Raw genomic sequence first — 69,422 nt, forward strand, 5'->3', positions numbered from 1 at the left:
TTTTTATTTGCTTTAAAATGTTTTTTTCTTGCCCTTTTGATTTCTTCTCTAGCCCATTGGTTGCTCATGGGTGTTTTGTGTAATTTCTTCTTATTTGTGAGTGAGACAGTTTTCCTCCCGTTACTGATTTCTAGTTTCGTACCGCCGTGGTCAGAAAAGACAGGTGGTACACTTCAAATCATAAACTTGCTAAGACTTGTGTTGTTATCTGACGTGTGATCCATTCTGCAGGAAGCTCCATGTGCTCTCAAGAAGAATGCTGTTGTGCTGCTGTTGGATGGATGTCCTGTACGTGTCTGTCGGGTCCATGTGATCTAAAGTATAGTTCAAATCCAGGGTCGTGACGATTGTGGGAATGACAACAGAGGACCCAGGATATCATGTGGACTTTGTGGAGGGGGCTGCAGCAGGGTCTGAGCAATTTTGAAAGAAGTTCTGTGGGTAAAATGTTGTCAAATGGCACCACACGCCAAAGAGAAAACTGGTGAAAGGAAGAGACCATCAGTGCAGTGAACTTCCCTGTTGTCTTATTCTGAGCAGTGGCCATGGCCACCCCGGCCTTCAGCTGCCACCACCCTGATAGGTCGGCAGCCACCAGCCTCGGGCAGACCCCCCGCCAGCAAAAAGATGACGACTTACCGGAAGCTCAGAGGATGGTTAGCACATTTTAGCCATAAAGTGCTTTTAAACAGTTGTTTTCTTTTCTTTTTTTTTTTTTTTAATTTTTTTTTCAACGTTTATTTATTTTTGGGACAGAGAGAGACAGAGCATGAACGGGGGAGGGGCAGAGAGAGAGGGAGACACAGAATCCGAAGCAGGCTCCAGGCTCTGAGCAATCAGCCCAGAGCCCGACGCAGGGCTCGAACTCACGGACCGCGAGATCATGACCTGGCCGAAGTCGGACGCTTAACCGACTGCGCCACCCAGGCGCCCCAACAGTTGTTTTCTTTTAATTTTAGAGAGAGAGACTGTGAGGGCAGGGGAGAGGGGCAGAGAGAGATAGAGAGAGACTCTTAAGCAGTCTCCATGCTCAGTGTGGAGCCTGGCATGGGGCCCGGTGCCACGACCCTGGGATCATGACCTGAGCCAAAATCAAGAGTCGGGCGCTCAACTGACTGAGCCACCCGGGCAACCTGCAATAAAGTATTTTATTTAAAAAAATTTAAAAAATGTTTTATTTATTTTTGAGAGAGAGAGAGAGAGAGTATAAGCAGTGAAGGGCAGAGAGAGACACACATAGGATCTGAAGCAGGCTCCAGGCTCCGAGCTGTCATCACAGAGCCCGACGCGGGGCTCCAACCCACGAACCACAAGATTGTGACCTGAGTTGAAGTTGGACGCTTAACAGACTGAGCCCCTCAGGTGCCCCTAAGCACAACTTTTCTACCCACTGAGAAACGAAAAGATTCATTTGACTTGCTTTACCGTGATCTCCACTTTTTTGCGGCGGTCTGGACATAACGCCTGTGTTTTGAGTTTATTGGGTGTGTTTTGAGTTGGGAAAATTGTGGGTTTTGTGTGGTGTTGTGTCTCCTTGATTCTTCATGTTCTTTGAAGTTTTGTTCCTGCTGAGGCTTTCTCAGACCCACGGACATCCTCTCCACAATCCTTGCTGCCTCCTGACACAGAATTCTTAGGCGTACACGCTTTCTCTGTCCTGCCACTTCAAGCCACGTGCCGACCGCCTCCCATTTGTTTTCCCAAGGGGTCCCCGGCCCGCAGATTCGGGCTGGCTTCTGGGTACATCACTGGCTGTCTGCAAAAGCTCTCTCTGCGGCAGTGGGAGCTTGGGGATGTGCGCTGGTGGTGGCCATGGTATGTGTGTGTGTGTGTGCACGTGTGTGTGTGTGCACGTGCATGTGGATGTGTGCACACACGCATGTGTGATGCAGAATGCTGGGGTGCCCTGGGCTGAGGTAGACGTGGGTGAGATGCCTCCCACGTCCCTGGGAGTTTGGTGCTGGTGACAGACACAAAGCCCTAGGGGGAGCGGGCGGTTTCCTGCTCGGTCGCTGGGACCTTGGCCACCCGCTCCGCTCCCCTCGGTGTTGGACCGCAGCGGGGTTTCACCATCTCTGGGCTGGAACCCACGGCCCCTCGAAGTCACTGTTGTCCGTGGCGGGATGCCACGTTGTTTTTGCCCAGGGAGACATGAGCGACGGGAGCCTTGTTCGGCCACATTTGCGACGTTAACCGGTTTTTGTTCTTCAATGAGGGACGCATGCTCCTGCCTCCTGTTTTCAAAAGGGGGCCTGTTCCCCAAATGCGACCCTCAGCCTGGCACCTCGGGAGGGGTCCACACTGCCTTGTCACGCCGCGGGTCCCAGCAGAAGCCCCTCGAAAGTCCCCCTGGCGATGGGAAGTGTCTCTCCGAGAGGCCCGGTGGCCCACATCAGCAAGACTCCACTCAGCAGCTCCTGGTGTTGGCAGAATCTCCTTCCTACGTGCCTTGGGGGCTGGAGGTTTGAAGCTGACTCGATCTTTTCTGAAATGTGCAGTATTTGTAGGCATTCAGACGGTCCTTCGCCCCGCTTCTCTCTCTCCTCCCTGCCTGGTGCTCAGCTTTGCCCTGCCGGCTCCCAGAGTGGAGCCTGGTGTCCTGGGTCTCACAGGGCCCGGTCTGTGCAGCCCTGACCCCTCCGGGGCCAATGCTGAATGCACAGCGACCCATTGAGTCGGCGCCAATGGGAGCCTTGCGCCGTTCGAGCCCCGTGGCAGCCCCAGGAGGGGCTCATCTGCTCTCTGCACTGAGGAGCCGGGCTTAGAGAGGCTTCGTAACAGACCCGGGAGTCAGGGGCCGACACAAGGTGTCCAGCTTCGAATACAGTCATTCCCTTATGACAAATTCTAATATTGGACACGAGTGGAAGTATTCTGCCCTGTTCCAGGTACAGCTTATGGCGAGGCTCACTGGGATGACACAGAGACTGCCCCGGGGCCGCGGCATGTCCCACAAACGTTGGGCACGTTGGTGGCTGGAAGTCCACTTCTCAGGGGCGGGTCGACCACAAGGTCAAGTGTGACTTACAGGAGGCGCCGGTGGTGATACCTTGGAGGCACTTTAGGGTTACGCCTCCCGGCCAAGAAATGCTATTTTGTGAACAGGAACAGTGAGTCCACTTCTCAGGGGGGGATGCTTGCTGACCTAGACATGGAGCAGTCGTATGGGAACGGACCGATGTCTGGGCTCCGGATGGTCAGCGTGGTCAGCCCGCAGAGCCATGTGGGAGGTCAACCCACAACCAGAGCTGTGCGTGCGGACGCTGTGCATCACAGACGTGATGGTCTCCGCTGGCCCTTTCGCATTGGGCATGGGACCACCGGGACCAGCTTGTCCCTGGGGCTGTGGGTGCCAGGCCCCTGTCTCAGCAGGCTTGGACAGACACCCCCCCGCCAACGCTCCTGGGGACACGGTTATTTCTCCCTCCCCTCCCCCTCGTCCCAGGGACGTTGCCAGGCGCTCAGAGGGCTTGGTGTGTGTGGGGGGCTGATCTCCAGGTCCTCTGGGCCCCCGAACCCTGTCTTCTGGTCCAGCGTGTGCTCTCCCAGCTGTGGGAGCCCCCCAATTCCCGCTGCTCCACAGACCACCAGGCATTCCTCTGGGGTGTCTGAGCACTTCTGGGGGTGTCCCTAGGCTTTCTCTGGGCTGCCTCAGGGGTGTCTCTGGGGCTGTCTCTGGGGGTATCACTGGGTTATCTCTGGGAAGTGTCTCTGTGCCGTCACTGGGAGGGGTCTCTGCCCCGTCTCTGGGAGAGGTTTCTGTGCTGTCACTGGGAGGGGTTTCTGCCCCGTCTCTGGGCTGTCTCAGCTCATTTGCAATGGCCTGCTGGGCCTGGACAACCCCCCCCCCCCGGCTTGTGCAGGCTGTGCCCTGGTCATCCGGGCCAGGCATCTGGAATGTCTGCAGAGGGGGAGGGGTACGGAGGCGGAGGGGTGGGGAGGGGTGCGGAGGGGAGCTGGATTCCAAGCTCACTGAACTGTAGTTGCTCAACTAAGCATCGGCCTGCAGCCAGGTGTCTGGAAGCACGGTTGGGGACTGTGTCAGGGGCTTCCCTCAGGCCTGCAGCAGGGGCACCTTGCCGTCCTCCCGCTCTGGCGGGGTCATGCCTTCCTCTGGGCCGGAGCCCCAGGGTCGCCCAGAGGGCTGGTGCTCAGAGGCCCCCTGCCCGCGCCGGGCTGCCCTGCGCACCTTCGAGGGCACGTCTGGTGGCGCTGCGGTGGTGGCAGTGGTAGCCGGTGGTCACGACGCACCTGTTGCCCCCCACGTGTCCTCAGCACCTGGTACTGAACCCTGACTCCCGGAGAGCGGGGGAAATGAAGTTCACAGTAAGGCCTGCGTGCCTGGCACGGAGCCAGGTACCCGACCCTTCCCCAGAGCCCCCCTTCCCCGGCTTTGTGGCCGGTGGGCCCCGTGCATCGAACTTCTCCCTGAGCCCCAACCCTGCAGACCCGGGGGTGCTCGCCGTCCTTCAGTGATGGGGGTGTGGGGCAGGGTCTCTCCTGTCAGAGGGGGTCGCAGCCCAGACCTCTGAAGGGCTGGAGCACACTCTCTCCCTCCGCAGGCCCTCCTTTTCTCGCGGGAACCGTGGCTCACCTGCCCCCGGGACCTGTTGGGGACCTAGCCCTGGTCAGGCAAAGGGAGTGGCCCGCTGACCCGGTCTCTCCTCCTGAAGTGCCCCTCATGGATGCACCGTCAGCATGGTTTGTCATCAGATCTAGGGGTGTGTGCACAAGACACACATGTGCACACAGACACACACCACACACACAAATACACATGCACACATATGCACGCACATATTCATATGTGCACACACACGTGCACACCATACAAGTTCACATGCACATGCACACACCACACACACAAACACACACACATGCACCCACACGCACATATGCACACACACATGCATATGCATAAATGTGCACACACACGTGCACAAGACACAAGCATACATGTGCACGCACACATGCACAAACACCACACGCATGCACACACATGCACACACATACACACATGCATGTGCACAATACATGAGACACACACATATGTACACACACACTCGGGCTCAAGCAAACCCAGAAGGTACACACACACGTGCACATAGACTCACACACATGTGCACAACAGACAAGCACATGTGCTTGTACGTACACACATGCATATGCGCACACACACACACACACACACTCACATACTCGGGCTTGAGCAAACCCGGAAGGTACAGGCACATGCACGAGCGAATGACCCAGACTCCGCACACGCTCCTGCCTCCCCCTCCTCCGGCCGTGGCCTCAGGAGAGCTCTGTCACCAGCTGGCCAAGGACCACAGCCACAAGGACACCATTTGTGGCTGGACAGCTGCGCCCCGGCCCCGGGTGCCCCTGAAGAGGGGTGGTGGGTTCTCAGCAGGGGTAGGGCATTCAGCAGTGTGTGGGGCCGTCCCCTCATCAGTCCCAGGAGACGGCCGGAGCGAGGGTCCGCGTGACTGCACAGGCTGATGGTTCACACAGCACAGGGGCAAGAGCACCACATGCCCGCTCGGCACACACACACTCACAACACACACTCACAACACACGACACAAAACAGCCCTGTAAATGCCATTTGTGGCCCTGCAGGAAAATGAGAGAACGAACTGAAAGGAACATACATTAAAAATCACTCCAAATCCCTCCAGATCCAAAAATGACCAGGAATAACACTGTGGCGTATTCTCCTCAAAACATTGTCGGGTGGATTTTACAAAATTGAAATCAAATGAAAGTAAAATTGCTTCATTCACTTAAAGAGAAAGTGGGTGATGGTGAACAAGTAGAATGTGGTCCATCTGTATAGCACAGCATCACATGTACATCACACGTACACTCACCACATACACATCATGCCCCTACACACACACATCACAGCAGAGCACCGTCAGCCTTGACAGGGGAGGAAGCCGTGTGCACAAACAAGGGGTGAAGGCAATGTGGAGAGAGAGTGTGTGTGTGCGTGCACGAATGTGTGAGCATCGTCAGCCTTGACAGGAAAGGACGCTCTGACTCTGGAGAATTTGACACCGAGTGGAAGGAGCCAGACACAGAAGGACACGCGCTGGAGGGGTCCACTTCCGTGGGGTCCGGAGAGGGGTCCAGTCCACAGAGACAGAGAGGACACGGGGTTGGTGTCTAATGGGGACAGAGCCTCCGTGTGGATGGAAAAGGTCCAGGCATGGACGGTGGTGGTGGCCACACACAGTGTGGGTGTGCTCACTGCCACTGGAGCGCGAAGGTGGCGAGGTGGGGGCCCTGTGCTATTGATGATGATGATGATGATGGGACCCAGACCCCTGGGTCCTGGGGCAGCTGGGAAGTGGCTGAGGGTGCCCCCTCCCTAGCCCTTGGCTGTGGGGGCCCCCTCACTGAGGACGATGGAGGTGCAGTGGCCACAGTCCGCCGGCAGAGGGCGCCAAGCCCCCATGCACCTGCGGGCTACTGTGGCCTCTCAGGCCCAGGCTTTGCGGGGAGGGGGGGGGAACGGGGGGGGGGGAACCTCCCGGAACCATGGGGGGCCTGCCGACCCCGGGCCCTCCCACACTGGTGCACACGCGAGACCCTCACACACTGGGACGGTTCTCGGATGACACTGGTCACAGCCCTCTGCTTGGAGAAGAGGTCACGTTGGGGTCAAATTTTTCAAAACCTGTGTAAAAGTAAGAAAAATTACGGAGTAAATATCGTGGTACTAGCCTGTCAGTCCAGGCCGGCCTAAGCAAGAGGAGCCACCGGGACTGGCTCAGGAGTCGGGGAGAGCGCGACGTGAGCGGAGCCGGGTGGGAGCAGGACTGCACTGGAGCACCCACCCCACCAGATGAGCCCCCCGACCCGCGTTCACTGTCACAGCCACGTGGGGTGGCTGTCAGAGGATGTGGGGCGGCTGCCTCCTCCCTGGGGTCCCGCAGATGGACAGCAGCCCCCGTAGGACCCCGCAGTGGCCCCGCCCCTCCCCTGGGGCCGTGGGATCTCCCCCTTCCCAGCCTATGGCGTGTTGGGCTGCCAGGCTGCGCACAGGGGAGCACGACCACCCGGGGTCACCCTCCAGGGCTTGGCTGCCTCCACAGGGCCTGTGGCCCCTGCCCTCGGGGCAGGCACCTGGCCCACCCAGGGGGCTCAGGCTCGCCTGTGCCTGTCTCTTTCCCAGAGGAACTGGCTCAGGGTCCGGGGCCTGGAATGACCCCTCCCTGAAGAGACCACATGCTCACCTTCCCTCTGGTGGCCTATGGTGGAGGGAGGGGTAAGGAGAGGGACGGGATGCTCAGGGAGTGCCTGCAGGCCTGAGGGAGGACGGTGGATCTGATGGCCTCGATTCTGTGATGGGGAAGTCACCTGTGCAGGGCCACAGGGCTGCAGGGGACCCATGGGGCCACCAGCAAGGACAGCGGCTGGAGGCCTGTGCCAGCCTTCTCTGTCCCCCCCCCCCCACATGCTTCCTCCTCCTCCCCTCCTCCCCTCTCCTCCTCCCCCTCCCCCTCCTCTTCCTCCTCCTCCCTCTCCCCTTCTCCCCGTCCCTCCTCCTCCTCCTCTTCCCCCTCCTTCTCCCTCCCCCTCCCCCTTCTCCTCTCCCCCCCTTCTCCTCCTCCCCCCTCTCCTCCCCCTCCTCCCTCTCCTCCCCCTCCACTCCCTTGTGCCCATGTGTCTCATCATGGAGGGACTCCCTTGGCCTTCGTCCTCACCTGTAATCCAGGAAGGAGGCAAGGTGGTTCTTTTCTCCAGGTTCAGATGGAAACTGTGAGGGTCTTGTGCTTAGAGGGCAATGGAGCTTGGCTGGATGTACGTCTCCCCCCCCCCCCCCAAAGCCTTTGCTCTAAAACCTGGAGCAGAGCTGCTGATCTGGACACCATGTGGGGAGGGGGCCGGGCCTGGGGGGGGGGGCGTCTAACAGAGAAGTGGACACCAGGATGTGGATGAGATTAGTTCAAGCCTCTCAAAGGAGGAGTGAGCAAGTCGTTTCCAGAGGGAGTTTTGGGAGCTCGGGGTGGGTCCCTCTAAGAGCTGATTGGACCTGTTCTCAAGGGTGTTCGGGCTGAGCTGTGGGCAGCTGGGGAGGCATGAAACTCACCCAAGCGTGGCATTGTCCTCCTAGAGGGCAGGAGTAACAGGGGACTGGGGAGGGACCGGGGAGGGCTGGCTGTGCTGTAGGGATGCACCTTCTGGAGCTGAGGCAGGCAAGAACGAGAGCGGTGCTCCTGCTCAGATGCCCACTGACGGCCCTGGACGGGGCCGTGGTGCCCACGCAGGGAGAGGAGAGGAGAGGCACCAGGCAGGCAGGAGGATCCACGGTGGAGGGTGTCCCAGCAAGTGGGTGGCGGGGGGGTCAGGGTGGTCCGGCGGCTCGGCAGAAACAACTCTGAGTGTCTCTGTGGATGGGCAGGAAGAGAGAAGCGGGGTCTAGGCCTGGGGATAAGCTGGCCCAGGGGCAGGGGCAGATCCTCTCTGTGGCGAGGAGACGGCCCTGGGGGAGGCGCAGCTTGTGAGCTCTGGGAGGGAACCAGCATCAGTGCTGAGCGTGATCTGTCCTCTCTGCCCTGAGGCTTGGGGGCTGCAGCTGGCCTCCGAGACCTCGGAGGGATCCCATGTCGGCTTGGCTCTAGGAGTGGGCTGTCCTGTGGGGTGGGGGCTTCTGTCCCTGGAGGCATCCAGGCTGCAGCCCCTCTGATTGCTTGTGGACTCAACACGCGCCACCCTCAGACAGCCCCCGGGTCAGCCAGCACCCGCTGTCACGAGCACTGACCTCAAGCCACCTGACTGGGTAAGGGGACACCCTTACACATGGCTTACCCAGCCAGTGGGCATCCATTCCCACGGTCCGGGCTGCAGTGGGAGGCCGCCCTGCTCGGGGTGCGTTGAGGTTGCCCAGGCACCAACTCAGCCCGGCCCCCCATGGCTGGAACGTGGTGAGCTCTGGTCCTAGCGATGCCCACACAGCCGCGCCTTGTCCGCACGAAGCAGCTCTAGGCAGCCCAGAGGGAGAGCCGCCAATCTCTCACGTCCCAGCCTCCAGGTCTCAGGATGTCCTTCTGCCATGATCCAGGGGTCCTGGCAGGCAATGATGCCAGCCTGGGTCCGAGCAGGGTGGCGGCTGCTCCCATGACCGTTGGTCTACCCCTCTGGTCAGGAGAGGAGCAGTGAGCCAGCAGCAGGGAAACAGCTCAGCACAGGAGGGGTCAGCATGCTCTGAGGGTGCCAGGACAGGAGTCAGGGGGAGGCGGGAGGGCCTCTGGGCCTCTCCTCACCCTTTCTCACTCATGCAAGCCCCCCTCCAGCAAACCCCTGCTGTGTTGGGCGCTGGAGCACTGAGGGAAGGGCGGGGGCAGGGGGGGGGGGGCGGTGGTCAGAAGCCTGGGACCTGCCTCTCAGGGTCTGCCCCTAGTGGTGACAAGGGACATTCTTCGTAGCACAAGCTCCTGAGTCTGCAGGGTGGATGGAACATCAGAATGGGGGAGGGGAGCGCTTCCCGACAGGTGAGCAACTTTGTCTGAGTCCAAGGTGGGGCATACGGGTCCCCGGGCACCGGTACCCTCTGCCACTGCAGCCCTGCCTGGCCCCGGGCCCCAGTCCCGTCACGCTGAGCCCCAGCTCCCAGTCTGGCACAGGCTTCTGGGTGCTGTTAGGCCTGTCCCTCTTCTCATGGCCCATCCTGCTGTCGCAGCCCGCTGCCTGTGTGGGAGCGCGGGGGTCTCTGGGGTCCGGCTGACCCTCTCCCGGGGAGGGACGTGCCCTGGTCCCTCTGGGATGCTGTTGGGGGGCACCTGTACTGTCCTCTTGCTTTGTCTGGGTTGGTGTGGGGCGTTTGAGAAGGGGTGACAGGCACGCGGCTGAGCCCAGCCCGCAGCCCCTCTGAGTGAGCTGAAGGCCTGGGTCATGGGAGGTTCTGGGCTGTTCTGGTACCTGCCCGCTCCACCGCCTCTGGGAGCAGGCTGGCAGGAAGGCTGATCAATTTTAATTAGCTTTAAGCCTCTGTCGAAATAATTCTGGCTTCTGCCAGAAAAGGCACAGGAAGCTTCGATCCCTTACTGAGCGGCTTCCTCACACAGGAAGGTCCAATCCGCTCACAGGGCCAGGAGTGCTGTTATTGCCACCACAACCTGGACCGTGGGGTGACCCCATGTGGTGTTATCACTCCCCACCCCTAGCCCTCAGAGAGGAGGAGGCTTGTCTGGGGAGGAGGAGCCCACTGGTTCGGTACCCCTGACCTGGGATGCACCCCGGCATCCTGGCCCCGCTCTGTGAGCCCCTGCACCAGTACATGCTCCCTGGGCTGGACTGTGGGCACAGGAGGGCCCTCCCTGCAAGGTGCTCAGGAGTGACAGCGACCTGTGACAACGTGACTAGGTGTCCACTAGGGACCAGGATCTGTGCTAGGGACTGAAGGTGACAGAGGTGACCAAACCAGATGAGTCCCCCTCCCCCACTCCAGGCCCATGACACACTCCTTGCCGTCAGGTCCTCTGGGTTAGCCAGTCACTTTCCTGGCCCTCATTTTGTCCTTTGAGGTCTCCCAGCGGTCACAGGACGGGGGCCAGGAACTGAGGATAGGCTTCCAGCCACCGGTGGCAGGTGTGTGTGTGTGTGTGTGTGTGTGTGTGTGTGTGTGTGTGTGTAGGCACGCCGGTTGCACCTGCCCAGGTCCCCATGCCTCTCCACCCCACAGAGGCGTGCAAAGGCACAGGGAAGCCCCCAGAAAAGGATCCTGGAGGCCTGGGGCCAACAAGGACTCGGGGATCAGCCGCTGCACTCCGGTGGCCCCTTCCCGCACCAGCTCACTGAGCTCCCCGCCCCTCCGCCTGCAGGCTGTCCTCGGGCTGGAGCCGCCCTCGCGCCCCCAGCCCTGCAGAGCCTCTCACAGGCTCTGAGCACAGCACTCCCGCCCGACACCTGCCTACACCTTTCCGCCACCAGGCGCGCTCCCAGAGGCCGCCCCCCATCACCCCGCCTGCCTCCGCCCCCAGCCTGCCCCCGGCCTGTTAACCCACGCGCTCGCGCGGGCAGCACCCCCAGAACAGGAGGGCCAGGGATCACACCCGGGGTGCGAGGCAGTGTCTCGGGGCTGTGCGTCCGGGATAGGGGGCGAGTCCTGTTGGAGGGAGGGCGTGCTGGAGGCGGGTAGCGCGCGTCCTGGGCGAGCGCGCGTTCTGGAAGGAGTGTCCCCAGGGGGTGGGCGCGTCCCCGAGGGGGAGGGCGCAGCTAGGGGCGGGCTTTCGGCGGCCCCACCCTCGACCGCGTCCCCGGGCGCCCCCCACGCACCCAGCCGGGACCGAGCCGACCGCGCGCCACAGCCATCGGCCATGGAGACGCGAGAGCGGCGGCGCCCGCGGTTTCTGCTGCCGCTGCTTCTGCAGCTGCTGTGCGGTAAGGGGACGCGGGGTCCGGCTCCGGGACGCCTCGACCCCCTCCGGGGCCACGGGGACCCGCGGGCTTCGACTTCCAGCACCCGCGCCTGGCCGCGCCTTTGCCCTGCACGGATCCCGGCCTGCCCGGCGCGCCCGGCTCCGGAGGGGCGAGGGGAGACCCCGGCGCCGTCCCCAGCCTCCGCTGGAGGGTCCTGTCCGCTCTCCCCGGAGGAGCCGAAGGCGACCGACCGGCGCTGGGAAGGGAGGCGCGGGGGTCCTGCAGGATCTGCCCGGTCGGCTCCTTGCAGCTGCGATGTCCCTGGAATCGCCGCCAGAGGGCTGGGGACGGCCTGCCGTCGCGACACCGAGCGAGCAGAGGCGGTCGGCTGCCGCTTCCCTGTTGGGTAGTGAGCTCCCCGTCCTGGGGCTTTCGCGTGCACACCACTCTCAGGGCGTGGGTGAGAGGAATCCAGACCCCGTAGGGCTCGTCCCTTCCCCGGAGGACAGCCCTTCAGTGTGTGCGCGGGACAGGGAAGAGGCGGCTCCCTGAGGCTTCCCTCAAGATCCCTTCTCCAGCAAGAAAATGGGGCTCCAGGGAGGATACATTGTTTACAAATCAGGAATGGATTGAATGAAAAGCTGGCTTAGGAAAATTTTACTAGAGAGATGATCCAAGATCAAGTAAGAGGGTGTGTGTGCTTTTGGGGAGGGCTTGCTTGCAGAGGCTTGCCGGGCAGGCTGCTGAGGTGAGGTAGGCAGCCTGACCCCGGGGCCGGGGGCCCAGGGCCCCTCTGAGGGGCCACTGTCCCCTGGGTCCTTTGGGGCATCAGCCTTGCCCTCTCTGGCGCATCGCCCTGGCTGTGAGACGCCAAGTTGAGCCTGTGTGGAGTCTTCGTCGGCTTTGCTGGTTTGGAACTGGCTGCAGCTGTGAGAAAGGACCGGTGAGCCCCTCGGCTTCCCAGTCTCTGGGCTGTCCCCCCCCCCCCTCCCCAAGATGTCCGGGTGGAGGGACTGTGGCTTCGCCTCACCTCGCAGGGTGAGAGCCTGGGGTCAGGTGGATTTCTGGCCGAAGGCAAGAGCCTGGTGCGTGGCGGCTTCGGGACATCGGGAGCACATTGACTTGGGGTTGCAGGAAGCCTAAAAGCGAGCCCCCTGGACTGGAGCTTTGGCTCCTCCAGGGAAGGGAACCCTTGCTTTATTCCCAGGACCTGCTTTCAGCATGGGATCATGAAGGACCAGACCCAGACCCTACACACATCCGCGTTACCAACACGGGGCTCGTGTCTGGAGGGCCACCTGGCCCGCCCGGGGTGGGTCCGGGGCCTTCCTCCCCCGCCAGGGTGGGGCCAGGCCAGCCTCCCTGCAGACCTAGCCCAGCGCTGGTCCTGCCAGAGCCAGGGTCTTGGGAAGTGGCTGCTGGGCGGGCGAGATGCCCGCTCATGGTCACATGCTGTGTGTCAGAGGTGGGGCTGAGCTCCGGATGGTGCTGCATCGGGAAGGAGGGTCCCAGGGCTGCGACATCTCTGTGGAGTGGGAGCCCGGCCATCCAGGGAGCAGGTCCAGCTGGGGGGCCGGTTCTTGCCGGCGGAGGCCCATCCGGCACTGGCCGTGAAGGGACGGGCGAGGAAGGTGAATTCGGGTTTCTTGGGCAAATTCCAGAACTCCATTCAGACACGGCAGCTAGTGTGGTGGTGGTGACGCCCAGCTGGGCCCACTTGGCTGGGGCTCGCCCCTGCACCCAGTCCCTGATTGCGCTCTTTGGTCCGAGTGCGAATCCCAGGGCCTCTCTGCAGCTGCTTAACCTCAAGATCATAAGGCACTTACCGCCTCAGTTTCCCCTGGTGCAGTGTGGATACAGAAAGAGGAACCTGGGAAGGACTATTGTGACCTTCAGTTGGAGTCTGTCGGTTTAGTCCCCATACCCCGTGCCTTCGTAGGGGGGCTTGGGCGTAGACCGGGGAGAGCACTTGGCAGTGCCTGGCTCACGCACCGTGGGAAGCGGAGTTGGGCAGCGGCTGTGGCTCCAGGGGCTCACGGCACCCCCAGACGGTGTGAACATAGCACCGAACATTTGCCGGTGGTAAGAGTCATGGTGTCCTCATGCCCCGTCCTCTCCTGTCACTCTGACTTGTAAGGACTCAGCTGGGCCCAGGTACCCCAGTGACACAGTGACCGCGCAGACATGGTGGCCGAGAGGTGCCTTGCAGGTCTCCTGAGCCCGCTCCTCGTTTTATAGATACGGAACCGAGGCCCGGGATGAGGAGGGCCCTGCCCATACTGCAGGGGCAGGGGCAGAACCTTCCAGAAGCTATGGGCACCTAGGGAGCACGAAGGGCTCCCATATTTCATTTCCAAGTGGCGTAAAAGGCCTTCCTCCGGGAAACGCATCCTTTAGGCTGCTTCTCGTCTCCTGGAGCCCGGGAGACCCTGAGACAGAAGGAGCACAGACCTGTCTTCTCTTTGTTTCCCCGACGGACCATTGGAAGCAGTTTTGTGTTTCATTCGAATTCCCAAGCCCACCACTGATGCAGCCGGTGGCTCCCTGGCAGGAGGCTGCGTCTCTACCTTCTGTTATAACCCTGGCTGGGCTGTTGGGTTTCTCCGGGAGCCCAGGTTGTGCACCAGAAATGATGCCGGAGCGCCCCCTCCCTCACCCAGGACACTTCTGGCTGGTCCGGCAGGTGTCCCGCGGTGCCCGCCTCGCGCAGGCCCAGGGGTGGCGCTGTCCTGGCACCTGCACAGCGCGCCTGCAGTCCTTAACGGCACGTTTCCGACCAGCCCTGCCCAAGCTCCTGCTGCTGTGGGGTATGGAGACTCTGGTCCAGGAAGGAGGAGGAGGAGGGAGGGAAGAAAGGGGGCCCAAGGGCAGGGGAAAGAGGAGAACAAGAGGAAGGAAGCGCTGAGCTGGGTCTTAGTGGTTTGACAGCAGGTGGTTAGGGCACGCTGGGGGGTCCAGGGGCTCCAGGCTTAGGGGCTCCAGGTCCAGGTCCTGGGGACAAGGGGGTCCAGAGGAGCAGGTCCTGGTGTCGGGGTCCAGTCCAGGCAAGCTCTTGCTGGGAGGTGTGGCAGTGGCTGGCAGGAGGTGACGGCATGGACCCGTGTGGGAGACTCGGATGGGATGCTGAGATGATCCCATGAGGGAAAGGCCAGGCCCAGGGATGGCTCCAAGCACCGGGTGTGGGGAATGCTGGTGGGCTTCCAGCACCCATGGTGGGACACCCACTGGGGAGCTGCAGAGAAAGGTGACTTTGGAATAGGGTGGCAATGGGAGACAGGAACACAGGCTGGCTTCATCATTGTCCCCGCCGCGTGGCCCCTGGGGGCCTGCACTCCCCAGAGTCACTAACACCTGGCCTACGTGGCCCTGGGCCCGGGGCTGCCTTCCTGCCAGAAGGCTGGGCAAGTGCAGCTGGGCAGGGTGGGGGGAAGCCCGCCCTGCACACCCTGGCTTATGTTGACTGCACTTGGCTGTGGGAAAGTCACTTTTCCTGTGGCCTTTTTTCTTTTTTTTTTTACATAGAGATATTTAGCATATTGTTTTTTTATGTTTATTTTTGAGAGAGAGAGAGAGAGAGAGAGAGAGAGAGATAGAGAGAGAGAGAGAGAATCTAAAGCAGGCTCCAGGCTCTGAGCTGTCAGCACAGAGCCTGTTGCGGGGCTCGAACTCACGAACCATGAGATCATGACCTGAATCGAAGCCAGACGATTAACTGACTGGGCCCACCCAGGCACCCCTCCTTTGGGTCTTTAAACTGGGGGGATGGGGGCAGGAGGCATGATGCTGTTCCTCAGGCAAACCAAGGATGGGGTTGGCATGACGGTGTCAAGTCCAGGCTGGTGTGACATGCCCCTGGGGGGCAGCTCTGCAGGTAGGTGGCTTGGGCTGGACTCCCCATCGTGTTACTGGGCAGGTGGGTGCCCTTCCCCGCGTGGTGACCCTGTCTTTAAGTGCCTCTGAGAGGGGGACCTGACAGGACAGGGCACTCTGTGGAGATGGTGAGGCTCCTCTTGAAGGCACGTAAGCCTGGGTCTTGGCTGCTGCTTGCCTGGGACCCTGTGATGCAAAGTCTCTGAGGTTGGGTTCAGGGGAAGAGCACTGGGGTTGAAAACTTGGGGTGTCTAGGAGGCTCAGTTGGTTAAGTGTCCAACTCTTGATTTCTGCTCAGGTCATGATCTCACAGTTTGTGAGATCGAACCCTGCATCAGGCTCTGCGTTGACAGCATGGAGCCTGCCTGGGATTCTCCCTCTCTCCCTCTGCCCCTCCTTCACTTGCACCTGCGTGTTCTCTCTCTTTCTCTCTCTCAAAATAAATAAACATTAAAATAAAGAGAAAACTGCCCTGGGAGGCCTGCACACCAGTCTGGCTTGGGAGCCACCTTTCCAACCACACTGCCTCTCTTCCACCCCTAATAACCACGGACGCCCACCCCCTAAGCACAGTGCCTTCTGACTTCATGGCCTCCTATCTATACTAGGCACTTTCCCACTGTTCTTACTGATTTTTTGGTCTATTTATTTGTTCTGTAAATTGTTGAGAGAGGAGTATCAAATTCCCAGCTATAATTGTGGATTTCTCATTTTTCCCCTTGCAGTTGTGTCCATTTTTGCCTCCTGTGTTTTGATGCTGTTATTAGGTGCATACATGTTTAGCATTGCTGTGTCTTTTTGGTGAATCGAACCATTTATCATTATGAAAGGCCCTCCTTATCTCTGGTGATATTCTTTGCTCTGAAAGACACTTCGTTCAATACTCATATAACCACCCCACCTTTCTTTGGATTAGTAGCAGCATATGTCTTCTCCCATCCTTTTCCTTTGAATGTATTTGAGTCTTTTTATTTAAAGTAGGATGCTTGTGAACAGCTATGGTCGGGGCTTGTTTATTGATCTCATTTAACAATCTTTGTTTCTTTTTTTTTTTTTTTAATTTTTTTTTTCAATGTTTATTTATTTTTGGGACAGAGAGAGACAGAGCACGAACGGGGGAGGGGCAGAGAGAGAGGGAGACACAGAATCGGAAGCAGGCTCTAGGCTCTGAGCCATCAGCCCAGAGCCCGGACGCAGGGCTCGAACTCACGGACCGCGAGATCGTGACCTGGCTGAAGTCGGACGCTCAACCGACTGCGCCACCCAGGCGCCCCAACAATCTTTGTTTCTTAATTGGAGTGGCTAGACCATCGACTCTAAATCTGACTATTGACGTGGTTTGGTTTAAATCTATCATTTTTACCATCAGTGCTTTTTCTCTTCTCTTTTCATCTGTCTCCTTTTGGACTTAATTTTTTTTTTAAAAATTTTTTTTTTTTCAACGTTTATTTATTTTTGGGACAGAGAGAGACAGAGCATGAACGGGGGAGGGGCAGAGAGAGAGGGAGACACAGAATCGGAAACAGGCTCCAGGCTCTGAGCCATCAGCCCAGAGCCCGACGCGGGGCTCGAATTCACGGACCGTGAGATCGTGACCTGGCTGAAGTCGGACGCTTAACCGACTGCGCCACCCAGGCGCCCCTGGACTTAATTTTTAAGAAAAACTTCTCATTGCCTTGGCCTCTTCACTCTTCCCTTCCTCTGTCCCCCCAGAAGTGCCCTTGTGGTCACGGGCCCACCCTCTGTATGACACAGAGCCCCTCCCTGAGCTGGCAAGGGCTTCTGGGTCTGTGTGGTGGGAGCATCAGGAGGCCTGTGGCCTCCTGTGGGGACTACCTGGCCTGCAGGGCAGAATCGTAGTGGTTCCGAACCTGCCTTTCCTGGTAACAGATATTTCTTCTGCACTTCCTGCGCTTAGAGGGAGCAGCACTTGGTAGAACACGTGACCATAACTTTGCGCTGCTGCCCTCAGGACCTGATCATTCATTCATTTGTTCGTTCTCTCGAAAAGTCTTTTCGGAATACCAATGAGGCGCTGGTGGTTAGGGGAGTGAGGGAGCAGCTGGCAATTATCAAACACCTACAGTAATGACATGGTGAAGACGGGAGCCTCTGTGGGCACATGACTAACGCCTGTCAGCACAGCCCCCTTGTGCAGCACGGTCTGTTTCCCTCACTTTACAGATGGGGAAACTGAGGTGAGCTGGTGACCAGTGATGCTGGGTGTGAGCGTGGGTCTGCCCGGTTCTGGGTGTGGGCCTTTCTCCTGTTTCCTTCCCCGTGGTTTCTCCTGCAACACAGTACCCTGTGCCAGGACATACACGACAGGGCCATCCAAGCACACACATACACAAACACGCATGTACACATACACTCACAGATACCCGGACACAGGTGGCAGGGCTGTGTGCACACATACACGTGCACATGTATGCACACACCCCAGAACACACACTGCAGGGGTCATGGGAGGGAAGTTTATGAGGGGGGCCTGACACTTGGAAGGGTGCCTGGGGAGGGAGGGTGGCTGGTCCTGAAGGAGACAGGTGGGCACTGTAGGTGGGGAGATGAGCTGGGGGAAGGTAGAGGTGGAGGGATCGGATCTGGGGGCAGCGGTGGGGGGGAGGGGTATGCTGGGAATCCTGGGGGAGCCTGGTGGTGGGACGGCCAAAGATCTGGCTCACAGTCTTGGACGGTCAGCAGACCCTGCGGATCTTTCTGGGGACATGCTCTGGGCACCCTCGACCCTCGAGCTGCAGTGGGGCCTCTCTGCCATCCCTGATTGGTGGGACCCACTCCCCACCCCCATCACACCCCTGTCTGTTCTCGGCCTCCTGGACCCCCAGGAGGTGCATCCCCTGCCCTCCCTTGACTTGTCTCCCCACCCTGTGGGAGGTCACAACCATGGGAGGTCCTGTCTTGGTGACACCCATGTGGGGCCCTTTTTGCACTGGCTTCCACCTCCTTGGGCCACACGGGAGGCCAGGTGAGGGAGGAAGACCCAGCTGCCTGCAGGGCGGGGTGTGGGGGGGGATGTCACAGGAGGGCCCCAGGGTCACCTTGCAAACCATTCCTAGCAGTGGAAGGACCACACTGTCCCCTCTCTAGGTGGGTGTCCCCGAGTGGGGGGCTGCAACGAGACGCGCATGCTGGAGAAGCTGCCCCAGTGCGGGCAGGCTTTCGCCGACATGATGCACACAGTGGACGTCTGGAAGTGGTGCCACCTGTCCGAGTTCATCGTGTGAGTGTCCCGGTGCCGCCCCTGCTGCCTCCTGGCCCTCCTGGCTGCAGCCCTGCACGTGCCACCCTTCTGTACCCACCCCTGCCCTCCTCTGCCCTCCCGGCCTCGGCCCTGCCCTTGTCACCCTCCCCTGCCCTCCTGGCGGTGGTCTTGACCCTGCCGCCCTCCCCTGCCCACCCCTGTTCCCGCACCGTTCCCAGCAGGTGCGGAAACTTCATTCTGTTTGGTTCGGGAACAGTTCCCTCACACCGTCTGTGCCGGTCCGTGCAGGGGTTGTGGTGTGGGTGTGGACCTTGCCGCCAGAGCCACTGTCTGCCGGGGCACTGGGCATGGAAGCCCCTAGAACAGCCGTTGGGGATGGAGAGCGGGGGGGTGGTTTGGAGGAATACGGGCTGATGCAGCTGAGCAGACCCAGGGCTCCTGGGGAAGGCGGGGGCCCCTGGCAGGCATGGGGCAGGGACAGCGCGAGACCGTGGTGGCCGCCAGCAGAGCGGGAAGCTGAAGTGGGAGGGTGCAGGCAGGGTAGCCGGCCCATCGCTGACCATCTGCTAGGAGGTAAAAGCCAGCGTGTCTTGATGTTTGATGCAAAGCGCGATCCCAGGCTCCTTCTTGTCCTGGGAGCCCTGAGGAAGCTTCTGGAGAGGGAAGCTCGGACGTCAGGCTTGGAGTAGACACATGAGGAGGGTCAGGGAGGGTGAGATGTCACTGCTAAGGCCTCGACGAGGAGGTCAAGGAAACGTCCAGCCCTGGGGCCAGAGGACAGGGCCGGGGGCCATCTGGAGTCGGAGAGCCAGCGGGAGCCGACTTCCCACACCTGCCAAGCCCAGCCCCACGCCAAAAGGGGGGCTGACCCCCAGAGCCCTGAGTGGGCAGCACAGCACCTGAGGGCCGTCTGGGGAGCCGCTGGGGGTCCAGAGCCCCTCACCGAGGCTTGTCCTCTGGGCTGCTGGGACTGAGCCGGGAACCTGGGGAGAGTGGCTGGTGCCCTGCTGGACCCAGGAGGTGACCCCTTGGGTGAGCCTTCTTTTCTGACACGTAGGGGAGCGGGGGTCCCCTCGGAGGGCCCAGTGGAGCCCAGGAAGTTTCCAGGCAACCCTTTCCCAGGCCCGAGCGCCCACCTGCTGTGGCCCTTCCTGGTTGGGAACCTCCCATGGGGCAGGAACCCGAGACCCTAGTACAGCAAGAGGGGTACCCCAAGGCCATACCAGTGCCTCCAAGACAGAGTGACAAGCAAGAGAGGAAGTGCTCCAGACACAGAAAGAGCCACTGGGAGTGAAGCATGGGGCCGAAGCTGAATGTGGGAGGAAGTCTCCCAGGAAGCAGGGGGCGGTCAGGGACCAGCCACCAGGCGTGGTACCCTGGGGGCAGGAGTTCTAGAAAGAGAGTAAGGAGACACAGAAGGAACTCAGGGACACTGCCAGGCGGGGATGTGGGTCTACAGACCCCAAGGGCTCTCCAGGCACCAAGGGCGTGGACCAAGGAGTGGGCCACGAAGGGGTAGGGCCACGTGTGCAGACAGACAAGAGTGAGTTGGACACATGGGTGAGGAATCAGGCCCCATGCAGCCCTGGAAACCAGGAGATGGCGGGCCGGGGCTTTGGAATTCTAGAATGCACTTCCCAGCCAATCTGTCCTCACGAAGACACCGTCAGACACGCAGAGCTCCTACCTCGTGTTTCCTGGGCACCTTTGCTTAGGCACAGGGGTGGCTGTGCCCCCTCCCCCCACAGATGACTGCAGAGTGGGAGAGAGAGGGGGAGCCCCCGAGGGGCCAAGAGGTCCCAGGGGCAGCGAGCACGAGGGGTGGAGGGCGGCCTGCACCAGGGCCTTCCATGTCTGAGGTCACTGCTCTGTCCCTGCCCTGCAACCAGCTCGTGGAGGATGGAGACTCCCGCCGCCGCGTCCCCGTCCACCCTGTCAAGGGGTGGCCGCTATCGAGGTTTCCAGATGCCCTTCTCTGCTGCCTCTGAGCAAAAGCACAGGCAGCAAGAAGCCAAGCAGGGGATGCGTCTGCCTGGTGGGGGAGGGCATCTGCGGGGGGCTTCTGGGCTGTGTGCGCCCCTCTGCTGTCTGGGTTACAGCTGCACCCTGGGAGGGGGAGGGAGGCTCTGGGAGCCGCAGCAGGGGGGGACCGGGGAGGCCCTGGGTGACGAGGGGACGCGAGGATGAAAGATACGGAGCAAACACCTCCTTCCTTGTGAACAACACCCCCCAGTTCTGTGTCCAGCCTGAGCCAGGGCTGGTGAGTTAACAGGGCTTGGGGCTGCGGGGATGGCAGGAGGCCAAGAGCCGTGTTGTCCGCAGCCCTCGTCGTGCACCCAGCCGACTGGCAGTGTTGAGAGGCAGCAGGCAGGGCATTTTGCATGTGGCCCTTGTGAGTCGATCCACGGAGATGGGTCCTGTGCTCAGCTCTGCGTGCACCTGCACGTGTGGCCCCTTGGCTACCCTACTGGGTACGTCCTAGGAGCCCCACTTACAGAGGAGAAACTGAGGCTCAGGGACATAAGAAATGTGGCTGGAGGAAGCCTGTCTGGTGCACTGTTCCCAGCTGCCCTCGGGGGCGTGGGGTCGGGCTCCACTGCCTGTGTCCCTACCTCGTCTCAGCGCCCCCCCCCCCCCCCCCCCGGAGCCTGGGGAGGGTGGTGGTGGCCTTCTGGGAGGCAAGGGAGTCAGAACACAGGGCTCCTGGCAGACCCGGGGACGGGGGCTGCTCCAGGCAAAGGCCTTGGCCGGGTGTCAGGTCAGATGCCTCCCGGGCGGCAGGTCGCTGGACATGCAGGGGATCGTCTGGGGGTCCTGGGCTTCCCGCGGACCTGTCCTGGGCACATCCCAAGCTCTGGATGTGATTCAGGCCGTCCCCTTTGCTTCCAGCTCTCTTTAGGCCATGTGGGCTCCTCCTCGTAGGCCTTACCTGGTGCTGGCAGGAGGGGCGGGCGCCGGGAGGGCCTGGCCAAGTGGGTCTGCTGCCCCCATCTCCTGTCCCTGTTGGGCAGACGGCGTCTGTGCAGGAAACTCCTTGTGGGAAGCAGTTCCTTCCTGTTGGTGGCTCAGGCCAGGCCACCTTCCCCAGGACAGTGCAGGGAAGCAGGGGATGGGGCGCAGAGCCTCAGGCCAGCCTCACCCCAGCCTGAGCTCGCCCTCCAGCTCCCGCCCTGTATGCGGGGCTCAGCCAGGCGGCAGCACAGGCAGTGGACAGAGAGGGTGCACCCCAGCAGGTGTCCGTCTGGCCTTCTCTCCAGAACGTCTTGGATGGTGGGTGGCAGTCGAGGCCCCACCTCCAGAGGCCACTCGTGTCCAGGGCCAGGCGGGTCCTGGTGGCTGCACCTTGTCAACTGTTAGGAGACCATCCAGAGCCCACCTACTGGACAGATGAGGCTTTCCCTGGGTGGTTTGCTGATGAGGGACAGGGAGGCCTGTGGGGGGAGGCGGCTCCAGCCTGTCCTGTCCGAGGGGGCTGTCCCCTCCTGACCTGGCAAATGAGGCAGCTGGCGCTTGGCCTCAGAGAGACCCTCCCCTGGGGCTCAGAGAGTGTCCAGATGATGAGGGCCCTGCCGGTCATGCAGCGTCTGCCTTGGAGAAGGGGCAGGCCTGTGTCCTCTGGGCAGACCTGGGAAGGCTCTGGGGGCTCTCGGCCTCATGGGGAGCTGGTCACCACCTGAGGTGTGGGCGGGACTCAGCCTCGGGGCTTTCTTGCTCTGGCTGCTCTTTGTTGAGATGCCAAGTTCGGGGTTGGGCTGGAGGATGCCGGGGTCTGTGCAGAGGTCATCGTCACTGGCGTGGGGGCATCCTGCCAGGCCAAGTAGAGCACAGCTGTGCGCCTGGGGGAGGCGGTGAGGCTCGGGGAGAGCGGGGCTGAGCCCCGGGGCAGAAAGGTTTGCGGCAGGGCAGGGTCCCCTCACCCTTGCCTCTGGGCAAGAAGGTAAAGAATGGATGCCTGGGTCCCAGCACGTCTGACAGGGCCCGGAGGGCGCTCCTGTCTCTGCTGTCCAGACACACCTCCTCCCCCGGCCCCCTTGGACCGGGCCCCCTTCCCCTGCCCTCCTCCCCCTGGCCCCCTGGGACCGCGCCCCCTTCCCCTGCACTCCTCCCCCTGGCCCCCTGGGACCGTGCCCCCTTCCCCTGCCCTCCAGGGTTAAGGCCGGCAGGAGGGGGTGCAGGGAGCCGGGTGGTCACCGCTCTGCCTCCGCAGGTACTACCAGAGCTTTACCAACTGCACCGAGGTGGAGACCAACGTGGTGGGCTGCTACTGGCCCAACCCCCTGGCGCAAGGCTTCATCACCGGCATCCACAGGCAGTTCTTCTCCAACTGCACGGTGGACAGGGCACACTGGGAGGACCCTCCAGACGAGGTCCTCATCCCGCTCATCGTCGTGCCCGTCCTGCTGACCGTGGCCATGGCCGGCCTGGTGGTGTGGCGCAGCAAACGCGCTGGCCAGCTGCTGTGAGGGTGCCCTAAGGGGGGGGGGAGGCAGGGCGGGGGGGCGGGAGAACCGGCGGAGGCTGCGGCGGCCCCCCCACCCCCATCCCGTTTGGCTACCTGCGAGCCTTATGTGGCTCACCCGGGCTTGTCCTCTCCTGGGCCTGGGAAGAAGGCGCACCGAGGCCGGAGCTGTGCGGGGAACGATTGGCTGCTGCTGCGCCCTCCGCCCGCGCTGGGCTGGGGCCTCCAGGGTTTCCGGGCCCTCCTGACCCCTGCCCAGGCACCCTGCCCTGACCCCAGCCCCGGCCTGGCTCGGACCCCACCTCCCAACCTGAGCTCAACCCCTGCGCTGACCCACCCCCTGTCCTGACCCCACCCCCTGCTCTGACACCCCCTCTGTCCCCCGCTCTGACCCCACCTTCTGCTCTGACCCCACCCCTGGCCCTGATTCCACCTCCTGACCTACCCACCCCCTGTCCGGGCTTCACCCTATTCTGTCACTGCTGTGGGTCCCCTGGCCTGGCCTGCCCACCCCCACCTGCACTGGGTGGGGTAGATTGTGAGCTGGGTGTTTGTACTGCCTGGTGCCCTGTGTCTGAGTCCTCCTGGCCGAGAGCCCATACTCATCCTGTGGCCAGAAAACCTGAGACTGAGGGTCAGGCCAGAGTCCCCTGGGGGCCGTGCACCGGCTGAGACCCCCTGTCTGCGCCCACAACCAGAAACTGGGCTGTGGTGGGTGCAGGCCTCCTTCCTAGGCCCCTGCGAGCCAGGCCCTCTGAGCTGGGGTCCTGTGAGCCCCAGTGCTGGTTGAGCTCTGTCTGTGCTGTGTGCTTTCTCTGAGTAAACAGTCATCCTGCTTGTGGGGCATCCTGTTTTATTTCGGGGTATTCAGAGACAGTCTCGCCTCTTGGGGCTGACAGGTCCTCATACCTGTTTTCCAGATGGGGAGTGGCTGGCCGTGTCCCAGGGTGGTCTCTGGGATGCCGGCTGGTGGCTCCTTGCTGGGGTGAGTGGTGGGGCTGGGCTCCGAGGGCGGCGAGAGAGACCTGGCAGGCAGGTCCCTTGTCCTCCCGAGGCCATGCTCCTCTTCCAGCCGGGCTCTTGGTGGCCTTCACCACAAGGTCCCAGCAGAATGGAGCAGGCAACGGCTGGATCTCGTGGGCTGGGATCTCGTGGGTTGGGATCTTGTGGGCTGGGATGTGGCGGTCCCCTCCCAAAGGCTCTCTGCCCTCACCTGGCCACCAGAGCCTCCCTGCTTCCCCGCTGTGTGGCTGGGTCCCTGCCTTGGGGAACCCTTGTCTGTCTGTCCACCGTGGCTCTGAGAATCATCTCTGGCTGGAGGTGAGGTATGAATGTCCCCTGCTCAGCTTTGCGGGGACGACAGGTCACGGAGCAGCCTGGGAGGTCTCAGAGTCCCATGTTCGGTGACCGAAGGAGAGATTGTGTGGCCCCTGCTGCAGGCGGGCGGGTGTTCCTCTGGGTCTCCCTGGGCTGTGGCATGTCCCCGGTGCAGTTGTTTGTAGTAACCTCTAACTCCGTGGAGCTGGCAAACTTCTGTGCAGTCAGCTGCTTGTCAGCGGGGACCCTGCTGGACTCCGTCCCTTCCCACCTCGGCCTCTCTCAGCACCCCCCGCCCCTGGCTTTGCCTTGGGTCTCTCATCCCTGATGCTGAGTGGGTGTCACCTGAGCACCAGAGGCTGCTTGCTTTGGCCTAAATTCTGGGCTCTGTGTGTTTAGAAGGATGTCGTTTTAGTCTGTGTCGGTGGCTACAGTAAAATACCACAGACTGGGTGCCTTGTAAACAGCAGGAATCTATTTCTCATAGTTCCAGGGGCTGGAAGGTCCAGGATCCTGGCTGCAGATTCCGCGAGGTATCTGCTGAGGGCCTGCCTCTGCCTCACAGATGTCCTCCTGTGTCCCCTCTCAGCGGGAGGGGTGAGGGGGCTCTCTGGGGTCTCTTTCACGAGGACTCCACCTGTGAATGCCATCCCATAGGGCACTGGGGAGTCAACACGGGAGTCTGGGGAGGACACAGATGTTCTGACCTCAGCAGATGTGGAAGGGACCTTGTTCTTCAGTGGCCCCATCTATGCCAGGGGACAGTCAGGACGAGATAAAACAGTGACATCACAGTTTTTGCAGAGCGCTCTGTGGCTGTGGTCCCAATACGGTGCATTCATGGTGTCTCTCTTACATGGATTTTCTTTCCCTTTTAATTTTTTAAAATGTTTATATTTGAGAGAGACAGAGTGTGAACGGGGGAGGGGCAGAGAGAGAGGGAGACACAGAATCCGAAGCAGGCTCCGGACTCTGAGCTGTCAGCACAGAGCCGGACGCGGAGCTCAAACTCATGGACCGAGATCATGACCTGAACCGAGTCGGACCCCCAACCCACTGAGCCGCTTATGTGCCCCTGAATTTGCTTTCCTCTAGGAGCGCTATTTTAGTCTACAGTTGGAGAATCGACTTCTCAATCAAGGAACGGAAACCAAATAGATACTAGTGATGATCAATGAGGTATCTGGGAAGCACACTGTTCTCTTGGTTACCCAGCCCTAATTAACCAGGTGGTCGGTGTCTCAAGGGCTCCCGTCAGAGAGATGGGAGTGGGGCGGGGGGCTGGGGCGGGATCAGCCGTGTAAGGTCCAGGAACACGCAGCGAGAGGCTGAGCAGGACTCCACAGCCTGGAGCCTCCGAGGACCCGAGGACCCGGATCAAGGGTTGTTACAGGTACGAGGAGAAACGGAGCACATTAAACAGATCTCCCCAAATCGAAAGATCACATAAACACACACACGGAAAGTGGGGATGTATAACCGCTAACAAGCTTGACACAATCTGCATCTAATGTTCATTATCTATCGATTATCTATCAACCTGTCTGTTCTTCCCAAGTGGAAATATTCATCCTTTTGAAACACCCAAGGGGAGCCGACAAAGGTTGAAATGATTTTGGCCACAGTCTTGGGTTAAAAGGACTGAAGGGTGGAAGAAAGAATCTTTTTACTTGGAAATTACAAACTTTCTTTTATTTTAAATTATTTTTTTAGTGTTTATTTTTGAGAGAGAGAGACAGAGTGCAAGCAGAGGAGAGGCAGAGAGAGAGGGAAACACAGGATCCGAAGCAGGCTCCAGGCTCCAAGCTGTCAGCACAGAATCCAACACGGGGCTCGAACCCACAGACCATGAGATCATGACCTGAGCTGAAGTCAGACACTTAACCGAATGAGCCACCCAGGCACCCCTCTTCTGCCCATTTTTTTTAAATTTTTAATGTTTATTTTATTTAAAAAAAAATTTTTTTTTCAACGTTTATTCATTTTTGGGACAGAGAGAGACAGAGCATGAACGGGGGAGGGGCAGAGAGAGAGGGAGACACAGAATCGGAAACAGGCTCCAGGCTCTGAGCCATCAGCCCAGAGCCTGACGCGGGGCTCGAACTCACGGACCGTGAGATCGTGACCTGGCTGAAGTCGGACGCTTAACCGACTGCGCCACCCAGGCGCCCCTTTTAATGTTTATTTTTGAGAAAGAGAGACAGAGCACAAGTAGGGGAGGGGCAGAGAGAGGGAGACACAGAATCCGAAACAGGCTCCAGGCTCTGAGCTGTCAGCACAGAGCCCTATGCAGGGCTCGAACTCACAGACTGCGAGATCATGACCTGAGCTGAAGTCGGACGCTCAACCAACTGAGCCCCCCAGGCGTCCCACAAACAAACTTTCTGTGTAATTTTGGGTTCAAGGGGTAATAAAGATGGAAATCACAATCATTTTCGAGTCTGTACCGCTAAAAGCACCATCTGCATCAGCTCACACGGGCTGCATTTGTGCTCGGCAGTGGGGAGGGCGTGTGAGGTGTCTGGTGCCCAGTGTGACTGAGGGGGTCTCCTAGTGGGCAGCACCCCTCCTACACCAGCCCCCTGCCCAGCGCGGGTAGGTAAGCGCTGGCGAGTGTTGACAGGACCCCAAACCGCAGCACGGACCCAACAGTGTGTAGCCTCAGATGCATTTCCAGGAAATATGAAAGATGGAAATAAAATTCACTAACTGTGCAACTCAATACACTAGTAACAGATAGCAAAGGAAACACGGAAAGTGTAGAAGGAAGAAATAAGAAATGATGGAAACAGAGGTAATGAAATAGAAAAGGCAGACAAGCTTTGATCAATAAAACAGGGTCTTTGTTCGGAGTTGTGGTGGGGAACCTGAATAAAATGGTCTCCTCAGATGAGGTTGGAAAGTCACTTAGATTCCACCTCTAAAGTAGGACCGCAGGCCTTTCGGATTTGCGAGTACTTTCTGCCAGATCGTAGACAAAGACGGAAGTTCCCTAAATAATGGTGCTCGTCCAGGGCCACCTTGACCCACCAGGACTCGGTCTGAGAAGGTAGCAGATGGCAGGGGCCTGACTGACAAGAAGCGGCTTAACCACGTGTGTGGTTGTATTGAGCACACTTTTCATTTTCTGTGATTTACGATGTTCCGGCATCTTACAAACTCTTTCTTGCTTGGGAGGCTGCCCCCCCTGGGCCAGCGGTTCTCAGGGCAGGCGCAGGTCCCAGTGGAGTCCTGCCTTTGATGTGCCTGCCGGCCAGCCCAGAGCCAGCCTGTGTGGACCAAGGAGGCAGTGCCTGAACCTCATCAGCCCGGGGCCAGGTACCAGGCAGCTGGGGACAGCCCGGAGTTTCGAACCTGCTGGAATTATTCAAGGTAGCCAATTTTGAGCTGATTAGCCTGCCCTGTGAGTGCTAACCTGTGCCCTGTGGAAATCCCAGAGAAGACTCCAGCCTGGGCTCCCCCCACCTGACCACCTGGTGCCTCCCCGTCTCTGGGCCCTATTGGTACAATCACCTTTGTTTCCCGAGCCTCTCCTGCATCTCCTCTTGTGGCGCACCGACGGGCATCCCGTTGAAGAACACGACCAGTGGCTGGGGCAGTGACCCAGGGATGTCACGAGGGGACCTGCTTCATGACCTCCTTCCTTGAACTTGCCCGGCTGCTCATCTTGGAGCATTTCACCCGCGTGAAAGCAGGGGGTAAGGAAGGGCAGAGGTAGTCTCTTCTTGGGATTTCACCCTTTTTTTTTTCCCCCAAGTTTATTTGTTTACTTTGAGAGAGACAGAGACAGTGCTGGTAGGGGAGGGGCAGAGAGAGAGGGAGACACAGGATCCCAAGGGGAGTCTGCACTGTCAGTGCAGAGTCAGACGCAGGGTTCAAACTCTCGACCATGAGATCATGACCTGAGCAGAAATCAAGAGTCAGATGCTTAATTCACTAGGCCACCCAGGCACCCTAGGACTCTACCTTTTCTTCAGGAAATCTCTCTTCCAGGGCTTCTCCCTGTGACTCTTGGCCAGACTCGTCTCACGGACCCACCTGTAGCCGCAGGATAAGCTGGGAATCAATGTTCCAGAGGAGAAACACGGGACAGAGGAGAGGGAATGAGCAGCCGCAGGTTTGCCACATAAGCGGAGCAGGACGGGCCCAGGGGGTGCACAGACTGGCGGCCCCCAGACACCTACTTCACGTGTGTCCTAGTGGCGAAACATCGGATGCGTCCTCTTTTTAAAAACCATTTTTAAAGTTTATTTATTTATTTTTGAGAGAGAGAGAGGAGGAGAGGGCCAGAGAGAGAGAGAGGGAGACACAGAGTTCAAAGCAGGCTCCAGGCTCTGAGCTGTCAGCACAGAGCCCTACTCGGGGCTTGAACCCACGAACCACGAGATCATGACCTGAGGCGAAGTCTGACGCTCAACGGACTGAGCCACCCAGGCGCCCCAGACGTGTCCTTCTTAATGTCAGGAAGGAACCAGGGATGCTCACATTTGAGACTGGTACTAGTGGGTGTAGTAAGACTAAAAAAAACCCAAAAAAACACATCAAAAAGAAATGGGACATGTATTGAAAAGCAAAGGTCAAAACTGTCAGTTACTTGCAGATATGTGACCATCTACCTAGAAAATCCATGAAAATCAATACAAATAATTAGAACCAATGAGATTTTTGTGGTGGTAATGGGGCAAAGCCTGGATACAGAATCAACAATCTATGTGGATCACAGCAATGTTCAAACATAAATTCACGTAGGAGGTGCCCTATGCACAGCGGCCACAAACAGTAAAATATCTAGGAATGAACCAAATAGGACAGCTGATTGTTTACCAGACGGCTAAGACCTAGTACCTATACGTATATAAAGAGCTTCTAGAAATCAATTGAAAAAGACAACCCAGTTTTTACATGGGCAATCGATAGGAAAGGAAGTGCAAACGGATGTGGAAACAGCCCACAAGGATACGAGGGGGAACTAAGTCTCAGGGAAATTAAATTAAAGCATGAGATATTAATATTCATCGTGAAAATGACAGGTGGTTAGTAACAGGTGTTGGCAGGATGTGTTGAAAGGGTCCTGGTTTGACAATAAGTAAGTGCATCACGTTTGGTGGGTGATTTGGTGGTCTCTGTGGAGGAGGGGGCATTCCTTCTCCCCAGGGGGCACGGATACAAAAGCATAAGAGGCGTGGCGAGGCCGTCCTGTCCTGTAGTGTTGTTCCAGCAGCGACAGATGGGAATGATAGAAACGTCCTTCAAGGAGGAGTGGCTGGACAGCGGGCCGGATGGCATTCAGACCACGGCACACGCTGCAGCTTGTGGAACAGGCAGTGAGCCCGCCAAGCTGGTGTCTCTCCCTGGTGACAGCAACGTGCTCTGTACAGAGACGCAGAGTGGTGCCCCGAGGGCTCCGAGGGGTCATGGTGCAGGACAGCAAGCCTTCACAGGACGGGTGCCCATCTGGCCTTGGGGCCTGGCGAGGAGTTTGCCGGGTAGTGACGGGAAGGTTGCTGCAGGCGGAGGCGTGGGAAGCGGGCTGGGGGGCTCAGCGGGCTCCGCGCTCTGGGAAGGAGGTTAGTGAGAGGCTGGCCGGGACTTCTTGGACCGACCCCTGGGTTGCTCTCCGGAAGCCCCCACACCTACCAACATGCTCCCCGGCAAAGCTCCGTCTGTGGTGCCGTCATCGGTCAGACAGGGACACGGGCACCAAAGTGCCCGAGTCCAGCTTCTGGGCATGAGGGAGCCCACAAGGGGGCATGGGCCAGGACCCAGGACACCCTTGTGAGCAGGGGCACCCCCCAGGGCATCCTGGTCTAGACGTGGCTGACCAGGGCCTTGGGATCTGCGGCTCCAGGAAGGTGCCGGCTGTCAGAGGGCGTAGGGGCCATCGGCGAACTGCACTCAGTGGGGGGGCCCTGGGGGGCAGGAGAGGGGGGTCCAGCCCAGTTTGTATTTGGCTCCTCGAGGCTCTCATCACGGGATCCTGGCCTCCAGTCTCAGCCAAATACGATGACGCCATAAGGAGGATGAGGCCGTGGGTGTTGGGGCCGCGGGGCCAAAACAGAGTGGAACCTTCCTCCTTTATGGTGGGGAGTCCACGCATACGGAAAACCAGGCAGCACCTGCGAGTGCGGTATTTAGCAAGACGGAGGAAATCCTGCCTTGCTAACATGGGTAAGAACATGGGTGGGCTTTGAGGGGGTTATTCTAAGTGAAATAAGTCGGACAGAGAAGATGAATTCTATCCAATCCTGCTCCCATGTGGAGTGTAAGAAACTCTGAATTCAGAGAGAGACAGACTGGAAAGGCGGTTTCCAGGCCCCCCGGGGGGAGAAGGGAGCAGGGAGGAGGGCAGGGGGAAAGGGCAGGCGGGGTGGCGGGGGGCGATGTTGGTCTCAAAGGGAGCAAGCTTCCTGCTGCAAGACGAGTACGTCCTCGGGACCTAAGGCACAGAACGGTGCATAGAGTTAATAATTCTGTGTTGTGTACTTGAAAGTTGCTATGAGGCTAGATCTTAAAATTCTGCACCATAAAAAAAATTGTAACTCTGTGAGGTGACGGGTCACTTCACAATGTATAGCGTCCACGTATGGTAAAGTGAATGTCCTACACATACGTACAGTACACCATGTATCAGCATTGTTACATTGTGTAACTTACACAGTGTTACGTGTGGATCGTATCTCCCTAAAGCTGGAAAAATACCAGAATAATTGGCTGCAGGAGGGGTCAAAGCAGGAGGGAGGAGATGGTGGAGGGCCAGGCTGCTGATTTTATGCATGAACTTCATAAAGCTGTTTAAAAAATTTTTTAATGTTTATTTATTTTTGAGAGAGAGAGAGAGAGAGAGAGAGAGAGAGAGACAGAGCATGAGCGGGGGAGGGGCAGAGAGAGAGGGAGACACAGAATCCGAAGCAGACTCCAGGCTCCGAGCTGTCAGCACACAGCCTGACCCGGGGCTCGAACTCACAAACTATGAGATCATGACCTGAGCCGAAGTTGGACGCTCAACTGACTGAGCCCCCCAGGCACCCCTGATTAAGCTATTTAAACAGGGCATGAACACCTCATGTGTGTGGTTTGTGTGCCCTGGGGCTTCTGCGATGGTGAATGTGTGAGGCTTGTGAGGCATCTGGCCTGAGACCCCCACCCTGGCCGGCCAGCCAGACCACGGTGGTCAGGACTGTCCTGGCGGGCACGTGCTTGTTACACCTGTCCAACGGGGACCTGCCCGGGGCTACGTCGTTGCTGGAGCCCTGGGGACACCAGGCCAGGTGTGGACGGCTGCGGCAGATGAAAGGCTGGGCCTCCCTGCCTCCCACTTGGGCCCACCCCGTTCCAGAATCCCTGAACTGCGAACACAAGGATGGGCTTTGCCTTGGAGTCACATCTATAAAGATTTTTGGGAAAAAACCCAGCATGTTTATTGGCAAGTTCCCACCATTCGGGGAAGGCTGGCTGGCATGGGACGTGGCTGGAAGATGACACGTTTGTGAAATGTCTACCATATGAGACCCTGCTGTCCAGGAACACTGCATCTTCTGGGAAGGCCCAAAGCCAATGTAACCGGATGGTGTTCTTCTCTGCCCTTTGTCACGTCTGGATTGCTTGTGTGGGGTGACCAGCCGGCCCAGACACGTCCCCAGTGATGGTGAGCAGAAAGCCAGGTGGACCCACGACCTTTAGGCACCCCCCCACCCCCACTTCGCCCCCAGTGCAGGGCTTGGGGAGGGTTTCAAAGCCGCTTGGGGTCTGAGTTCCTGAGTCGTCTCTGTGCCTCCCAGGGACCCCCACTCCCTGCAGGGCCAGCCCCTCCGCCTGCTCAGAGCTCCGTTTGGGGGGCAGTGTTGTTTCTCAGGTATTGAGGTCTGTCTGAATCCCCTGCTCCCATTCTGGGAGCAGGAATCCAAGCGGCATCCTTATAGATTGGGGCGGGAGCCCTGGGGTCTGAGAGGTCCGTGGGCTCTGGGCCGGCGACAGCAGGACTGCTCAGAACCCCGCGGAGGGAGGCATCGGGGCATGGAGGGCCTCCAGGGGGTCTGGGAACGCACACGGCCGCCAGCTCCCCCAGAAGCCATGTCTGCACCGGCTCTGGGCACAGAACATCCGAAAAAGGCCCTTAGAGCTTATGGCGTGACGTGAAGACACATAGCACATCAGTGCGGGCCCACACTGAAGAGGAAGAATAACACACAGAGCCACGGCCACCAGGTCAAGAAATCGGGTTTCCAGTTCCTTGGGACCTGGGTGCTGCTCCCCACGGCTTCCCGTCCCTCCCCCAGAAGTGAGCACAGATCGCAGACCACGGAGGACACGGGGAGAACGTGGCCGTCCACTCGCCCAGCAGAGGCCCCGCAGGGAGGCCTGCATCTCGGGCTTCAGGCCCTGGGACGGTGAGGAGTAAACTCATGTTTCTAGAGCCGCCTGGTTTGTGGTATTTTTTTCGAGGCCCCTGAAGACTCAGTCAGGTGCTGGGTGGGGGGCAGGGCAGGCCCACCTCACCTCTGCCTTGCAGGGTCCCTGGGGACAAGCCACCACCTCTCTGGTTTTCCTCCTTCGGCCCGACTACGGGACAAGTGCCCTGGGAAAGACCCGTAGCTCGTCTCTTCAAGAGCAGCGGGGTCCCGTCCAGTGGTCTGGAGGCCCCGTCACTGGCTGGCCCCTGCCCCTCCGTGGCCCGTGACTTCATGGGACACATACCGAGCCACACGGGTGATAATTGATGCAGAAGCTTCAATACCATTTGAAAGAAAGAGTCCATGAACAAAGCAGCAGGCATGACTGCAGACGGGGTGGGCAGAGGCGTGTTCTCCCTGAGTGCTGGCCTCTGCGGCAGAACAAGGACCCGGGTCCAATGGGCCGCTGTCGCTCATGAGTAGGACGACTCTAGGACAGCTCAGGCACAAAGTGAACGCATCTGGGGGATTCTGGACTCCTGAGTCCTCCCTTTTGTCTCCTCCTGGCCTGTTTTCTGTCCGTGAGTGACGCTCACACAACATGCCTGGGAGACACCAGGATTGGGGGCTGGGGGGCCGCTTTCAGGTCCTGTGAGGGAGCTCCCGGCAGGGAGAAAGCGGGGTGACCTGGGGGCCGGGAGAGGTTAGGGAAGGAGGGACAGGGATGTGGGGAGGGGGCGGAGGGGGCAGGGATCTTGGCGGCTTCTCTAGCCGGAAATGAAAAGGTTTCCAATAACAAAGCCACCAGAGGAGAAACGTGGGACCCGGGCTTCCTGGAACATAATAATAGCACGTCCTTCCTGCGTTCTGGGAATGGTGCCCGAGTGCCCGGCATCCTGTGATCCCCTCGTGACCCTCGGGGTCCACTCCGCTTTTACTGCAACTTTACAGATGAGGAAACTGAGGCCCCGGCGTGGTGAGGTAACGTTCCCGAGGCCACATGGCTGGCTAATGGTGGAGACAAGATTAAACCCTGATTTATCTGACCTCAGTGCCCTGGACCACTCCTCTAATGACTTGGGCACAAGAGAGTCACCAAAGTCTCCTCACGGAGGGAGGCAGCGACTGGCCCTCCCGGTCGCCAGGTGGTGACCACCTCACCGTGGGGCATCCTGGAGTTGTCAAGGCTCCTTGGAGCGTAGGCTCGTCCGCTCACTCTAACCTGGTCCTAGACGTTACACGACTCTCAGGGGATGCTGGGAACAGGGGAGCAGTGGGCTCGGGCCCGTCCCTGGCACCCTGGCTGGTCATTGCCCCACTCTGTGCCTGATGCTGTTTTATTTATGACAGGTCCTCTGCCCTCGTCTTACGGGCACACTGGGTCGGCTCTCGGGCATCAATCTGCCTGCAGGAGACTCTGCACCAGGGGGCCTGGAGCTCTCACGGAGGGCACACTCCCACCCCAGCTGGCCGGCTGGGAGGGACGGTGCCCAAGCCACCAGCAGCCGGGCATCCACCGTGGCTCCAGATCCGCCCATTTGTGGCCCAGAGACAGGGTTTACAAAGAGTTGCTAGAGAGGAGGTCTGTGCCTCTGCATCCCAAAACCCACACGGTCACAGCCGCCGGCCTGCAGGGTTTTCAGTGTCTTCTGGGTGGATCAGGGCTCTGGTGGGGAGGCGTCAGCCTCTCTTTAGAGACCTCTGAGGACCTCGTTTACTGTCGCCTGGGTCTGGGCAGGTGTGACTTGGAAATTCGCAAGGACCTTCCTGAGGATGTGCGCACGTGGAGACTGACCAGCCAATTCCCAGACCCTTGGTCTTTCCTGAAGCTGATCTACCCGGGAGGGTTGGTGAAGGGATAAAGGGCTTCCGTCTTTCTCTTTTACAAACTCTGTCCTCCCACTTCACTCCCAACCTCTTGTCTGTCCCACGTGCGGGCGCCCCAGGGACTTGTGTGCATCTGGGAAGGGGCGTGACGCGACAGCTGGGAGGCTCCTCCCTTCGTGTGTCAAGGATTTGAAGTGTTTGCTTTCAACTCAGGAGAAAAAGAACTAACTGGGATTTCCCCGGAAGGGCCCATGGGTGAAGGATTCCCTTCATTCTTGTGTGTGGAGATGTGTTTTCCTGTGGCCTTGATACTCAAGAGACCGCTTGGCTGGACATAAATTCTCACCTGTGCTCCCGCCCCTCGGTTTTGGAGAAATTCGACTCTGTGGTTGTCTCGTTTAGTCTGGCCATGGTTGAAAGGCTTAATCTAATTCTTTGCTTTTTAATTTCTTTTGTTAAAAACATGTTTATTTTTGAGAGAGAGAGAGACAGAGCATGAGTGGGGGAGGGGCAGAGACAGAGGAAGACACACAATCAGAAGCAGGCTCCAGGCTAGCTGTCAGCACAGAGCCTGATGTGGGGCTCAAACCCACGAACTGCCAGATCCTGACCTGAGCTGAAGTCGGATGCTCAACCGACTGAGCCACCCAGGCGCTCTGAGATTTGGGCTGGGTTTTCATGTCTTCAGATGCTTGTTGGGTGGTAGTATGTAATTCCGTTTCGAGTGTAGACATGCCATTGGCTTCCGTCTTCTTCCCGCCTCCTCCGAGGTCGGGCAGACTCTCCTCCCTCCATTTGTGTGCGTTCATTTCCTGCCGCCCGGCCGCCTTCTCTGTGCGTTTCATCTCCTTGTTTATTCCGCACGAAGTTTGCAGTTAGACCTGGCCTTTCCTGCGCGTCTGGGGACTACGGTCTTTTGGTGGGAGTTTGCTTTGGGGGAAGGGGGTGTGGACCCCCTGTGGGTCACCTGCACACACCACTCCCCTCCTTGCTCAAAGTCCAGCGGACCTTCTCCTTCCCATGAGGCTTTTGGGAGGGGGCTTCCTTCAAATCCTGCTTTCCCCGTGCGATGCTGGCCCTGGATCACCTTCAGAATCCGAGGGTTTTCTGGCCGCTGAGTCTGGTCTTCCCATGGCCGTGGGTCTGGCCTGCAGCCTCTGTGTCGCTGGGGGCGTATCACGTCTCCTCTTCTTACAGGTGTTTTGCAGTCCTGTTGACTTATTTTTAATTACTCATTTCTATTTTAATTCCGGTATAGTTAGCATTTTGCAGTTTTGACCTGCCTTTTCCCAAGTAACACTGAGGGTTTTGCACAGAAATGTCATGGCTACTTTGGATCATTTGGGGAGGAGAGAGTTGAATCCTGTGTCTGGAGGTATTTGACACCCTTCTTTCTTTTATGGGCAAACCACTCAGGCCAACAGATCAGCAAAACTATAGAAGATTTGAACAGTAGCATCGGTCACCGTCACCTCATTGGTATCCTCAGAGCTGCGAACGTGGAAACAGACACTCAGAAGGGCATGTGGCACCTTCCAGAACATGGACTCCCTACCTGAACGTAAAAACAAGCTCAATAAAATTCAAAAGTTTACAATCATACTTAGTGCACTCCTCTCCTCTGATGAAATTATACCAGAAACCAGTAAGAGATCTAGAACCCCCCCAAGATATTTGGACATTAAACAAAACTCTTTCAAAGAATCCATGGGTCAGAGAAAAAAAGTCCCTAGGTAATTCTTAGGAAATGTCTCATCCTAACAAAAACACATTGGCGTTTGTGCGGCACCCCAGAACGGCGTTGAGTGAGCATTCGTAGCCTTGAGCGCTTATGTCAGAAAGGAAGCACAATTTGAAATTATTGATATGTTCTGGGGTGCCTGGGTGGCTCAGTCGGTTGAGCGTCTGACTTCGGCTCAGGTCATGATCTGGTGGTCCATGAGTTCGAGCCCTGTGTCGGGCTCTGTGCTGACAGCTCAGAGCCTGGAGCCTGGAGCCTGCTTCAGATTCTGTCTCCCTCTCTCTCTCTGTACCTCCCCTGCTCATGCTCTTTCAATAATAAATAAATGTTAAAAAAATTAAAAAAAATTATTGATATGTTCCATCTGAAGATGCTAGGGAAAAAGGCAAACCCAAAATAAGGCGAAGGAAGGAAATACTAAAGACAAGAATGGGAATCAGGGTAACAGAAAGCACATGGCTGGTAGATGAATCCAGAGAACCAAGACCTGGCCATCAGAAGAAATCAGTAAAATTCGCAAAATCCTAGTGAGGCCGATGGAGAAGGAAAGAAGGAATCTACAAATTATTGGTGTCAAGGAGAGAGCGGCCATCACAGTAAATCCTATAGACGTTAGAAGGGTAATAAGGAAATATTAGGAGCAAATTTATGCCAGTAAGGTTGACAACTTAGATCCAAGAACAAATTCTTTGAAAAACTAAGCACGAGAAGTAACAGTGTATCTGAATAGGTCTGTAGCTGCTCAAGAAATTGAATATTTTTTTTAAGTTTGTTTGTTTGTTTATGTAAGTAATCTCTACACCCAACGTGGGGTTTGAACTCATGTCCCTGAGATTGAGAGTCACATTCTTCTCTGGTGAGGCCAGCCAGGCACCCCGAAACTGAATTATTTTTTTACTTGATGTTTATGCATTTATTTATTTTGAGAGAGAGAGAGAGAGAGAGAGAGAGAGCATGAACAGGGGACGGGCAGAGAGAGAGGAAGAGAGGGGGAGAGAGAGAGAATCCCAAGCAGTCAGCACAGAACCCGAGTCAGAGCTCGAACTCATGAATTGTTGACATAATGAGCTGAGCCGAAATCAAGTCAGATACTCTGCTGACTGAGCCACCCAGGCACCCTTCTGAAATTAAATTCTTAATAAAAAACCTTCCTAGAAAGAAAAACTCTAGAACCTGATGGCTTCATTGGTAAATCCTGTCAAATATGTGAGGTAGGACTACTACTAACGGTAGTCTTAAACTAGTAAAATGGAGAGTAAGGACTGCTTCCCGACTCCTCTCACCGGACAGCAGAGCTCTGATACAGAACAAGGGAAGTAAAAGAAAATTATACACCATTATCCCTCATAAACATAGATGCAGAAGTTGTTAGCAACTCTTGGCAAATCGAATCCAGCTGGAGAGCAAGGATAACACATCCTAACCAGGTGGGTTTGATTGCAGGAATGCAAGGTTGGTTTTACATTAAGAAATGAGCAGGGGTGCTTGGGGGGCTCAGTCGGTTAAGTGTTTGACTTCAACTCAGGTCATGATCTCACGGTTTGTGGGTTCGAGCCCTGCATCAGGCTCTGTGCTGAGAGCTCAGAGCCTGGAGCCTGCTTCGGATTCTGTGTCTCCCTCTCTCTCTGCCCCTCCCCTGCTCACGTTCTGTCTCTCTCAAAAATAAACAATAAAAAAAATGAGCAGAGATCACCACATTCTCAGAATGAAGGAGAGAACTCATGTGGATGTGGAAAACAAAACTCAGCAGCAATGTGTGGAAAGCCCAGCAAGCTGGGAGGAGGGAGGAACTTCCGGGCAGTGCAAGCAGGAGGGATGGTTTCCAGGGCATCAGGGGCGAGAGGTCCTGAGAGCGCCCACCCAGCGGAGCCATCCCTGGGGCAGCTGTTCCTGGACACTGGCTGGGACTGTGGTCCCTCTTTCCCTGGACTTGGCCTTGCACCTTTCCTTCCACTGGGTGTTCCCCTTGGGGTGGGTGTTCACTTCAGGTTGGGGAATCTGAATTGTTAGCAGACCCGTTTCTCATGCAAAGCAACCCTCCCCAGGGCCCTGGCTCAGGCACCTGTCACTCAACTACCAAGGGCGAAGCCAGAACCCACTGTGAGGAGCTTCCGGAAGAAGGGAAAAGACACATTATTTTTGTATTTCCGGGAACTAGTACATGACACAACACGTGCTGGACGAGGTTCCCTGTTTGTATCTCTAGCTCCCAGGCAGGGCTCTCTCTGCCTCAGAGACAAGAAAACTGGGGCCCAGACAGACTGGGGTTTTGCTCGTGGTGCCCCGTCGTTCAGGGCAGGACTCCTTCCAGAAAGAGACAAAGCATCTCATTTAAAGTCCTCTCGGATGGGGCGCCTGGGTGGCGCAGTCGGTTAAGCGTCCGACTTCAGCCAGGTCACGATCTCGCTGTCCGTGAGTTTGAGCCCCGCGTCAGGCTCTGGGCTGATGGCTCAGAGCCTGGAGCCTGTTTCCGATTCTGTGTCTCCCTCTCTCTCTGCCCCTCCCCCGTTCATGCTCTGTCTTTCTCTGTCCCAAAAATAAATAAACGTTGAAAAAAAAAAAATTTAAAGTCCTCTCGGGTGGCTGTTTTCAACATCTGAATTTCTGGGGTTTAATTCAGAGGAGAAGATTCATGTCTGTTGCCAGTTCAAAGGCGGACGCCCGGGCTTCCAAGGTGGTGGGCCCTCCATGCCCAGGGAGGGTGTGACCACACCTGTAGGACAGGGAGCGCAGGGCGCAGCCGGCTGCCTGCCCTCTGTCTCCAATCCGTCCCGCTGCCTCTCACCCCAAGCTGACTTCCTAAGTTGTCTGAGAAGATAAGACCAGCCGGGATCCATCTGAAAGGCCACTGGCTGCCTTCCCACGGCCGTCAAAGAACCCCGAAAAGTTGGGGCTGGCTGGGTGGTTTGGTGAACGCTGGTTGAATAAACCCCGTCCCAGAAGCCATGGATGGGGAGATGGAAACGGGGTCCAGGGAGGGCCAGGGATTTGCCAAGTCCACGTCTTCAAGTCCGTTGTTTTTACAAAGTCCTGCCTGTGGGATGAGAAAAGCAGGGTCTGAAGTAGCTCTCGAGGAAAAGCCATTTGATCATATTATGCGTCTCAGGATGTTGGCTCATCTGTGGCTCAGAGGGGTCGGGAGCTCCAGGCTGTGCTGCACGAGCTGGTGGCCACATCCTCCCCGTGGAAAGGACGGACTGTTCCGGCTCATGGGGCGTCGTGACACCACAGATGCTGATGTCCTGGGAGGTGCCGTGAGCGTGGGGGTGTGTGCAGGGCCATTGTCGCCAGACGGGCGCCTGTGACAGCGCCTTCCGGACCCTACTGTGATGCACATTTCTATGGGACAGACTGTTGCTTTTCTTTTCTGCAAACAGAGACTGGCTGACCCTATGTGAAAGCAGGTGCACCACAGGGCGGGGGCGGGGCTCCTGCCTGGACCCTTGCCTGTCCTGCCCCCCTCAACTACTGTGTCGTGCAGCCCAGGGAGCTCAGAAGGGCACATCCTCCCTTCATGCCCAGGGTCACACCCTGTCACCCGGGTCACCCTCACACCTGAGGTCACCCCCACACCTGAGGTCACCCCCACACTAAGGTGTCCAGTCCCATGGCCGGCTCACGTTGCTGTCTCCTGGCCACATCTATGGCCCCGGTGACTGCAGGAGGGCAGGGGACTGTGGGGGCTGCCTGCGCACTGCCAGGAAATGTGTGGTTCCCGAGGAAAGTCCCGGGGCTCTCAGGCGCCCTGCCTGTCTTGACCTCAGGAAGTCCTGGGGCCGAAGGATGGATGTCACTGGACGCCATGCTGCGTCACACTGGACACACCCGCCTCCCGTCCTGACCACCCCCCAGCACTCCCATCATGCTCCTACAGCAGGTGGCTCCAGCGGGCAGGGTGTCCTGGGGGGGGGGTCCCAGGGAGGGACGGGGGGGGGGGAAGGGGCGTGGCCGGGGGCGTGGCAGGGCGGCATTCCTGCAGCGCCCTCCAGCCCCCATGGCAGCCCCTCCCAGTGCACTGTGGACTCGAGCAGACCCCGACATCCCGGGTCCCCCAGAGGCTCTGGCCTGCCCTCCACGAGTGCTAAGCGCCCGTGACGACCCTCAGCCGGCTGACATTTCCACCTGATAAATGCTGTCGGTTCTGATTCTGCCGAACACGCACCAAGACCTGCACGTGAGGTTGGTGACAAGCAGGGGGTCTCTCCGCCTGGCAGGTGGGCCCCCAGACAGCCCCAGACCCCTCTTGCCCATGGGCACGGGGCTGCGTGCCGAAGTCGGGGGGTTGGTGGGTGTGGGTAGGGGGCTGACGACTGTCCCAGGGACTGGGACACGATCCTGGCTGCAGCGCCCCCAGTTTGGAGGACTGGATGGTCACACGGCGAGCGGAAATCTCCCTCCCTCAGGTCAGAGCCTGGGGGACAGCCCGCCATGGCGTGTGCACCTGGGTGGCCCTGTGGTTTTACGCCTGGTGCCCCCGTGTCTTCCTTTCCACCAGGAGGCCTCCGGTATCCTGACCTTATGTCCCTGAACGTGCAGCGGGTCAGTGGCCATGCTTTTCTTTCAATTGGTGACAGGTAGCTAATGTTCCCACACAAATGGCATATAATTTTAGCCAAAAGCCGATCCACCAGTTTTTCTGGCTGCTTGAGAGCAGAGGTACAATTTCCTCAGCTTTGGAAGGTGCCGGTCAAAAAGCATGTAATCCAGCGGGGAGACCGGCCATCTGGTCCAGTGTCCTCTGGTGTGCGGGCCGCCCCGAGCCCCGTCCTGCTCCGCCCGGCTCCCCGCACCCCTAGGAGCCTTCCTGGCGTGACTCCCAGGGCTCTGCCGTCTGCCGTGTTCCGGGCCCATCAGCCACCTGACTGCCCGGCATCATTGCCCGCCTGCAGCTTCCCTGGGGCCCGTAGAGCAGAGGCTGTGCTGGACCCAGCACCTGGCCACGCGGGGACACCCTCGTGGAGGCCCCTGGAGCCCGCCCCGCCCCTCCAGGAGCCTCTCCAGACAAGAGGGGCTGCTTGGCCCAGCACCCTTCAAGTGCGCCCACCACAAATGAGTTTTCTCTGCAGACGTACAAGCCTGATTCTGGCCCCGCGGAGATGACCGCTGCCTTCGGCCACAGCGGCCCTCAGTGCATACGGAGGGCCTGGCTGGTGTGCACTGGCCTCTTCAAGTAGACAGCTGACCCCAAACTTGGGCTGGAAATGCACGGGTCCACTTAGGCATACAGTACACACTGCAGGTGTATCTCTTCTTCCTCACGAATATGGCATGTGGTTCGTATAACTTACAAAATGTGTTAACGGGGTGTAAGGCTTCCGGTCAACTGGGGGCTGTCGGTAGCTAAGTTTTCGGGAATCAAAAGTTAGATGTGAGAGGCGCCTGGGTGGCTTGGTCGGTTAAGCATCCGACTTTAGCTCAGGTCATGATCTCACGGTCCGTGAGTTCGAGCCCCACGTCAGGCTCTGTGCTGACAGCTCAGAGCCTGGAGCCTGCTTCGGATTCTGTGTCTCCCTCTCTCTCTGCCCCTCCCCTGTTCATGCTCTGTCTCTCTCTGTCTCAAAAATAAATATAAACGTTAAAAAAAAAGTTAGATGTGAATTTTCGACCACGTGGAGGGGGTTGGTGCCCAACACCCACATTGTTCAAGGGTCACCCGTGTGCCCAGGCATCCTCACTCCATTTACACCTGGGCTGCCCGCTGTGGAAGCTGAGCTGTCCTTCCCGGGACCTCCGCACCTGTGTGCCCCAGAGCCGAGAGCTGTCCGCTTGGTGGACAGACGGTGAGGACACAGGGCCTGGGCTCGTGTCAAGTGTGTTGGGGATGGGGGGAGGCCTCCTGTCTGAAAGTGTGGGGAAGCCCATTCATTCATTCATTCATTCATCCATTCATGCCTGCTGGGAGGTGGGTACCAGCAGCACTGAGGGAGTGACGAGGGGCCTTGATCCTGGGCTCCAGCGACCCCCACATGTAAGCTGAGCCTGTTCTGTGCACGACCGGAGAGGCCTCAGTCAGGACAGAAGGACAGCTCATGGGCTCACCCCCCATCCCTCTCACATCCCATCACTCTTGGCTCTGGGCTGGACTCAGTAAAAAACCTCTAAGTCCCACCCTGGGGACCCCGGGCTGCCTCAGGGTCTGGGGGCTTGGTTTCTGCTCTGCAGACGCCCTGCCCTGGGTCCTGGGCCGGGGGGTTCAGGCTCTGCAGATGAGAAGGTCTGATGGTGTCTCTCTGGAGCCAGACCTGGTCTGCATCAGCAAACAGAAGGTGGCAATTGACCAAATTGTTCAGATAATGAGAGCAAAAACATCCTTGTTCCCCAAGCTTTAAAAATATCCTGGAAATGGGGCTTTGGATGTCAGTAGACAGAGAGAAAGCTGTCTGTTCAGGGGTGGCAGTGGGGCTGCTGGTGTTTAATGCTGGCCTGGGGGTGGATAGCAGTGATCAGGGGCTTGAAGTGCAGGGAGGAGTCAGGAGCCCATCCAGGGACCACACAGCATGGGGGAGGGGTCAGGAGCTGGTCCAGGAGCCACATGGCATGGGGGAGGGGTCAAGAGCTGGTCCAGGAGCCACACAGCATGGGGGAAGGGTCAGGAGCAGGTCCAGGGGCCACACAGCATGGGGGAGGGGTCAGGAGCTGGTCCAGGAGCCACACAGCATGGGGGAAGGGTCAGGAGCAGGTCCAGGGGCCACAGCATGGGGGAGGGGTCAGGAGCTGGTCCAGGAGCCACACAGCATGGGGGAGGGGTCAGGAGCAGGTCCAGGGGCCACACAGCATGGGGGAGGGATCAGGAGCTGGTCCAGGAGCCACACAGCATTGGGGAAGGGTCAGGAGCAGGTCCAGGAGCCACACAGCATGGGGGAAGGGTCAGGAGCAGGTCCAGGGGCCACACAGCATGGGGGAGGGGTCAGGAGCTGGTCCAGGAGCCACACAGCATGGGGGAAGGGTCAGGAGCAGGTCCAGGGGCCACAGCATGGGGGAGGGGTCAGGAGCTGGTCCAGGAGCCACACAGCATGGGGGAGGGGTCAGGAGCAGGTCCAGGGGCCACACAGCATGGGGGAGGGATCAGGAGCTGGTCCAGGAGCCACACAGCATTGGGGAAGGGTCAGGAGCAGGTCCAGGAGCCACACAGCATGGGGGAAGGGTCAGGAGCAGGTCCAGGGGCCACACAGCATGGGGGAGGGGTCGGGAGCAGGTCCAGGGGACACACGAGATCTTGGCTTCCGGGCCACGGTGGGGCCTCTATACCAGTGGCATCCCAGGAAGGGGGGTGGGGTGGGTCGCGCACACACCTGGACCTGCGTCTTTTCCCAGGAGATCTGGCTCAGCAGACCTTCACCCAATGTCAGTGTCCAGGCTCTGTTCAAGGTGCTCCCGGCAGCGAGAGAGTCTGGGGGTGGGCATTTGCATCTGGACATATGGGTACCCCAAATAAAGTTGGGGTTCCTTTGACAAAGGAATGGGGTTTGGTGTCTGCCGGCAAGGGTAGGAAGCAGGAGAGTCAGGATTCCCCGGGCTGGGTGGCCGGAGGGCAGGAAGGGGCGTCCTCCCAGGGGCTGGAGGCTGTGCTCAGGGCAGAGGAGCCACTAGAGATGCCCCAAGAGAGCCCTCAGTGGCAGCTGGGAAGGTCACTTGGTCCTGATGAGGCTCCAGCCCCAGCCTGGGCTTCACCCCACCTGCTCTTGAGCTAGTCACCATGGACAGACGGTGTCCCCTGGGCTGTCCCTGGGCTCTCACCGCCCGGCCCCCCTTGGGGAGGCCCCTCCTCATCTGAGACCCCAAGAGGCCCTGCGGGGCCGTGTCCTCGAAGAAAGCCTCTGTTCTCTGTGATGTTTTGTTGGATCTCCTCCAACCTCACGGTGCAGATAACCTCACAACGTCCTTGGCCAAATCCACAGCTCAGGAAAGTTTCCCCCATGAGGAGGAAACCCTGAAGCCCGAGGGCTGTTTTCCAAGTTTGGAGAAAGTTTTCCTTAAAGACTCCTCAGACTTAGTCCCCAGAGGCCTCGCCTGCGAACCAGCGTGTGACTCAGTCTCATCCTGCCGAGGAAATCAGACGTGGTGCCATTGCTGCCCCTGCGTCCTCTGTCAGGGACGCGGTGGGCCTGCACGGTGCTCCTGATGGTGGGCACTGGTGCTGGGGCGTCCCCCCAGACCCACGACACGGCCTTATGCCGAGGGAGGCTGCTGACGGGGTAGTTTGTTAGGTCATCCTGGAGATGTGGCCCCTAACCCGGTGCCTGGTGTCCTCGGACAAGAGGGGATCTGGGCGCAGGGAAGGCCGCGTGAAGACGGGGTGTCAGGGTGAGGTCGCCACCTGCCACAGGTGGGCGACCCCCAGAAGTGGGGACAGGCTGGGACGGTCTACTGCCCACCAGGCGCCCAGGCGTCCAGCCCCCAGGCCACAGTTCCAGCTGCAGGGTCCGCGACACTGCAGACGGTCACGGCCCCACTACACCTACACAGTGGCCTTAAGCTTGTCAGCCCGCAAGGCACCCCCACACACGAGTTACCATTCCGGCGCAAAGTCGAAAAAGCAAATTTGTTTTTAGATGGATAAGCGTTCCCGATATTTTTTCCTCCCTCTGTGCAGATTTTTCATGGCTTGGAAAATTCCCAGGTAATCAAAGATCATTCACTATTCAAGGACTTAGAGCCAATCAGACTCCGTGGAAATGATACTTCAGCCGACCTTGGTCCCTGGCTCACCGCTGGCATCACCACCTCTCGCCGCCGCCCAGGTCCCGCCACCTTCCCCTGCTCTGGGTATGACCGTCTCCTGAAGGGTCTCCCTGCTTCTGCCAGATGCCCTTTGACCTGATTCATTGGAATAAATGCCTCACGGTCTTCCTGACCTCTTCCACTCTCTCCTGGCTCCCGTCATGCAGGCCACATGTGCTTCTGGTTATCCTTGGACAGGCCACTCTGGCTGCAACCCCAGGGCCTTTGCACTTGCTCCCATCCTAGATACCTGCCCTTTTCTGGGTTGGTGATGGTGGAAATCCTTAGTAGCTCTGTGGGAGGACAGGCTGTGGGGGTAACAGGAAAGACCAGGAACAAAAATACATTAATTAACATAACAAAAAGTGCATTGTATGTATGCATTTATAAGCAGACCAGATTCTTACTTATTTTGGGATGTTAAGGTTTGTGGAAAACCACAAGTAACGTTCATGTGATTTGCCACTAACATAGATTCCAGAATTTAAAAGCGCAAATATTGGTATAATAAGAATAAGTCTAGGGTGGGTGTAAGTTCTACTGGTCTTGATGGTCACAACGCGGACTGTCCTGCCTTGTGGACGGGGGTGGGCATGGAAGGGACACGTGGGTGCTGGAGAGCCTGGCCTGAGGTGGGGTCCGTGGCCCTGCAGCGAAAGGCAGCACAGGCGAGGGGACTCAGAACCCTTTCCTGCTACCGGACACACACCCGGTATGGGCTTCTCTGTCCCTCCTGAGTCTGTGCGTCCCCCCACACGGAGCCGCCCAGATTCGTGGGCACGTGTCCACGAGCTGGACAAAAATGACCAGGCCCTTCTTCTGGGACGTGCTTTATACAGTTTTACATCTGCCACGAAGGCACAGGAGACACTCCTGCTACGTGGAACCCTGGAAACGGGGGCCAGTTTGTAGCCTGAGGGGCCCTGTCTTTGAAGGTCTGGCTGTGACGTGCTGTTTCGCTTGGATGTCCTCTTTGACCTTGGGTGCATAAGAGGTGAAGTTTCTGTGACCTGACCACTTCTTTCCGGTCTGAGTTGTTTTGGGGTGGGGTGTGGGGATGGGGGGGCGGTTGGCCAGACACTGTTGTCTTCCAGGGACAGTTCTGACATGCTCAGTGATACCCCTGGGACAAGGCTGCCCAGTGTGTGTGGGGGGCGGGTCTGGAGTTGGTTTCAGGGCCGCAGATGCCCCCTTCCTGCTGGTTGCAGCCCGGAGCCCCGGGTCCGGGGACCAGCCCTCCCAGCCCCTCTGAACGCGGCCTGGTGGGTGGTCCCTGCGCCCTTTGGACCTTTCTGGCCCCTTCCCCCAGGGGCTCCGTGAGTTGCCCTAGTGTCACTGCACCCACAGTGCACCCACTTGGCTGTACCCTCCAGCCTCTTCTGTCCCTAGACCATGCTGGTGCCCTTTGGTGCCACACATGGGAACGGCCACGCCCAGAGTCAGTTGGGCTCCTTGACCTTTGGAAACATCCCCGAAAGGAGTGGGGTGGGGGGCTGGAAGAGGCTCTGTGCAGCCATGGGAGGACGTGTGCACCGAGGATTCTGCAGAGTGGGGGGTGCCTGTGCGTGGACGTGGGACCCCGGAAATTCCAAGCAGGACTGGAAGTGCAACGCAGCTGGTGGCCCCATGGCCGGAAGGTGGGGTCCGGCCCCCTCACCACATGGGGGGAAGCTGAATCCCCCAGGCCAGGTCGGGGAGGCAGCTCAGGGGCTGAGCCTTGGGCAGAGACGTGGCCTGGTCCTGGGGCATCCAAGGGGTGGGATTCTTGCATCCATGGGGTGAGGAGAGTGGGTCAGCCGCAGACTGTGGGGACCCAGGAGACACAGTGCCATGGGGTCTGGAGCCACCTCCTGCCACACACTGGGAGGCAGGCTGCGGCGGCTACTGAATTGGTGACGCCGAGGTCACCTTGGAGAGCACCATTTCTTAGAGATATAATTGCTCTAAATGACCCACTTGCTTTTGGAGATTTAGTCCAGCCTCTTACTGTCTTATTGTTAGTATCTGCCAGTGTCCTGGGGACCATTCCTCTGAAGATCGGTCCTCAGGGAAGCTGGGTTCCGCAGACACCATCATTTCCATGCGTGGCCTCCCTTGGCGTCTCTGACCTCACTTCAAGGTCTCCATGGGGACACGGAGTCGTTGTGACCCAGCTGCTTCTCCGCACAGTGAGACCCCTGGGTCTTTGAGTTGGCAGGTCCTGGGGCTGCACAGGCGTGGGGAGCTGGGGGCACTGTGTGCCGGTCGGTGACCTCGGGGTGAGGGACAGGCCTGCTGAGTGGGCAGTTGCAGCTGGCCGGCGTCGGGCCCCAGGGCTGGAACTGGCTTGTCTTGTGCTCACACTGTTGTCCTGAAGGACGGAGGACGGTCGTCCTGGAGGACAGAGGACAGGAATGGGCGGACCGGTTGTCCAGGAGGACAGGGAACACCATGCATGCATGGGACCCGGGAGACAGGAAGCAAGGCCGCCTAAGTAGCTGCCTCGAGTGTGGCCTGGCCCTGCCCTGTTGGCCTTGGGAGCCGGTGTCACCTAACTGAGACTTGGGAAGCTGCCAAAGGCCATAGCCCAGGGCAGGGTTTTGACTCTGTTTCTTCCCACCCGGTGCTCTCCATGGCTCCATGTGGTCCTGAAGCACATGATCCCCAGGAGCCATACGTGTGGACGGTGGATCTCAGTGACAGTGGTGACCTGGGCAGGGGGCGTCGGACTGTGACAGTGGTGACCTGGGCGGTGGACATTGGTCAGTGACAGCGGTGACCTAGATGGTGGACATCAGACGGTGACGGCAGTGACCTGGGCGATGGACATTGGATGGTGACGGCGGTGACCTGAGCGGTGGACCTCGGATGATGATAGCAGTGACCTGGGTGGTGAACATTGGATGGTGACAGTGGTGATCTGGGCAGTGAATGTTGGACGGTGACAACAGTGACCCGGATGGTGGACCTCAGATGGTGACGGCGGTGACCTGGGTGGTGGACATTGGTCGGTGACAGCGGTGACCTGGATGGTGGACCTCGGACGGTGACAGCAGTGACCTGGGCGGTGGACGTTGGACGGTGACACTGGTGACTTGGGTGGTGGATCTCAGATGATGATGGCAGTGACCTGGGTGGTGAACGCAGGACGGTGATAGTGGTGACCTGGGCAGTGGACGTTGGACGGTGGCAGCGGTGACCTGGACGGTGGACCTCGGATGATGATGGCAGTGACCTGGGCGGTGGACCTCGGATGGTGACAGCGGTGACCTGGGCGATGGACACTGGACAGTGACAGCGGTGACCTGGGCGGTGGACCTCGGACAGTGATGGCAGTGACCTGGGCGGTGGACCTTGGACGGTGACGGCAGTGACCTGGGCGGTGGACGTTGGATGGTGACAGCAGTGACCTGGGCGGTGGACATTGGATGGTGACAACGGTGACCTGGGCGGTGGACCTCGGATGGTGACAGCAGTGACCTGGGCAGTGGACCTTGGACAGTGATGGCAGTGACCTGGGCGGTGGACGTTGGATGGTGACAGTGGTGACCTGGGCGGTGGACCTCGGATGGTGACAGCAGTGACCTGGGCGGTGGACCTTGGATGGTGATGGCAGTGACCTGGGTAGTGGACGTTGGATGGTGACAGTGGTGACCTGGGTGGTGGACGTTGGATGGTGACAGCGGTGACCTGGGCGGTGGACCTTGGATGGTGATGGCAGTGACCTGGGCAGTGGACGTTGGATGGTGACAGTGGTGACCTGGGTGGTGGACATTGGATGGTGACAGCGGTGACCTGGGCGGTGGACCTCAGATGGTGACGGTGGTGACCTGAGCGGTGGACGTTGGTCAGTGACGGCGGTGACCAGAGCTCTCTTGTGGCTCCAGGCTGGTGCCTCAGTGGACCCGCTGGTAATGCTGACACGGCACCAAGAACAGCACTGATGGCATTGCTTTCAGGTCATTTTCCTTCAGAGAGAATGAGAGCCCCATGTGGGCAGCAGTCTGGGGGCGTCTTCGTCCCCTAAGAGTCCACGGTCACCAGAGCTGTCTTTACAGTGTGCAGAGAACACAAGACTGTTTCTTTGCATGAATGTGAGGATCTCTGTTCACTAAAAAGAAACTTCTCTGGTTTAATAATGTCACTTATGTGGTTTCCCAGTGGCCTCGATGAGACGTTTGATGTGGGAATGGGATTCTTTATGTTGGGCTGAATCCCGAGACTATCATCTCCTTCTTGTTCTTTCGGGATGGATGGAGGACAGGAGAGCCTCTGGGTGCTTACCTGGGGGGCCAGGGACTGGGGGCTGGGGGCTGGGGGTGGGGGGCTGGGGTCTCCCTCCCAACAGCTGGTTGTGAACAGGCGCATTTTTACTGCAGACCCTGAGATCCAGGCTACCATCTGAGTCCTAAGTTTGCCACTTTGCAGACACAGGCCTGGTCACCTCGGGATGATAAAGACGGTGATGGTGGTGACATCTGCTCACTGTGGGAACATGGGATGGCTGATCAGGTGAGGGGCTGGCCCATCGATCATTACGGGGTCACCGTGTGGCTTCCTGGACCATCACAGGAGGTGGCAGCCTGGCCTCCTAAAGGCTGACATGTAGACAGTGGCTGTCTGGTGGGCAGACTGTGTAGACAAGGGCTCCCAGCGGCTGCCGCGGGCTGTGGGCCAAGGGTCAAGCTGCTGTGTGTTTCTTGACCAGCCTCCCTGGTTCTCCTGATGAATCAGAAACCAGGCTTTAGCCCCTGGTGATGGCGGGAGGCACTTCAGAGACCTCTGCCCAGGATGACGTGGGAGGTGACCGATACTGGCTAACAAGGCTTCCCTGAAAATGTCAAATCCATAGGCTCTGGGACACGGAGACCCTTACATGAGCCTGGGCGTGTGCATGAGTTTGCTTCTGGCCACGTTCTGGGGGACAGGAGTCCACGGCCACCAGATGGGAGACAGCTGCTTTCAAGCACCTGCCTCCGGGAGCTGGCCTGGTATCCACGGCTAAACCTGGGGTTCCCCAGTCGGACATAAACAATCCCACCGAAAATCAGCATCCATCAGGGCCCCTCCATGACCTGGACGGACCCACAGAAACAAGACCACTGCAGAGTCGTGTCTGGCCTCAGGGAAAACACGAGCCAAACATGCGCCAAAGCCTGGCTCACGGGAGAGACTGGGCGTGTTCAGCCTCCCACCCGAAGTCTGTTGTCAGAGGGACAGCCCCAGAGGAGGGAGGTGGATGTGCGGACATCTACATCCGTGTCTCTCTGTTGGAGGACAGGCTGTCGGGGGCCCCAGCACGCGGCTGGAGACCACGGGTTCGGTGGCGGTGGTGTGGTTCAGGGGGCTCGGCAGGCATGTGTGTGAGGAGGGGGCGTCTGGGGACTGGAGGGGCTGTAGGGTGGAGGGTCCCACAGAGCCGTGGACCCCGTGGTGGGGTGCAGCTGGCCAGGATGGGCAGGGACACAGCCGTGGACCCCCTGCAGACACAGACCAGCTCAAGGGACCCACCACGCGAGGGGGCTGGTCTCCATGTTGAGGATACGTGGGGACGACCAAACGGTCCCGTGTCCTGAGACTGTCATGGGAAGAAACGCTAATGTCTCATTTTTAATTTCATGAAACACACTGTTTCCTAGAGGAGGCTCAGTCCCCAGCGTTTTCAGAAGAGTTTGAACATTGTAAGGTTTAAAACGTAAGATTCTCACCATCATTAAAAAATGGGCAGTACCTGAGCAGAGGGCTTTCCAGATAAGACATCCAGGTGACCAGCAGATGAGGAGCCCAATGCCACCTGTCATGAAAGAAACAGAAACCAAAGCCACAGCGAGCTGTCACTTCACACCTGCCGGACGGCGGGACGCAGGGAGAAGCTATCTGGCGCTCAGCTCCGACCTGAGCTTTCTGGAGCAGCGTCTCGATTTGTCAGGTTCAGCCGGTGTTTACTGAGCCCCTGTGGCATGAATATTAAAAAAAGATGAAAATGAAAACGTCCTGGGGATTAAGGTCCTGTTTGCCTGAAGGAAACCGCAGCGTACTTTTTGTGGGGCTAGTTATTGCTCTGTTTTTCATTGTGACTTTGTTTATTCTGTTTTCTTCCCCGAGGCAAAAGGAGAGACACAGATAGAAAGACAGACGGACACAGAGACCCAGAGAGACCCAGAGAGAGACAGAGATGAACACACACAGATACACAGAGAGACAGAGACAGATACACAGAGACACAGAGAGAGGCAGACACACTCTCAGAGACACAGAAAGACAGAGACGGACGCACAGAGATGCAGAGAGAGACCCAGAGAGAGACACACAGAGAGAGCTCCAGGTGGAGTGAGCCGTCCTGAGGTTCCAGATTCTCCATGTCCCTCCTTGGTTCCTGCGGGGGGGGGGGTGTCTCAGGGCCCCCACCTCTGTCACCTAGCCACCTAGAGCATTGGGGCAGGACCGTAGCCAACAGGTGCCCAGGCCACCACCTCCCTGAGCTGCAGAGTTGAAATCCCAGTGTCTTGGAAGGCCACACCCCAGAAACAACCCTCAGCCAGGGAGAAAGCATTGGCTGTTGGTCAGGACCCCCTTTCCACTCCTGCCTCCCAATTCGTGCCATTTTTTTTTTTTAGAGGAAACAAGCTAAATCCTCAGCATCCCTTCCTAAAGGCAAACTGGACCATCACAGTGTCACCTCTTCTAGAGAGAACTTTCTGGAGCCAAGCATGTGTTGCATGGAGTAGCCAACTACATACAGCAAGCCGGATCCTGTCCTTCCTTATGACAGAGGAGCCTGGCCCACCTCCGAGAGCCGCGGTCAGACAGCGTCCCTTCCGTCTCTGTCCTTAGGGCTGGACCTGGAAGTGGCCACACCGTGACTCTGCCCCCTCCCCCTCCCAGCCGGAGCCCCGGCACCTTCACAGCCCTCCACGGAAAGCGTCTCCTGGATGCCTGGGGCTTTGGCCCTTCTGGAACACCCCCCGCACCCCCAGCTCGGCGTGTTTCCAGATGGGGGCAAGTCTGGGGTGGATGGGACTGCTGCCAGCCCTCGGGGTCTAGCCCGGACCTCGCGGTGAGCGTTCTGCACTTGCTGTTTTCTCTTCTTCTTGTTTGGATAAGAGGCCTCCTCATGGGTGGAGGAGGTCTCTCGCTGTGGTTCTGACTGGCACTTCCCTGATGATTCTTGATCTCAAGGGTCTTTTCACGCGCCTGTTGGAAGGAAAAGGATACATTTTGAGGGAGCCTTTTAGAAAGACTTTTTGGAGTAAGTGGCACTTGAACTGACAAAGAAAACAGAGAAGACACAAACTATCCAGTGGAGTATCCCTCAGGCCCTCAGACACCGAAGGGATAAGAAGGGAAGGAATGGGATACACAACTCGACACACGGAAATTTCAAACTCAGGTGCGGCTGGGGGGCTCAGTGGGTTCAGCGTCCGACTCTTGACTTCAGCTCAGGTCATGATCCCACGGTTCGTGAGTTCGAGCCCCGAGTCAGGCTCTGCACTGACGGTGCGGAGGCTGCTTGGGGTTCTCTCTCTCTCTGCCTGGCCCCAGCTTGCACACACTCTCTCTCTTAAAATAAACAAATTAAAAAAAACTTAAAAGAATATCAAACTTAGATGATGCTAGTTCCTGGAAAAGCACAGTTACCGCCTCTCCCCCAGTGTGAAGCAGACAATTTGAATAGCTCCGTAACTCTTAAAAAAATGAAATTTGGGGGCGCCTGGGTGGCGCAGTCGGTTAAGCGTCCGACTTCAGCCAGGTCACGATCTCGCGGTCCGTGAGTTCGAGCCCCGCGTCGGGCTCTGGGCTGATGGCTCAGAGCCTGGGGCCTGTTTCCGATTCTGTGTCTCCCTCTCTCTCTGCCCCTCCCCCATTCATGCTCTGTCTCTCTCTGTCTCAAAAATAAAAATAAAACGTTGAAAAAAAAAATTAAAAAAAAAAAAAATGAAATTTGTAATTAAAAAGACAAACTCCCCAAATTGAAATATCCAGACACAGATGATTTCACTAGAAAATTCTACCGAGTATTTAAAGAATTAACACCAACTTGACCCAGCCTTTTCCAGGAAATAGAAGGGAGGGACACTTCCTAACTCATTTATGAGCCAGCACCACCAAAACACCTAAAGCTTTGTTATTTTAGGCACAAAAGTCATCAGCAAATGGAACTCTGCAATATGTAAAAAATTATACACCACGATAAAGAGAGGTTTGCTCCAGGGATTCAAGGCTGGTGTGCTCTCTGTATGTGCACATACGCGTGCATCTGTGTGTGTGTGTGTGTGTGCATCCGCCATGTTCATTTCTGTCCGCGTGTCTGTGTGTCTGTATGCCTACATTTGCATGTACTTATGTGCATGTGTATCTGTGTGTTGGCATGGGCGTGCACCTGTATGCAAGTGTGTCCGGACACGAGTGTGCATGCATATTCGTGTGTGTCTGTAAGTATGTGTCTGTGTGTATACGCCCGTGAGTGTGCACTGAGGGACTCAGATATAGAGATTTCGGGTTATCGGTGAATCTTCCGGCTCACAAGCCTGTTGTGTGTACTCCGTGCTAAATGAGTATGCCATCCTCATAATAAAACCCGCCTGGTGTCCTGGAGTGACCCTTGCATCCTCCCCCCGGTCATGCACCTGTACTGAGCTCCTCCTCTGGGGGTCCGGGTCTCACCGTCAGGGCCGAGCGGTGCCAGCAGTGGGCAGGCGTGAAGGGATGTTGCCCGAGTAGAGTTCACCACTTGGGAATTTAGTCAAGGGAGAAATATACATAATTTTTGTATAAATAAAACCCCAAATTCACATTTTCTGTGGTACCAGGCGCACCGCCCTGGCCACATCCTTGTTTCGCGCCTTCAGTGAGTGGTTTGCACAAGTACATGGTCAACGTTTGTTTAGGTAGCTGAGTGACCGGGGATTTGGAAGCAGAGATGAGAGCTAATAAAGCCCCCAAAACACAAGCCAGAAACGGCAGCTGGGAAGCAGAGGGTCCCACACACGAGGAGCAGAGGGCCTCAGGGTTTAGCGCTTTCTTTCGCGTGTCTGGAAATGCAGCTGGTGTCAGCAGCTGGGGGGTAAGGAGGTTGGGCAGGCTGAGGGGGTCACCTGGTGCCTCCCTGCCCTGAGCCTTGGAATGAAGCACGGCACCCAGATGAGAGCATGTTCAATAAACATCGGCTGGGTGTGACTCTTACTCCCCACTGGCTGCGTAAGTTTTAGGTTTCAGTTCCTCTCTGAGTTTTGGTGGTATCTTTGCTGATTTCCTCTCTGTGAGCAAAATTAAGAGCCAATAATCCTTCAGATCGTTTCCCTAAATGACAACAGGGGCCGAGGCTGATGGTGTTGGTCCCAGAAATGTGTGAATTCCTTGATGTGGGCTGTCACCCTTACAAATTCGGAGAAGCAATAAGCAAGCTTCCTGCGGACCCCCTGCATCCATCCTCTTAGAAGTATTCAGACTCGCTGATGATGATGATTGAGCTGTACAGGCCTCAAGAGCAGTTGACTGGCTGTCTCCAGACTTCACTCCTATTCTTTTTTATACACATTTTAAAAATGTTTTTTCAGTTTTGAGAGACAGAGAGAGACAGCGCATGAGCAGAGCAGGGGCAGAGAGAGGGAGACACAGAATCCGAAGCAGGCTCCAGGCTCCGAGCAGTCAGCACAGAGCCCGACGCGGGGCTCGAACTCACGAATGGTGAGATCATGAGCCGAAGTCGGACACTAAACCGACTGAGCCCTCAGGGGCCCCAGTTTCTATTCTTAATCATCTCAAAGAGAAGATGCAGATTTTCTTCCACCAGGGCATTCGTTAAGCATCTTGGTAAGAGTGGCTTTCTAGACACAGGTGTGCCAAGATTTTCCATTCTGTCGCTTTAATCAGACACGATTTACCAGTGGTTTGCACAGGCTGCAGCTGGTTGGCAGATTTTTTGTTATAAGCATCTGCTCTTGTTGCACTGAGGAAATCTTAAAAAAATTTTTTAATGTTTTTATTTTATTTTTGAGAGAGAGAGAGAGAGTGTGTAGTGGGGGAGGGGCAGAGAGAGAGACACACGCACACACAGAATCCACAGCAGGCTCCAGGTTCTGAGCTGTCAGCACAGAGCCCGACACAGGGCTCAAACTCACAAACTGTGAGATCATGACCTGATCTCATACCCCTTCATACCAAGGAAATCTTAAGGTAATAGCCTCTTGGTCAAGTTTCAAGGGGTCCTTCTGAGTCAGGGCCACAAGTTCATGGAAGTGTCTTACTTGTCTCGAATGCCGTATCAGATTCTGTTGAAAAAACTAGAACCACTTAAAAAATAGAATAGTTCAGGCTGAAGATACAGCTTATAAAAATCTCCCCTCAATGCTTTGGAAAGTCTCTCAAATATTCTAATAGTGCTGTACATTTTTCAAGGATGATTTTATAGGATGACTATCATAACCTTTCCATGCTCTATACCTGACTTGATTCCTAAAGAATTTCAAGGCAGCTTCAACATAAAGACTGTTGACAAGGATTGGCTTCTGGAATGGTGGATTTCAGGAAACTCCCTTCCCACAAAAGCAATACGGATAAAGACAAAGCAATGAGAATCCACCACTTTCGTACGGGGGAAACTAACCAGAGGCACAGAACGAGCTGAAAGGCATCCACTGGGGAAAACACCCCTATGGATGTTGCACAAGGGCAGCCGGGTGTGAGGTGGGGCTGCCACGACTGCCTGCCCTTCATTCCCAGCTCGTGGCATGAGAGCCGTGGGAAGCCACAGCAACACAGCCAGCAGAGAGGGTGGTTGCTCAGGAAGCTCCACAGAGTCCCACCCTCAGAGCAGAGTCAGCAGGCTGACCTACCAGAAACAACCTGCAGCGTCCTCGTTCTCATAGAACAGTCTGGATTGATTTGACTCAGCATTCAGTTGAAAACAAAAAAAGCCCTATCCCATTACAGGAAACGGGTGATCTGCTGGTAATACGCAGCCGCACAAGGCTATTCCTTCAGTTGGGGTGGAAAAAGCCTGCGTCACGTTTAAAAGGAAAACCTGGAGAAGGAGGTGAGTGGAGGGAACTTTGAGAAGCGCCGATGTATTCCCAGGCACACTCAGGGAGGTGTACACGCCCAGGAGGGACCCGGGAGGGAGAGGTCAAGCTGACCCCAGGGCCCTGTGCGAACAGGGTGCACCTCTACAAACAGATCCTCATGGCGAGGAGTGGTGCAAGGCATTGAGGGATATCTTATGATTGATAATTAGCTGATCACTAAATTATACAGATCCAAGGTGACTCTTAGGAAGTCAGGCTTAAAAATAAAAACAAGAACTAAAAAGAGCTTGCAGAGAATACAGAATCTATAGAATTAATCCAGGAAAATCATGAAGCAAATATTCAGCAACAAGAACAACTGTGAAACAACAGCAACAACAAATCGTGTATATTTGTGTGTGTGTGTGTGTGTGTGTGTGTGTGTGTGAGAGAGAGAGAGAGAGAGCGAGAGAGAGAGAGAGGGAGAGAAAGCTAACCAGAATTATTACAATATATTTTGTAAAACACTCAGTTTTCTGGGGTGCCTGGGTGGCTCAGTCAGTTGAGTGTCCAACTTCAGCTCAGATTATGACCTCACAGTTCATGAGTTTGACCCCACATAGGGGTCTGTGCTGACAGCTCGGAGCCTGGAGCCTGCTTCAGATTCTGTGTCTCTCTGTCTCTCTGCCCCACCCCCACTCATGCACATGTGCACGCTCTCTCTCTGTCTCTCAAAAACAAATAAACATTAAAAAAAGTAATTTAAAACATTCAGTTTTCAACAATTAGGCTAGAAGACATGAAACAAACAAACAAACAAACAACAAAACCCCAAAGAACAAGAAAGTGTGGACCATACATAGAAGAAAAAAAGGCACCAATGGAAAATGTTTTTGAAGGGCCTGGATATTGCACTTTGTAAATAACAGCTTTGAATCAGTAGTTAGAAATATGTGCAAAGAACTAAAGGAAAATATGACAGCTATGATTCGCCAAATAGAGAATATCAATAAATATAGAGAAATACTAGAGAGAACCAAATAGAGACTCTGAAGTTATAAAGTATAATAATTGAAATGAAAAATTTGCTAGTGGGGTTTACAAAAAAATGGAGCTGGCAGGAGGAAGGATTTGTGAATTCAGAGACAGATTAATAGAGAATCTTTGGTCTGAGGAACTAGGAAGAAAAAATGAAGGAGGGGGCGATGTCAGAAACATGTTGGAAGAGGAAGCCTGGGAAAATCTCACCCTCCCCGCAAACACACTGATTCAACTATGCACAGCAAATTCCCTTTGCGAGAAGTCCAGAACTAATGGAAAGGCTTCTGCATGCCAAGATTTTATGACACCAGACGTGCTGAGGGTGGAAGAGAGGTTTTAGAACCCTCTTGTTGGAGCCCCTGCCCTCAGTGCAGGGCAGGAAGAGACCCCTTAGTTCCCAGCTTCACCCAGGGGGAGGAAGGGGGTTGGTTCATGTGTCTAGCATCCCAACTTTTCTGAGGGGCCCCCTAGAGGAATGGCTTTTGTCTTGGGGATCTAGCAGATCTTACACAGTCCACTGCCCGGAGTATTAGCTGCCAGAGGCAATAGCTTGGGCTGCTGTACACTCTCTCCCCTGCTCAGCACAGAGTAAACAGGCAATAAAAAGCCCCTAAGCTCTCATCTTTCTTTTCTGGGTGGGGAGAGGATTGATCCATTCATCCAGTGTCCCAACTTCTCTGGAGATGCCCAAAGAACTAGAACCTGTCTGTTCAATCTTGTGGCTTTGAAGGGTTGGACACAGTCTAGCTGCCTGTGGGAGAGCAGATAGAGGTTTGGATTGGTAGATGCATAGATTCCCCCTAGTTCAGCAAAGATCCCTTGAGTATCCCCAAACCACAGCTGCTCAATTCTCCTTGGGGAGAGTTGGTAGAGCTCCCCCTGCCCCAGACCTCTGGCTGGGATGACTAGTGAGGTCTCCTGTACAAGCACAATCCATGAAGAAAAGCCAGGAGAGGTACTTGCTTTGTCTAATGTGCCGCCATCAACACAAAGAGCCAAGGAAAATGGACAATCAAGCAAAGATGCCTAAATGAAGGAAAAAGATAAATATCCAGAAACCAACCCTAATGATTCGCCTGACAGAGAATCCCAAGTATCTGTCAGAAAGATGCTCATCAAGGTCAGGAGAACAGTGCACGAACAAAGTAGAATTTAAACATAGAGAAAAAGTTAAAAAAGTACCAACTGGAAACCAGGGAGCTGAATAACATAGTGATCGAACTGAAAAATTCACGAGAGAAGTGCAACAGTTGACAAGAATAAGCAGAAGAAAGGATCAGTGAACTTGAAGACAGGTCATTGGAAATTATTCAGTCTGAGGATCAAAAAGAAAAAAAAATGGAAAAGAATGAAAAAAGCTCAAGGGACTTACAGGGAAACAGCAGGAAATCAGTATGCTTATTGTGGGAGTCCCAGAAGGGGAAGAGAGAAAGAAACAACAGAAAACTTAATCAAAGAAATGGAGTGTTGAAAAGTCTCCAAATCTGAGAAAGAAAATGGACATCTAGATCCAAGAAACCTAAAGGATACTAGATCAGAGGAATCCAAAGAAATCTACACTCAGACAGATTATAATAAAATTGTCAAAATATGAAGAGAGAATTTATCATATAAAAGGGAATCCCTCATAAGACTATCAGTGAATTTTTCAGCAGAAACCTTAATGGTCAGGAGGGAGTAGGATAATATATTCAAAGTTGTGGAAGAAAGAAATTGCCCACCAAAAATACTATGCCTGGCAAAACTGTCCTTCAAAAATAAATGAGAAAGACTTTCCCAGACAAAAGCTGAAGGAATTCATCACCTCTAGACTTGCCTTACAATAAATGACAAAGAGCATTTTTCAAGTTGAAATTAAAGAATGCTAAACAGTAACACAATAGTGTAAGGAAACATGAAACACATTGGTAAAGGTAAACATACAGACAAATACAGAATACCGCATTACTGTAATGGTGGTGGGTAAATAATTTTTAATACTAGTATAAAAGCTAAAGGACAAAAGTATTAAAATAACTATAAAACTATGTTAAAATTCACAATATGAATAGACATAAGTTGTGACAACAGTAACAATGCATTTGTCAGAAGACGTTAAAGGTGGAGTATTTGTATGTGATGGAATTAAGTTGCTATTGGCTTAAAATACACTTATAACTATCAGATATTTTGTGTGAGTCACAAGGTAACAAAAAAACCTATAGAAGTTATATAAAAGAAAAAGAGAAAGGAATCAAAGCAAATCAATACAAAAAGAAAAATCAACAAAACACAAAGGAATACAGCAAGAGAGGAAAAGACAGACAAAAAAACCACTACAAAACTAACAGAAAACAACTAATAAAATGGAAAAACTAAATTCTCCTTTATCAATAATTAATTTAAATGTAAATGGATCAAACTTCCCAATCAAAAGACATTGGATGGCTGAACAGATTAAAAAAAAATAGGGGCACCTGGGTGGTTCAGTTGGTTGAGTGTCTAACTCTTGATTTTGGCTCAGGTCATGATCCCAGGGTCACAGGCTTGAGCCCCAATTTGGGCTCTGTGCTGAGTGTGGAGCCTCCTTGGGATTTTCTCTCTCTCTCTCTGTCTCCCTCACTCTGCTCCTCTCCCCTGCTCTTTAAAATAAAGAACCCTCCTCCCATAGAAAACCAGACCCAACCATATGTTGTCTATAAGGAACTCACTTAAGATTGAGAAACTCACAGGCTGAAAATGAAGGGAGGAAAGAAGATATGCCAGCAAATGGTAATCACGGGAGAATGGGATGGTTATGTTTTTATCAGACAGAGTGGACTTTAAGTCAAAGAAAGACATTATAGAATCATAAAAGGGTTAATTCATCAGGAAGAGATAATAATTATATACGCACCCAACATCAAAGCACCTGAATACCTACAGCAAACAACCATAGAGCGGCAGGGAGAGATAGAGAAATAGACAGCAGTGTGAAAGCAACAGGAGGTTTCAGCCCCCACTGTCCATAATGGATGGGATATCAGATCCATAAGGTGAGGGTGATGGATGGGATATCAGATCCATAAGGATAGGGTGATGGATGGGATATTCAGACAGAAGATCTATAAGCAAACACAGGACTTGACCAACACCATTGACCACATGGACCTAACAGATAGGCACAGAACATTCTCCCCAGTAGCTGCACAATGCACAATCTTTTCTTTTTTTTTTAAGTTTATGTATTTATTTTGAGAGAGAGAGAGAGTGAGCATGAGTTGGGGAGGGGCAGAGAGAGAGAGAGAGAGAGAGAGAGAGAGAATCCCAAGCAGGCTCCATGCAGTCAGCACAAAGCCTGAGGTGGGGCTTGATCTCATGAACCTGAGCTGGGATCATAACCTGAGCTGAGTCAGACAGTCCACTGACTGAGCCACCCGGGGAACCCCAGAATGCACAATCTTTTCTTTTTTTTAAAAAAAAATTTTTTTTTCAATGTTTATTTATTTTTGGGACAGAGAGAGACAGAGCATGAACGGGGGAGGGTCAGAGAGAGAGGGAGACACAGAATCGGAAACAGGCTCCAGGCTCTGAGCCATCAGCCCAGAGCCCGACGCGGGGCTCGAACTCACGGACCGCGAGATCGTGACCTGGCTGAAGACGGACGCTTAACCGACTGCGCCACCCAGGCGCCCCATGCACAATCTTTTCAAGTGCACACACATTTTTTTTCCTCTAGGATAGATCTCTTGTTAGGTCACTGAACAAGTCCTAACAAATTTAAGAAGGTTGAAATCATATCAAATACCTTTTTTTAGCCACAATGAAAGGAAACTAGGAATCAAAGCAGAAGGGAAACTGGGAAATTCACAAATATGTGGAAATAGAACAACACACTTTTGAGCAACGGTGAGGTCAAAGAAGGGATCAAAAAGGAAATTAGGAAATATTCTGTAACCAAATGAAAATGGAAATACAGCACATCCAAGCTTATGAAATGCAGCAAACACATTACTAAGAAGGAAGGTTGTGACAGTAAGTGCTCATGTTACAAGAAGAAAGTTCTCAAATAAACAGCCTACTTTACACATCAAAGAGTTAGAAACAGAAGAACAAAATAAGCCCCGATTTAGCAGAATGAAGGAAATGTTATTAGAGAAGAAATAAATGAGATAAGAAACACAAAATAGTAGAAAAAATCAGTGACACTGGTTGGTTTTTGAAAAGACCAACAAAATTGACAATTTCTTAGTTAAAACTAACAAAGAAAGGTGTGAGACTCAAATAAATAAAATCAGAAATGAAAAAGGACACATTACAACTGATGTCAGCAAAATAAAAAGGATCATAACAGGCTGCTATCAAAATTATATGCCGACTGGGGCGCCCAGGGGGGCTCAGCGGGTTAAGCATCTGACTATCGATTTCAGCTCAGGCCATGATCTTAGGTTCCTGAGTTCGAGCCCAACCTCAGGCTCTGTGCTGACAGCATGCAGCCTGCTTGGGATTCTCTCTCTTCTCTCTCTCTGCCCCTCCCCCACATGCACACACACACACACACACACACACACACACACACACGTGTTCTCTCTCTCTCAAAAATAAATAAATAAACCTAAAAAAGAAAGAAGCTATACGCCAACAGACTGGACAACTGAGAAGACATGGAAAAACTCCTAGAAATGTACAACCTATCAAGACTAAATTATGAAGAAATAGAAAGTCCGAACAGGTCTATAACTAGTATGGAGATTAAATCAGTGATCAAAAATCTCTCCCAAAAAGAAAAGTCCAGGACCATATGGCTTCGTGGGTGAGTTCCACCAAACATTTGAAGAAGGATTAATGCCAATCCTTCCCAAACTCATCCAAAAAATTGAGAGGTGGGAACAGTTCAAAACTCATTTTGGGGGCACCTGGGGGGCTCAGTTGGTTGAGTGTTCGACTTCAGCTCAGGTCATGATCTCGCGGTCTGTGAGTTTGAGCCCCGTGTGGGCTGACAGCTCAGAGCCTGGAGCCTGCTTCAGATTCTGTGTCTCCCTCTCTCTCTGCCCCTCCCCTGCTCACATTGGTACAGCTCTGCAAAGCTGCCTCCCACTGACACAGAGGAGACACCTAGGGGACCTGTTCCCTGAGGGTGCTGACCTACAAGGCCACAGACTTTGTCTTAGTCATCTGGATCCGGAGAGTCTCACCAGCGAGAGTCAGGTGTTTTTGTTCATCTCAGTGCCTTTAAGGCCCCAGCTGCTGGAGGGGCAGTGGGCCCTGGGGCCGATAGTGGGGTATGGGGAGGTGTGGGGGGTGCGGGTTGTGAGAGTGGAGTGGGGGAGTTGTAAGGTGTGGGAGGGGTGGGGGTGTGGGGCGGGGGGATGAGGGGTGGGAGGGGTGTAGGGTGCAGGGGGTAAGAGTTAGGGGTGGGAGGGGTGAGGGTGTGGGGTAGGGAGTGTGGGGGTGTGGGGTGTGGGAGGTGTGAGGGGTGTGGGGGAGTTGTAAGGTGTGGGAGGGGTGTGAGGTGTGGGTGTGTAGGGGGTGTGGGAGTGTGGGGGGGGTGGGAGGGGTGAGAGTGTGGGGTAGGGAGTGTGGGGGTGTGGTGTATGGGGGGTGTGAGGGGTGTGGGGAAGTTGTAAGGTGTGGGAGGGGTGGGGGTGGGGGTGTGCTGTAGGGAGTTCGGGGGTGTGGGGTGTGTGGGGTGTGAGGGGTGGGAGGGGTGTGGGGGGTGTGGGGGAGTTGTAAGGTGTGGGAGGGGTAGGGAGTGTGGGGGTGTAGGGGGTGTGGGGGTGTGGGGGTGTGGGGTGTGGGGGTGTGAGGTGTGGGAGGGGTCTAGGGTTTGGGGGGTATGAGTTAGGGATGGGAGGGGTGAGGGTGTGGGGTAGGGAGTGTGGGGGTGTGGGGTGCGGGGGCTGTGAGTTAGGGATGGGAGTGGTGGGGGGTGTGGTGTAGGGTGTGGGGGTGTGGGGTGTGGGGGGTGTGTGGGGTGGGGGGGATTGGTAAGGTGCGTGAGGGGTGGGTGGTGGTGGTGGGGGGTGTCCCTGGGAGGAAAGGGCCACTGTGCGGTGTTCCCACGGAGCAGGGCATAGAAAGAGCGAGCCTTCAAAGTGGAGAGATCGGTCCCTCTCCGCTGAGCCACGTGCCACCGGTTGGCCTGGGGACGTTTTCGGAGGCTGTCCCGGTCATGCCCATGGGACCAAGGTGCTTCCACAACGCTAGTGCTGTGTCCCCAGTAATGAGGTGACCCAGCACCGAACAGTCCCCACCACTTGTTACATGTTCACACCCGGTGTCTAGGGCTCATTGTGACTCCATTACCTCCGGGTGGAGGGAAGCGAGGGTCCGATCACGTCCTGCTGTAACGCCAGCTCCCTGTGGGGACAGAGGGTAAATGCTTCCGAGTGCCAGCTGGTGGAACGCTGGTTTGTTTTTTAAAGGAATCCTTTTTATTCAAGTAATTAATTTTTAAAAATTTAAATGTTTATTAAAATTGGTTTTTTGAGAGTGCGAGCAGAGGAGGGGCAGAGAGGGAGACACAGAATCTGAAGAGGCTCCAGGCTCTGAGCCGTCAGCACAGAGCCCGACTTGGGGCTCGAGCTCACGGACCGCGAGATCATGACCTGAGCCGAAGTCAGATGCTTAACCGACTGAGTCGCCCGGGCACCCCTAAAGACTTTATTTTTAAGTTATCACTACTCCCAGTGTGGGGCCCGGACCACAACCCCGAGATCAAGAGTCACTGGATCCGACAGCCTCCCAGGTGCACCAGTGGAACGCTGATTCTGAAGCCTTGTTCGGGGCTCACGGTCAGGCAGCGACAGGACAGAAGGATGAGCCAAAGTGCACGCCCTGCATGTGCTGGGGAATGATGCCACCCCCATGCAGAATCATCCCCTGTGGCCCGTAATGCATCACATGACCAGTTTGAACTGCTGCCAGTCCTAATGCAGCCAGACCTAGTGTGCGAGCATAATTCATTCCGGAAACACGTGTGTCACCCAAAGCGCTCGTGTATCAAAGCGAATTTCAAGAGCCATGGGCTCAGTCGTGATCATGTGACGTTCGGCGTCACGTACGACTCGTGTTGCAAGACACGGCTCGTTGATCAAGTTACAGTTTATCAGGAATGTTTGCTCGTCTTGCGGAACCCTCGCAGAAAGAGTTCCTCACGATCCGAAGGTTGACTGTATTTGCGAACCAAGTCCCTTTCCTTTCTTTCCGTGGCCGTGGCGGGTTCCAGCGGGAGGCGAGTGGGTTCCAGGACGCTGTGTTTGTTTGCTGGGTACGAACTGTGTCTGGAAAACAGGGGACTTGCCACGGCCTTGGGGTGGGGGGGGCACCCTCGAGACAGATGTCAGCGTAGCGTCTCTGGGTGGGGAGTGTGTGCAGACCGGTGTCCACAGCGCAGGTGTGGGGCCTGGCGGCCTCATCACCTAGCACAGCAGGAGCCAGCTCTAGGGGCTTGTCAGGGACAGCCTCTGGTGTCACAGGGAATGGAGCTGGCCGGGGACAGGGTGGGGGGGGCGGGACAGAGTGACACACAGAGGAAGGGAGTCTTCTGATCTCATCACATGTAGTCCTGGGTCCGGCCCAGAGGAGCAGACGCGCTCGACTCTGCCCCGCTCTGGGGTGAAGTTGCCCTGAACAGCAGGGGGGACCGCGGGGGTGTGGGGCTTGGGGAACCAGGAGCTGCTCTTTGGGTCCAGCCCAAGGGCCCTTCAAGGCGCCAGGGACACAGAAGCGTGGCTTGGCCCTTGTGGACCTGACCACCTGGCTCCTGCCCCTCTCTGCATTTTGCTTCCTTGACCTCCAGGAAGGACTATGCTCTCCGCCTTTCCTCCCCTTTCTGTATCTCCCGTTCTCTGTGTGAGTCTGTCAGTCTTTCCCTTGCTTCGTGTCTCCATCTTTCTGTCACTCTGTGTGTGTTTGTATCTGTCACCTATCTATCTATCTATCTATCTATCATCTATCACCTATCATCTATCTATCATCTGTCTATCCATCTATCTGTCTATTTATCATCTGTCTATCTATCATCTATCTGTCCATCTATCATCTATCTGCCTATCTATCTATATCATCTGTCTATCACCTATCTATCATCTATCTATCTATTATCTATCTATCTATCTATCTATCTATCTATCTTCTATCTATCATCTCTCTCTATCTTCGAGCTGTTCCCCTAATCATGGGGCTGACAAGACCAGTCTGCAGGACAGGGGGGAGGTGGAGACGCAGGAAGGAGCTGATCATGCATCTTGAGTCTGAAGCCACCTGGAGGCAGAATTTCCTCCTTCTTGGGGGACCTTGGCCTTTTTCTCTTAAGATCTTCAACTGATTGGATGAGGCCCACCCATGTTATGCTATAATTAGGGTGCACTGATGTAAAGGTTAATGTCATCTTAAAAATACCTTCCTGGCAACATCTAGATTGGTGTTTGACCAAACACTGAGCGTGAAGTTCTAGCCCAGCAGACACATGAAATGTGCCTTCACAGGCGTGATCTGAGATTGACATGAAGTTTTTGTTTAGGGGATGGGAGGCGATGCTCACTTCTTGTCCCCTCTCTTCCCAGGACAGAGGTTCCAGTGAGTGGTGCAGAAGCAGTGGCAGGTGCCCAGGGTGGGGGTGTGGGGTGTGGCTCTGGGAGCAGAGTCAGGAATCAGGACTCCAGCGCGCCGTGCAGACCTGAGCTTCTGGGGGGGCGGGGGGCTGGTGGAGTACCTGGGAAGGCCTCCCCTCCCTGCTCTGACACAAGAGAGGGTTGGGCGTGAGCCCCTGGGCCTGCCCCTGCAGACTCGCCTGGGGCACGTGGTGCCCCGAGGCCAGCAGATCAGGGAGCCTCTCTGTGCTCGAAGGTCCCACGTTCTTGGGGTGACAGGTGAGGGGGGTCAGGGACCAGAAGGAGCCCAGCTGAGGCCGCAGGCCCAGCTCTGGAGTCCCCAGAGCCCCTTACCAGTGGTGAACTTGACATATGTCCAACATCCGCACAACACGACACGCGTGCGTGGACACACACATGCACACACACGCACACCTGTTTTCTACCACTCTGGCTTCTGTGTTTGAGTCGGTTCCAGACGAGGTGGCAGGAGAGGTGTGACTGATGCCGTCAGCACCGCGAGGGGAGTCTCTGGTACTGTTAGGGGCACCCGTGACTTTGTCGCCAAGAGAGATTGCACGCGGTTCCATGTCCCGCTACAGCTGGGGCAGACAACCTCAGTACGCTTGATTTCCATCACTAATGAAGGTGACAGGCCTTGTGCGCGGTGTGGGTCTTGCTTTATTTAATGCACAGATGGAGGCTCACGTCTGCGGCACCCTCACTATGCTGTCGCTGAAGTCCTAACGGTCATGTTTGTGCATTTATTTATACACACGGTTCTGCGCCTTGTCTGTCCTTGGGTGCTGCCACCCCCCCCCCCCGCGTCAGCACGCCCCCAGGGTGCACCTGTGCGAATTCAGCCAGCAGGGCGCTGGTGAGCAGTGCTTTGCCCCCTACGTGCTACATTCTAACCAAGAATGTTAACCAGACTCGCCAGTGTGCTGGGGTTGTGGCTGCAAGGCTTCCCAGGAGCCCCTGGAGCACCTGCTGGGTGAGGCGTCACCCCTCCACTCTGGCCTCCTTCTGCTGGGCTGCACTTCAGGGGCCGAGCCCTCTGTCCCAAGGCTCGGCTCCCAGGCCCAGCTGGCCGAGCTCAGGATGGCTGCTCCCAGCTCAGCCCCGAACATGGTGCAGCTCTGGCCTCCTGGTCACACAGGTGTCACCTCAGGGCCTGTGGAGGACCTGCCCTCGGTGACCAGCCGTTCTCATCCCCTGTGAGGGCCTCGCGCACCATGGAGCCGGCAGGTGTGTGGGCGCCGGGGATTGTTCTGGCTTGAATATGTGAACTCTAGAGGCTCTCAAAGCAGCAGCTTCACATGTTCACAGTAACAAGAAGGTTCTGTGGAACCAGTTCGAGCTCCGTGGTTCTTAGTGAAGGTCACCGGGCCGTTGTCTATTGTGGTCCGTACCTTGTAACTGATGAAAATAGTCACAACGTGGACTTGGACGAAAGGAGCCGAGATGACCAGGTCTCCCAGCCTGGCCCGCTGGGTCTGCTCTGGACCCCATCATGCCTCAGGCTCCACGTGGACACTGCCACACGTGGTGAACTTTCTGGGCCAGGACACCCCATCTCGCACTGGGAGCCCGGTGCGCCGCTCCTGAAGGATGTTCTCCGTTTCTTTAGCAGATGTGTGTTTCATGCCCCTGGTGCATTCACTGCTGAGAGATGCAGGAGTGAATGAGCCACAACCCGACGGGGAGGGGCTCTCAGGCGTCCAGCCATGGACCAACGGCTGGGCCATCAGGCAGGAGGGCCCACAGATGGGCCACCTACAGAGAGCCTGGCGTGTGATCTGGACCCTGCAGGACTCACAGGATCTGGACACGGTGGGGCGTCTGGAGAGACGGGACCAGGAGAGGGTGGTCCGAGGTCAGGAAGCCTGTATGTCGCAGCAATGGTGAGGACGTCCGTTCAGTGTTCTGGGAGGCGTGGGCTGTTGACGCCTGGGTCCTGCACCCCCCGCATCCTGGGGCTCTGCCTTCTGGGCTGGAGGGAAGGAGACGCAGCCCGGAGCCCCCCAGTGTCCGTGGCATTCTCACGGGTGGGGGCACCCTGACCCTCGGGGACACCCACCGTGACAGCCGCACCTGTGAGTTCCGCTTACACACACCACACGTTTAACTAAAACCAGAACACGTCTCTTAGCGTCAACAGGGTCTTTACTTACTCACGATGGCTTGGTTTCATCTTTCTTTTGCAGCATTATTTTGTGGGTGCAAATTACAATTTAGGAGAGCATTGATCAGTGCTTATTAAACTGTACATATTAAATATTGTGCTGGGAATTTCAGAAAAGCATAAAAAAACTAAAATTGCCTGTATATGATCATCCAGAGACAATCATTCTGTTTGTTGTGTTTTCCTAAAGTCCTCGTAGACTACATTTTATGCATTATGATTATTTATTTTATTTTATTAAAAATTAAAAAAAATTTTTTTTTCAACGTTTATTTATTTTTGGGACAGAGAGAGACAGAGCATGAACGGGGGAGGGGCAGAGAGAGAGGGAGACACAGAATCGGAAACAGGCTCCAGGCTCTGAGCCATCAGCCCAGAGCCTGACGCGGGGCTCGAACTCCCGGACCGCGAGATCGTGACCTGGCTGAAGTCGGACGCTTAACCGGCTGCGCCACCCAGGCGCCCCTAAAAAATTTTTTTAATGTTTAATTTTGAGACAGAGCATGCGCAGGGGAGGGGCAGAGTGAGAGGGAGACACAGAATCCGAAGCAGGTTCCAGGCTCTGAGCTGTCCGCACAGAGCCCATCTTGGGGCTTGAACTCATGAACCGTGAGATCTTGACCTGAGCCTAAGTTGGACGTTTAGCCGACTGAGCCGCCCCAGGCGCCCTTTTTCTAAAAAAAATTTTTTAATGTTTATTTATTTTCGAAAGAGAGAGAGACAGAGTGTGAGGCATTATGTTTATTTATTGAAGGCTAAATATTACATAGGAAATGATGAACAGGATACATTATATATTCTATCTTACATCTGTTTATGTATTTGTGTCCTGAACCCATTTGGAGTCCAAATTTAACCCAGTGCATGGAATGTTGGATAAAGTAAATAACATTTTTTTTAAACAGCAGACAAAGGCGTTGTAAACACCATACTGAGTAAGTTGTAACACGATACAGAGACCCCAAGGCCCTGCATTGGATTTCAAAATATCGGTATGAACTCACATGCGCTGGGCCTTTGTCGTGTACATACTAAAATGCCTGTTCTGGATATGGTGATGTTTTGGCAACTTAAAACCCCTTTCTGGCTGGGGAGAGACCGACCCTTGGGGTAAGCAGGTTCTTAGGGACAGCAAAAGTTCATCCGGGAGCTTGTCTTCAATGTTGGAACTAAGCATCCTGGAGCCACACCTCCTCCTCCGTCTGGACGTGCAGCCCAGGGGACAATTCTCCCCTGCCTTCGTCACCCCAGGGCCCCCAGGCAACTGGGGACACCCTACAGCCTACAACCCGTTGGAATTATTCAAGGGAGCCAAACCTAAGCCACTCCCCCTGCTCTGCCTTGCCTTCCCCGTGGAAACCCTGATGAGGACGGCTGGCTCGGCTCTCCCCTCCTCCTGATCATGCTGGCGCGCCTCTCTGTGGCCCCAGTGCCGTGTCTCCCATTCACAGGATCTGCTGCACAATAACCTTTGCTTCCTGACTCTTTGCTCCTCTTGTGCTCACCCCACTGACCATTCCCTACAAGAACACGGACTGCCTTTAAAAATATACCTATTTCCTCACTCTGTCTGCACGAAGGCCCGGAAACCAAATCCTGACCCGTTAACTGCCTCTGTGCCCGGCCTGCGGTCTCCCGAAGCCATGTCCCGTTACGCGGGGCAGGGGCTCTGGGGAGAGACAGGAAAGTGGGGTATGAGCCAGAGACGTCCCATCCCAGCGGAAAGCCACAGGGCCACTGACAA

At 56.2% G+C, this 69,422-nt stretch overlaps 2 protein-coding genes across 7 annotated transcripts; both read left to right on the plus strand.

Annotated features, from left to right (window-relative positions):
• Positions 1–11,201: 11,201 nt before the first annotated feature.
• RAMP3 (receptor activity modifying protein 3) lies at positions 11,202–23,759 on the plus strand. The gene is made up of 3 exons (XM_045494214.1): positions 11,202–11,391; positions 18,349–18,481; positions 22,671–23,759. The coding sequence occupies exons 1-3, from the start codon at positions 11,328–11,330 to the stop codon at positions 22,924–22,926; spliced, it is 453 nt and encodes a 150-aa protein (XP_045350170.1). The 5' UTR covers positions 11,202–11,327; the 3' UTR covers positions 22,927–23,759.
• A 1,451-nt stretch (positions 23,760–25,210) lies between these two features.
• Positions 25,211–36,058, plus strand: LOC123606169. Of its 6 annotated transcripts, XR_006716139.1 has the most exons (7): positions 25,211–25,632; positions 27,417–27,611; positions 27,767–27,937; positions 28,233–28,356; positions 31,747–31,884; positions 32,445–32,945; positions 33,980–34,923. XR_006716139.1 is itself a non-coding variant. In XM_045494215.1 (6 exons), exons 3-6 carry the CDS (start codon positions 31,882–31,884, stop codon positions 34,489–34,491), a joined length of 894 nt encoding a protein of 297 aa, XP_045350171.1. In that variant the 5' UTR covers positions 26,524–27,937; positions 28,233–28,356; positions 31,747–31,881; the 3' UTR covers positions 34,492–34,923. The 6 variants fall into 6 exon arrangements, 2 of the variants coding, with proteins under 2 accessions (XP_045350171.1, XP_045350172.1); XR_006716137.1 differs by lacking the exons at positions 25,211–25,632; positions 33,980–34,923 and adding an exon at positions 35,873–36,058 and having other exon boundaries at positions 26,524–27,611; XR_006716136.1 differs by lacking the exon at positions 25,211–25,632 and having other exon boundaries at positions 26,524–27,611.
• Positions 36,059–69,422: the final 33,364 nt, after the last annotated feature.

This window comes from Leopardus geoffroyi, chromosome A2 (assembly GCF_018350155.1).
Source record: "Leopardus geoffroyi isolate Oge1 chromosome A2, O.geoffroyi_Oge1_pat1.0, whole genome shotgun sequence".
Lineage (NCBI taxonomy): Eukaryota > Metazoa > Chordata > Mammalia > Carnivora > Felidae > Leopardus > Leopardus geoffroyi.

Coding starts and splice junctions, on each gene's coding strand:
- RAMP3 (XM_045494214.1), top strand. CDS start 11,328: ATGGAGACGCGAGAGCGGCGGCGCCCGCGGTTTCTGCTGCCGCTGCTT. Junction 11,392..18,348: donor GCTTCTGCAGCTGCTGTGCG/GTAAGGGGACGC, acceptor TCCCCTCTCTAG/GTGGGTGTCCCCGAGTGGGG. Junction 18,482..22,670: donor CACCTGTCCGAGTTCATCGT/GTGAGTGTCCCG, acceptor CTGCCTCCGCAG/GTACTACCAGAGCTTTACCA.
- LOC123606169 (XM_045494215.1), top strand. Junction 32,627..32,748: donor GGGCTTCAGGCCCTGGGACG/GTGAGGAGTAAA, acceptor TCTGCCTTGCAG/GGTCCCTGGGGACAAGCCAC. Junction 32,946..33,979: donor ACACATACCGAGCCACACGG/GTGATAATTGAT, acceptor TATTTATGACAG/GTCCTCTGCCCTCGTCTTAC.